The 72,089-nt window shown below is 39.4% G+C and overlaps 3 protein-coding genes across 3 annotated transcripts; 2 read left to right on the top strand and 1 right to left on the bottom strand.

Annotated features, from left to right (window-relative positions):
* The first annotated feature begins 20,624 nt into the window (after positions 1 to 20,624).
* LOC108443468 (polymeric immunoglobulin receptor-like) lies at positions 20,625 to 32,886 on the top strand. Its single transcript, XM_037540911.1, has 10 exons — positions 20,625 to 20,673; positions 25,331 to 25,672; positions 26,601 to 26,900; positions 27,347 to 27,640; positions 28,282 to 28,587; positions 29,642 to 29,947; positions 30,231 to 30,251; positions 30,640 to 30,744; positions 30,879 to 30,919; positions 31,699 to 32,886. The coding sequence occupies exons 1-10, from the start codon at positions 20,625 to 20,627 to the stop codon at positions 31,879 to 31,881; spliced, it is 1,947 nt and encodes a 648-aa protein (XP_037396808.1). The 3' UTR covers positions 31,882 to 32,886.
* Positions 32,887 to 33,497: 611 nt separating this feature from the next.
* On the bottom strand, positions 33,498 to 44,885 carry LOC108443469 (cytosolic phospholipase A2 zeta-like). Its single transcript, XM_017724177.1, has 15 exons — positions 44,851 to 44,885; positions 43,636 to 43,663; positions 43,378 to 43,489; positions 43,026 to 43,168; positions 41,784 to 41,985; positions 40,608 to 40,713; positions 40,352 to 40,492; positions 39,730 to 39,795; positions 39,237 to 39,392; positions 37,663 to 37,812; positions 37,373 to 37,501; positions 36,347 to 36,433; positions 35,379 to 35,533; positions 34,390 to 34,558; positions 33,498 to 34,256 (listed from the first exon to the last, which is right to left on the bottom strand). The coding sequence occupies exons 2-15, from the start codon at positions 43,659 to 43,661 to the stop codon at positions 34,081 to 34,083; spliced, it is 1,818 nt and encodes a 605-aa protein (XP_017579666.1). The 5' UTR covers positions 43,662 to 43,663; positions 44,851 to 44,885; the 3' UTR covers positions 33,498 to 34,080.
* Positions 44,886 to 55,201: 10,316 nt separating this feature from the next.
* LOC119263989 (uncharacterized protein DDB_G0287625-like) lies at positions 55,202 to 61,353 on the top strand. The gene is made up of 7 exons (XM_037540937.1): positions 55,202 to 55,284; positions 57,501 to 57,763; positions 58,082 to 58,145; positions 58,434 to 58,475; positions 59,586 to 59,696; positions 59,971 to 60,011; positions 60,382 to 61,353. The coding sequence occupies exons 4-7, from the start codon at positions 58,460 to 58,462 to the stop codon at positions 60,700 to 60,702; spliced, it is 489 nt and encodes a 162-aa protein (XP_037396834.1). The 5' UTR covers positions 55,202 to 55,284; positions 57,501 to 57,763; positions 58,082 to 58,145; positions 58,434 to 58,459; the 3' UTR covers positions 60,703 to 61,353.
* The last annotated feature ends 10,736 nt before the right edge of the window (positions 61,354 to 72,089 follow it).

The following is a 72,089-nucleotide window of genomic DNA, read 5'->3' as shown; positions in this document are numbered from 1 at the left end:
CAGGGTTACCAGTAAATCCAGGCCCCTTCAGGACATCTAATCCCTTAGACAGCTGTACTAAGTGCTCAGTCCATTATGTAAAATAGACATCTACAGTACATCATCGAGGTAGGCAGCTGTGAAGGCCTTGCAGTGCCTCAAGACCACAACTGAGTCATTGTTAGGTGGCAGGAGCTCCATGACGGTTGAATGGCAAATATTTGTACTGTGGGGCTGGTTGGTTATAGGCCCTCTGCCTCACATGCTAGGCCTGTTCCCCATGCTCTTTGACTTGTTGATCTGCATCTCCTGCACATAATTGACCACCATTTTAAAGGGAGATAGCAGATTTTCCCGGGCCTGCTTAGCCACGTCCAATAAAATTCAGGGCCTTAAGCCATAAAGGAGCTAAAAGGGCATGAGGCCTGTGGAGGCTTGGGTGTTTCAAAAAGGATGTATGGTAGGAGGAGGTCCTGATTCTGGCCATCCTCATTGCCAAAACACCTTAACATCTGATAGTAAGTGATTGTAAATGGAAGTATGTAAGTGCTTGATTTTCATTTTTCTAGATGTCAATGCCCATGGGTGGATTTCAGCAGCTGTTTGAGTAGATTCATGCCCAGTGTCTGGAATGGCACTCTTATAATGGGCAATGAAATGAAGGGAGCTGCCAGCAGCATCCTGTGCGATCCTGTCTTTTAACTTCTTCAGAACATTTTCCTACCCTAAATGCCCACCTAGGGGATGCATGTGCACCAAAGACATGGTAGTGTTTGTTTTGGATTGGAGAAGCACCAGAAGTTCTGTACACTAACCCTTCCTAAATTCCATATAATACAGTAGCCTGCCTCTCACCAGAAAATCCCATGTGGGGAGTGGCCTTATCGTAACATTCTCACCTTTGACCAGGCTAGTCTTTTCTTATTGCGGCATTGAGCGTCCTGCCCCGACTGCCATGCAATGTGTTACACCGTCATGCAACTAAACTCGTCCAGGGCGGAGTGCTTAAGGTGAGGTGGAGGGGAATAAATTAACCTACTGTTATTTTCAAAATAACTAACCTGTCACTCACCATCAATGTTTTTTAATGAGGTTGGATTGCAGGCGGAGGGACGATCAGCCACGCTCACCCCCGCGGTACAAGCCCTTGTTCTGTGGGACTTCCTCGTCCCGGGCCCGAGGTCACTTCCACTTATCTCATGAGACACAAAACAATCCCGCTACCTCTCGGCCACTGTGACATTTAGAATCATCCTTAAGCATAATTGCTCAAAAGGCATATTTCAACACAATTAAATACATTTCCACGACAGTGTCCAAGCTTTTTGGTGGGTGGACACACCCATGGCAGTCACATGGGGTAGAGCTTGGAGCTCTGAGTGTGAGGAGAGCTAACTGGAATCTCTATATGGGTCACAGTCCATCAAGGAGCCTGGTTTGAAAGAGAGAAAAGGATGGGGGGAGCGGTTAGTGCATTTCTTTTCTTTGGTGAGCTTCTCACCAACTGCTACCCAATGGCTCTTTTTCAACCTCTTTCATGATGTTGCAAATGCACTCCCTCCTTATCTGCCAGCAGCCATGTGTGATTAGCCCTTTGTACATGCTACAGTCCACAACAAAGGAGCTGATGTTTGTTTTGGTTCCATGTTTCAGCACCTTGGTGAGCACTGTGGAGCACTATCATGGCTCAGCTCTCATTGGGATCAGCAGGCCTCACATCTGCCATCAAAATACACCCCTCCCAGAGCCATGCTAGAGTTCTGGTTTAAGGCAATACCTCAGCTTTCCTGTGCAGCAAGCCCAGCCTATATGTGAAAAAGGAGTCAAAGCCCTTGTAGCAAAGAAACCACCTGCCTATGATATAAAACCTTAGCTCAATCAAGGCCCACTTTATGGCCAACACCTCATATTCTATGGCGGCATACTTTTCTCAGCTGTATTCAATCACAGTTAATACCCAGAAAAGGATATACTTAGCTTTTGGTGGTGGGCCTTTGGCAGTCCTTGATGGCAGCCACTTTTTCTTTTTGAGGCCTCAAGGAGCCCCATCCAATAGAATAACCCAGACACTGTGCTTCCAAGAGACCTAGGTGGCATTTGGCAGGGTTACCAGTAAATCCAGGCCCCTTCAGGACATCTAATCCCTTAGACAGCTGTACTAAGTGCTCAGTCCATTATGTAAAATAGACATCTACAGTACATCATCGAGGTAGGCAGCTGTGAAGGCCTTGCAGTGCCTCAAGACCACAACTGAGTCATTGTTAGGTGGCAGGAGCTCCATGACGGTTGAATGGCAAATATTTGTACTGTGGGGCTGGTTGGTTATAGGCCCTCTGCTGCACATGCTAGGCCTGTTCCACATGCTCTTTGCATGTGCACCAAAGACATGGTAGTGTTTGTTTTGGATTGGAGAAGCACCAGAAGTTCTGTACACTAACCCTTCCTAAATTCCATATAATACAGTAGCCTGCCTCTCACCAGAAAATCCCATGTGGGCAGTGGCCTTATCGTAACATTCTCCCCTTTGACCACTGCCACTTGGCTCCAGGCATTCTTCAGCTGGTCATCAGATTTTTGTTCTTTTGCAAATGTGCACTTTCTGAGATTAGATGGTGAGATTAGATGGTGAGATTAGATGGTGCGATCAGAGAGAGGAGCAGCACCTAAATGTGACTCACCTTTCACTGTCTTTTTCTTTCACTCTCTGGGCCTGGGCTAAATGGTCATAAAGAAAGTTTGAAAGTCTCTCCAGGTCAAAAAGAGAACTGGGCAGATAAGTTTGGCTATTTGTGGTCTGGGTAGCTGTGTGTTGCAATACACCCAGCCGTGATACCCTGTTGTATGTATTTGGAGAGAAAAATCGAAACCTGAAAACAGGTGCAACACACAGATTACACCTCATTTGAGGTGACAGGGGCAAAAAAGAACAATATGTCTTTTAGGGCATATCACACATACAAACATCTTGGACTAACATAGCTGCTCAAGGTCTTGTGAAACTTAATATTGTGGTGGCTGCCAAATCATTAAGTTTATCCACTGGAATTCTTCCTGCCATGCAGTTTCATCCAGGTTGTTAAGTATCCTCAAGTTAGATATTATAATCACTGGGAGAGAATGTCTGCTCCTCTGCCATCCAGAACAAGAGGGCAGAGAGAGGATGTACGGATGTACATCAGTGGTATGATGTGCCAGTTATGTGTATGTACTGTTGTCTCTCGACATATTATAGCACATTATGATGCATTCTGTATGTCAATTATCAAAAAAAAATTACAATAAACACACACACACAAACACAGACACATACACATACACATATCAGCTATATATATATATATATATATATATATATATATATATATATATATCAGCTTCAGCGGAAACCCTGAACAGTTGTGTAGAGAGTGAAATCAAAGCTAAAATCATACACTGTGTTTATGTAGAGAAAATAATAAAAAAAACCTAAGAAAAGTTCTTGATGATTTGAATGTTTAAATGGATCTTCTCTATAATGAAAAACCTGTTGAATATGTTGAAAACAAACAAACAGAAAAGAAAACATTAAATGATTGTATATTGCATCTAAAAGAGTCCCACTATTGTTACAGGTGAAACAACCTATTTTGATAATTTACAGAACTCATCTGCTAAGAGTGAATGTTTAAAGACTGATGTGGTGATGTTTAAAGACTGATGAGTGATGTGGTGTTTCTGCAGGTTGCACAGTAGAGCGAGGTGTGGGAGCAACCATCACCAAATCAGTGGGAGACTCTGTGGTGCTGCCGTGCTCCTGTACAAACCTGCAGGATAATCCACAAACAGTGCAGTGGGGATTTACCCATTTCAATCAATTTAAGTTTGTAGTAGGCGACTACACAGCTGATGAGTCAGTGTTTTCAGAGGATGGTAGTCAGAAACACCGCTACAGAAACAGAGTTCAGAGACTGAACCAGAATAAACCAGGAGATTTATCTCTAATCATCTCTCACCTCATGGAACAAGATGAAGGAGCATATATGTGTGGAATCAATGGGAAATACTTCAGTATTATCTTTGTTCATGTCAGAGGTATGTATGTTTTTAGGTCATTTCTTTTTTAATCTCTGGCTCTTGTTTCCTACACATACCACAATGAGACAAAGAACGACACGGCAAGTAACTGGACTTTTCAAATTATGCAAAAAAAATGTTGGGTTACAATTTTGTTTGTGTGACAGTGACAATATGCTGCATCTGTCTGTCACATACTGACAAACATTTTTACAATTTGTTGCAAAAGTGTGTTTTCTAAACTGATCTTAACACAGAACAGTCCGCACTGAAGAACACGCTGCACTGAACTTGACGCAAATAATTCTACTAAAATGTAATTGCTATTGTCAATAACAGGTTGGTATGATACTTTATTCACATGTAAGATGCATACATTTACTATTACTACTACTACTTCTACTACTACTTCTATTACCACTATCTATACTTCTAAAATTACTTCTACTACTTCTACTACCACTCTTTCTACTACTACTACTTTTACTACTTCTATTCCAACAGCTAGTACTACTTCTACTACCACTCCTACTATGAATACTACTACTTTTCCTACCACTACTTCTACTACTTCTTTTCCTACTACTACTACTACTACTACTACTACTTCGACCACTACTTCTACTACTTATATTCCTACTTCTACCACTGCTACTACTACTACTACTACTATGTCTACTTCTACTACTACTACTTCCACCAGTTCTTCTACTACTACCACTACTACTACTACCACTTCTACTACTACTACCACTTCTACTTCTACCACTTCTACTACTACTACCAGTTGTACTACTACTACTACTACCAGTTGTACTACTACTACTACCACCACTACCACCAGTTCTTCTACTACTACCAGTTCTGCTACTACTACTACTACTACTACTACTACTACCAGTTCTTCTTCTACTACTGTTAGTTTGTTGGTCTTTGTAGTGTATGGTATTGTTTGGTGTTTGATTTTGTGGCTTCCATTGTATGTTTAGTCTGTTTTCCTTTTTTGTCATGTCTGCACCTTGATCTCTCCATGTTGGCTTGTTGACCCTGGACCATTTTGACCCTGATAATGTATTTGCCTTTAATAAATCTCGCTTCTTTCAGCATGTACATCCGCCTCATCATTGCTCCCCAGCATTACATCAAACATATGGCATTCAAAATAAACCTAATTTTTTCTGACACTCCGGGCATGGATATATAACCTTGTGGTTAACCTTTATTTTATAAAAAATGTACATAAAATCAGTTTCTTTAAAAAAAAACAAGATAATTGTTTTATACTGAACAACATTTATTTGAATATACCCTAATAACATCACAAATAATGGACTTATTGAATATAACTAATACAATGGCCTAGTTGACACTCCAATGAACTCTGATGAGTTGTACCAGCAGTTTTTTCTTTATTATTAATATTATTTACACATTATACATCCTTGACCCATATATATTTTGAAGACAGCAAACTTTGCTTTGTCTTCTCTGGCTCTCAACAAAGCCAGTCGCACTTTTTCCCTCTCCCTTATCTCTCCTGCTTCACTTTTACGGTTGTGTTTAGTCTATTGTCTACGTTCTTTACTGAGAGACTTTCTCCGCGCAGTTCTTCAAACCAAAAGAAATGGATTTGATCAAATGGTCTCTCAATGCAATTGACACCATCTTTTCGATGAGAAGTCCTGGTCGGGGGAACCAGCCTGTCCTGCCGGAACATTTGCAGCTGGCTACACCATGGATGCATGGGAGAGGTGGCGAGTCGTGTACCTGGCTGCTCTTTCTGTGGAGGATATTGAGGACATCTACCTATTCGGAACCAGGATAACAGGTGTTTTGCTGATTGGATTAGGTATTGCCCTGGTGTATCACGAAATTCGAGGAATGAGGACAGCTGTCCACGGCCCCTTAAAGCTGCCCGACATGATTGACGTGGTGGGCAGAGCTGTCAACAATCAGACTGACCGTAAGTCGCACCCTAGATAACATCGCAGAGAAGCTGGTGGCTTTGCAAAGGAAAATGGATCGTTTGAGTGACCAAAATGGACTTGGTGAGTTGTAAAAATGCAGATACTCGCCTGAAGCCTGTAACCCTTTTTCTTAATCTGCTTTCCACTGCTGGAACATCGCATTCCTCCAGAAGATCACTGCAGCGAGACGCTCTTTTATCCCTTCCCCCACTTCCCTGGATTCCTGCTGATTGTTGACTCTGTCTGTGACCCGATCAAGGTTGTCTCCATGGCAATTTGCTGTTTTATCGGCATAACACCCTGCGGACTGAGATACCTGGACTGGGATGCTGGGTGGGGCGCCTTCTGCAGGCCCCCCCCTCATTACGCCCCCAACCCCCACCCCCCCTTCCCAATGCCTTTGCTGCTTTCCACCCCCCCCCCCCTCCCCCCCGGTATGGCATGACGGGTCTGTGATCAGCGCCGAATATGGCTGCAGAACCGGATGGCTGCTTGCTGTGCTGGGTTTGTCTGTACCCCCACCCCTGTTGCAAGTCCTGGACTCTGTGTGTAATGTGAAACTGTGTGGTAATGCTGAGGTGTTTTTTTTTTTGAAGAACTCAGTTTTTGTTTCTTCAGGAACTCAGTCTGTACCCATGTATTCTGTTTCTCTGTAGTTTTCCATTATTCCTGTCTTCCTGTCCTGTCTCCCCCACCCCCTTGTCATATTGTATGTGCTCGGATGGGTTGATCAAAATTTTGCTGGTTACTCTGGTGACTATGTGACAATAAAGGCTTCATATCATATCATATACTTTGTTTTAATAGTAAAGCTATGCCTGAGTGCCAAAGATTTAAAGGCAGAGCCTTTAAAGTCATCAGGAGCTTTATATCAAGAAAAAAGAAACTTTTAGTATTCACTCTGAAACGGATACAAATCATTTCATGCTGAGATTTAGTAGTAAGTAAAGTAAATGCATTCTCAATGATCTAATCGTTGTGTTTGTGTACTGATTAAAATCTGTCCTTATGCTTCAAGCTGTCTTGGTTGTTGGTTGCACTATGAGAGTTTCTGTCAGTTTCATTGAGCATGTGCACAAATTCTGAAAAAGATTCAAGTGGAAACTATTCTGATTTGTCAAAGGAACAATAAAAAACATTGAAGAGCGAAGTCTATTCTTCTTTAAAATTATAGCTTTTGAGACGTAGTAAATAAAAATCTATTAATTTGTGGGTTTGAAAGTGGTCTGTATTTGTGGGTCTGCAGGCTGCGCTGTGCTGGGTTTTAGTGAGAGATCTTTCTCCAGATCTAAAGGAGAGTCTGTTCTGCTGCGCTGCCCCTGCCCCAAAGAACAAACAAATATAAACCCTGGAGGCGTTACATGGAGCTTCTCAAAGACGGGGACTGGAGATCAGACTGCAGTGTCTAATGATACAGAATCCTACACAGGCAGAGTCTGGATGTTTGACCAAAAACATTCCAGAAATTTCTCTCTCCTCATCTCAGATCTGACTGAAGAGGACTCTGGAGAATATAACTGCATAGCTGATGACCACACACCTTATGTCATGCTACACGTCAAAGGTCAGCCCATCATATTATTATCATTGATCACACTGCACCAGTGTAACTGACTCAGCACCAAATCCTTTTCCAGAAGCTTCTCTCTGTAAGAATGAAGAGAACAGTAACTGTAGCTGTCGAATGTGATGGCAACCAGACTGTATTTTCATAACTGAGCACTACAAAAACTCTGATGCAAAGATCATTTAAATAAAATATAAATTATTAATATTAAAATGTTTCTTCATCTTACATTCCTGAAAAAACAGGAATTGGATTTTTTTTTAATTACAGTACTATTACTATTACTACTACTACTACTACTGCTACTACTACTACTTATAATAATAATAATAGTAATGATATTTATCTATGTAGAACTTTTAGCTGGACAATTCGCTGTAAACCAGCAAATTTAAGCAGAGCTTATTTAATTATTCATGGACTCCAAAAAGGGAAAACAGCTAGTTTCATTCCAGGACCAAATCACAGGAAATGGGAAACTGCAACCAAAGTCACATATCTGCTATGTAGACATCAGAGAGCCATTTAAAATAATTCATAATAAATTCATTCTATGGCACCTTCAAGGCAAAAAAATGAAATGTTCTTAAATGGCTGAGTCAGTCACGTGACCCTAACCCAGTTGAGCATGGCTTTCACTTACTGAAAACTTACCTGAAAGCAGAAAGGCCCACAGACAAATAGCAACTGAAGGGGGCTGCAGTTAAGGCCTGGAAAACCATCTTAAGGAAGGAAGCTCAGCACTTGGTGATGCCCACAGGTTGGGTTTGGACTTTAGGCAGTCATTAACAAAAAAGGATTTGCAGCCAAATGTTATAAATAGTTCTTGTATTTATAATTGTGTTAAGTTATCCACATATTATTCGTTCTGTAAAAATGTCTGTGATTGCTAAGTGGTTAATGCAGTATTTTTGATAAACTCCTTGTATTAAAGCTGAACATTTTTTTTTTTTACATTTTTTCTGCCAATCAAATCTTGGCTGCTTCATTTCAATTCAAATCCAGTAGACAAGGCTGTATGTATATATAATTTGTGTGCATGTATAGTTTTACAGTTTTACCGTGAGGTTCTAATTTTGGCTGCTTTTTCATGAAATCATGTAGGGCATTTGTGGTTTCGCAGAACTCTAGCTGAAAAGTTCAAACCTCAATGCCAAAAAAGTTAGAACAGTTTCTGAAATGCAAATAACAACATACATTAGTAATTAGCAAATTTAATTTGATCTGTACTTAAAATTATTATTATTAAAAAAAGCATTTCATGTTTTTTAAAATATTGATAGATAATGGTGATATTGTAGTGACCCCCTACCAGCTGGCATGAGAGATGTGGCCATCCACAGCAGGCATGCCTGAAGGCTCTTGAGAAGCATTTTTATTTATTGTAAATAAGTTGTTGTAGTTAGCTCAATGATGTGCACATGTGTTTTTTGTGCTGCTCTGTGCTGAGCAGTGGGGTGGCTGTTGCAGTATTAGTGCCTGCCATCAGGTGAAGTTGCATGACTATAAGTGACATTTGTCACACTGGTGTCAGAAGTGAGAGAGTGCCCCCCAGTGGACTGGAAAAGAATGGTGCTCCAGGAACTCAAGGTGTATGATGCAGAGAACCAAGCCAGGCTGAGGACTGCGAAAAAAGAAAGTGTGGTGTGCACATGTGGCAAAGACGATGAAAGAAGCAGCATGGCCTGTCGAGGACCTGCCATTTTAGCAGAGTAGTGGCCTGGTGTTGAGATGAAATTAATATTATGAGCTCCCAAAACCTGTCAACATTCCTGCTTTACCACCCTGCGGAACCTGCTGTTAGCAGACTGGCAGACTGTTCTTATCTAAACAGGTGCCATTTGTTAAAATGTTAGATGTGCTACATCTGCGGGTATAACTTATTAAAATGCATTATATATATATATATGCATATATATTTCACATTGCCAGACAGGTTCTAAACGAGTGTTGAAAATTGAATTAACTGGTTGATTACACACAGGGCAAGGTGATTACTTAGAATACAATACATGAAATATTTCTAGATCACTCAAATACAAAAACAGTTTCAGACTGCAGAAGTGTTGTAATTATAAAATTTGTGCCAAAACCAATAGTGCTAACAAAGTCAGTTATGTGACTTTGAAGTAAATGTGTTTTTTTTTTAAGAGTGAATGCTAAGGAGACAGAGGTAAGGTGTGAGGACTGGACAAATTTACTAGAAAAGACAATAACAAGCAAAACATTGATTTACCACCTACAAGTGATTATACTCCTAATATTAATAGCAGTAGTATTAGTAGTAGTCATAGCTAGGAGTCCATGAAAACATCAGAGTAGGGTGGGCAGCTAGTCCAAGGCAGGTGGCGGCAGCTGGTCTGAAGTGGGTAGCAGGAGGGCTCGACAGTCAGTCGTCCATCAGTGTCCGGCTGGACACGTGGGCGGTCGTATACTCGGAAAAAAGGCAGGGAGAGGGAATTAGTTTTATTCTGTCTGTTTGTACATAAACAGGGAATGTAAACATTTCCAGAGTGTGGCTAACGACTCCGGCAGATCTGACTATGACAGCTTAACTAACAGGAGAGAACCAGAAGGACACACAGACACGGCAGCACTCTGAGACAGTTCGGCGTCCCTCCGCTCCACCGTCCACAAACCTGAGTGACCGCGTGTGAGCAGCGGGACGACAGCACCAGCGTCTCAGTTTACTATAATTCCCTGTGTCCATGGACCCCTGGATCTGCTGCCTTTATCTAAAGGGGAACATTAGCTACCAAAAGCTAAACTGAACAAGTGAGTTTTCAGACTAGTCTTAAAGATTGAGTCCTGAACATTTTCTGGAAGATCATTCCAGAGTTTGGGGGCTTTATAAGAAAAAGCTCTTTCCCCAGCTGCAGCCTTAGGAATTCTGGGGACTATTAATAAGCCAGCGCTCTGGGATCTGAGTAGTTGTGATGGCTCATAATGGGAAATAAGGTCTTGCAGGTACTCAGGAGCGAGACCATGTAGGGCTTTATAAGTCAATAAAAGGATTTAATAATCAATACGGAATTTAACAGTCAACCAATGAAGTGATGATAGCACTGGACTGATATGATCAAATGTTCTAGTTTTAGTGAGGACCCTGGCTGCAGCGTTTTGGACTAGCTGAAGTTTGCTTAGATTCCTGCTCGTACATCCTGACAGTAGTGTGTTAAATAGTCTAGCCTGGAAGTAATAAAGGCGTGTACTAATGTTTCTGCATCACGCAGCAACAGGGCATTTCTTATCTTGGTGAAGATGTATGTTCTTATGTTGCGAAGATGTAAAAAAGCTGTTCTAGTGATGCTGCCTATGTGTTGCCTGGTTTCTCCCAAGATTTTTTCCTCAGTTCTGAGGGAGTTTTTCCTTGCCACTGTTGCCCCTGTTTTGCTCACTGAGTGGGTTTTACATTCTTGTTAAAACTCTGTCTTTTCTGGAATTCTGTGAAGCTGCTTTGTGACAACATCCATTATAAACAGCACTATACAAATAAATTTCATTTGATTTGATTGATTTAAACAATCTGAATAGAACAATTTAAATCAAGTAACTCAAGTTTGGTTAATTATTACCATTTATTAACATGCTATTACACCTTATCAGATGCTAAGAAGGGCTAACATGAGTAATATTTTTGCTCTAGTTTTGCTTTGTTACAAGTTGTAATGTGGATCTTCTTCAAATACAGTACTTTATTACTGCCACTGACAATTGTGTTACTGATAATAAAGAATAACTACATTTGTAATTACTGCTAATTAAAGCATTAAAACGTTGCTTATGGCTATCACTTTGTCAGTGCTAAGGCTCACTGAGTTTAAAAAGTTGATTACTGTTTGTTATAATAACCTTAACATTGTGTTACCGATTTTTCTTATCACTACTGCCCAGCCACAAGATCCAAGAGTATTAAAACACATTTCTACTCTAACATTTCAGTACAAACAAGAAAGATTATATCAGATCAACTATCAAACAAAGCAAAAAGGTTGGAATGGTTAAAAGTCAATAATAATAAAAGACCTTCCTGACTACCCAAACAGATATAACATATTTCCAAAAGACTCATGTTCCACAGATTTCCTAGATGTGCTGCAGTGTTTTACTACATACATAAGATTCAGTCAAGATTGGTAGAAGATTTCTTCTATGTAACGATGTAACTTATCTCCTTAAGCAAATTCTCCTTGTTGTTTTGTATGTTTGATCCATTTTCACATTTACAGCATTTAGTAGATGCTCTTATCCACAGCAACTTTCAAGAAGTGCTTTGTCTGTTTAGAGAAAGTATCTTTGCTAGTTACCAATAGATTAGAGAGAAAGACAGTCCTGAGCTCAGATACTGCTAGAAACAAAAAGTCACTGTAGAGACAGAGAGAAAAGGAGCAGAGTTAAACACAGAGTGTAACAAAGAGTGCAGTATACTACAATACAATACAATAAACAGTGCAACACAATAAAATACAATATATTATTGCAGCACAATATATTGCAATCAATACTTAATTCAGTGTTAATTTAAGCACTGTATAAAGAGATGAGTCTTCAGTCTGCGTTTGAAGACAGCTAGAGACACTGCAGTTCGGACAGCCAGTGGGAGTTAGTTCCACCACCTGGATCCCAGTACGGAGAACATTCTCAACGCTTGTCTTCCACGCACCTTGAGAGACGATGGGTCGAGCCGAGTTGTACTCGAAGGGCTCGTGGTACAGTTCGAGATTTCACCATTGCCATCAAGTAGGTAGGGGCTGGTCCAATTCTGGCTTTGTAGGCCAGCATTAGGGTTTTAAATCTGATGCGTGCAGCTACAGGAAGCCAGTGAAGGGAGCGCAGCAGTGGGGTGATGTGGCTGAACTTGGGGAGAAGACGAGCCATGCTGCCGCATTCTGGATGAGCTGCAGAGGCTTGATGGCCACATGGGAAGACCAGCCAAGAGTGAGTTGCAGTAGTCAAGCCTTGAGATGACAAGAGACTGCACGAGCACCTGGGCAGCCTCTCGGGTGAGGAAGGGTCGGATCCTCCGGAAGGTGTACAGGAGAAATCTACATGACTGAGTCAGGTTTGCGATGTGAGTCGAGAACGATAACTGGCCATCCAGAGTCACACCAAGACTTCTAGCCTCTACGAACAATCAGAGAGTTCTTGAATGAGACTGTGAGATCATGATGAGGACCTGTAGTTGCAGGGATGAGTATCAGCTCAGTCTTGCAAGGATTGAGCTTCAGGTGGTGAGCTGCCATCCATGAAAAGATGTCAGACAGACATCAGACAGCTGGACTCATCACCCAGAATGTGTTCGAGTTCACTGTAAAAAAGATGTGTCATTTGGTCAAGGCCACTTCTTTGGTTCGTGTCCTCAGATTCTTTAAACGCTGCAGCCTCGGGCTCCTCTGGCTGCGTTTGGCATTTCATTCTAAACCTCTTCGAACATGGAGCGGCTGCGATTAGTCTCCTCTAACATCAGTCTAAATGTTTTTAGAAACATGAGCCTAAATGTTTTTCAGCCTCAGCAGTGAGAAATGATGACCAATGTCGAGTTGGATTGTCGTAAAAGTCGCATGAATTCCGATCTGGCTGTTCAGACTGAGACATCGGATACGGTTCGGATTTCAGTACCATATAGGAAAGCATCTCAAATTGGAATTGAAAATGGCAGATTCCAAGCGTTTTTTGCTGTTCACACAGCCATGCAAATGACACATCTGTGTCACATATGACGAAAAAGATCGGAATTGGGCCACTTTTACCTGCTGTGTACATTTAGACTAAAATGCTCTTGTTATACCCAGTCATGTGAGTTAATTGCAAATTGCTCCTCCAACTGTATAAGAATAAGAAATTAGCACCACTTATTTTTCCAGCTTTCTGTTCCCCGTCCCGACTTTTTTGAAATGCGTTGCTGCCATCAAGTTCATGAGTTAATGTTTGTCATGAAATGGTAAAAAAATTCACTTTCAAGTTCATAACTTTCATTGTATACAACGAGTTTTCAATGCATAATGGGAATTAATGGGCATTTCAAGCAAATGTTCAGTATACAGTTTACCAGATTGTCGTTCCTGTGTTTTGGGACTTAGTATTGAGTGTTTCTCATGACCAACTTTGTTCAGATATTTGGGAATTTTATGACTGCTGCCCTCTGTCACTTTACGTCCACTGATTTCTGCTCTTTGCACAGTACCACACATGAAACGTTACTTCCATGCCTTTTGAACAACACTAAACAAGTCATTTCATTATTTTTAAATAAGTTTACTTCTTATAATAAATAATATCTACTTCTTTGTGTTTTGTGAACAAATGATTAGCAAAGTATGAATTTCAAAGTACAGTGTTGCCAACTGTTTCGCAGAATAACACGTTGTAACACACCTGAATTTTGAATGTTGAATCATGCATTACTTTAATTTAATTCAATACTGTGTTGATCAGTAATGGAGAAATCACGTTCCTAGAAAAGTGCCATTCTGCACTTTAGTCACTTCTCTTACCCACTTCATCTTTGAGTAATACTGCAAAAAATATAACAAGCAAAGCAAAACATTGCAACTTTGTGCAAGGTTTGAGAGAGATACTAAGAAATATGAACTTTTCTGTGCAAAAACTGGTTGTTCTTTAAATCAGACATCAGCAATGGACATTCAGAAAGACTTTCAGCAGGAAGAGAAGCAGAGGTTTTCTCAGGATGTGGTGAACATGGTATTGCGAAACACATATTCAGAGAAAAAAGGCCAGAGAGAAGAGAGAGAGACACAGAGAGAGAGAGAGAGAGAGAGAGAGAGAGAGAGAGAGAGAGAGAGAGAGAGAGAGAGAGAGACAGAGAGAGAGAGAGAGAGGGAGAGAGAGAGAGAGAGAAACAGTTCTGTTTACTCAGTAAAGATGTGGCTCTGTGTGTTTCTGCTCCACTGCAGGAATCATCACTGCTGGACCAAAGAGCCTTTAGCCTCTCTTCTGCTTTTTAATACCACAGAATGACTGCGTTCTTATCTGAAACTAAAAGAAATAGCTTTATATTGTCTCACTGTATTTATTAGTTTATATGTGGACATGCTATTATTTGACAGTTGATAAACACAGTATGAACCTGAAGACAGTAGAGGCTTGATGACAAGGTTCAATAAAGATAGAAGTGAAACTCTCACCCCACTGACTGCTGGTCTTATGGGTGTGTTGATAGAATGTGCGTGAGTTCAGCTGTGGGCAGAGGTCTAGTCTAGATCTATGGTCTGATAAAACAGGTGAGAAAAGGCATCACGTGTATATATTTTTTTTAATGTGAACAAATGTAAAAACCCACTAATTTCTCTTCCATCAATTCTGAAGTTTTAAACGTTGACATAATGCACTGCAGCACACTTTTTACCATCAAAATGACTGTCACCAAAACTCACTTCTTGTTTGTATAAAGTTGAAAAGGCCCAACTTTTTATTGTTCCTCACTTTGCTGTAATGTAAATGCAGACAAAACAACTGTGCAAAGTATGTGCTAAGTTCTATTCAGCAGTAGCAAACAGCTGCGTGAACTGGACATTGTGATGACTTTCAGAGCAACACAAATAAGTCAGATTTTCACAATAGCCTCTCCTACATGCCACACTAAAATAGTGGCCTGTGATTGGTAGTCTTGCTTTACAGTCAAAATAAAGCAAGCTGCCACTAGAGTCTGGAACAGTGGAACCAAATTCAATGGAGTGATGAATCACTCATCTCTGTCAATCTGATGGACGAGTCTGGGTTTGATGAATGCCAGGAGAACGTTACCTGTCTGACTGCACTGTGCCAGCTTTAATGTTTGGTGGAGGAGGGATGATGATATGGGTTTGTTTTTCAGGGTTGGTCTAGAACCCTTAGTTCCAGTGAAGGGAAATCTTAATGCTTCAGCAAAACCAAGACATTTTGGATTATTGTATGCCTCCAACTTTATGTGAACAGTTTAGGGAAGAACCTTTTCTGTTCCGGCATGACTGAGCCCCAGTACACAAAGGCCTGGCTGGGTGAGTCTGGTGTGGAAGAGCTTGACTGGCCCTCACAGAGCCCTCACCTCAACCCCATCCAACACCTTTGGGATGAACTAGAACAGAGATTGTGAGCCAGGCCCTCTCGTCCAACATCAGTGTCTGACCTCACCAAGGCTCTTCTGGATTAATTGATACAAAAATCCCACAGACACTCTACAAAATCTGTATGTACACACACACACACACACACACACACATATATATATACAGTATATATATATATATATATATATATATATATATAGGACTGAAAAGTCTAAAAAGCTAGCCATAGGCCTTTCAAGTGACCGACAGATTGTTGTGGAGTGCTCCTGTTAGATGGACGGCACCTGCTAGTTCATGCATTTATACCTACCTGTTACTTTATGAATAAGCAGCAATTGAATTTTGGGTTAATACATGATTTGTTAAGTATGAAGTAGGTCATTGTAATAGTAATAAATGTTACATAAACAGTAAAAAATTATTGTAGTGGTGGTGCAAAAGAAGACATGCACAACATTGCACGCATGAGCAAATGCTCTTTTATTTCATAACAGGCCTTTCAATAGAGGCCAGGGAATGCCCAGCAGTACCCCAACAAGAAATCAAGGGGGGTAATGAAGGAGGACCCACCCTCCTAGTTTCCTCACAACACAGCGGCCTGTGGTGGACACCACATTACATTAAGAACGTGGCTTCAGTCATTCAGTCTTTCTAACGTAAACAGAAAGCCTGCATGAGGAGCACAGCCAAAATGGACCTACTGAAGCTCCACCCACAAATGTACTAGCAGCGGGCATTCACTTCAGCCCTGGAGCGATGGTGAGATGATAAAGTGATGTTTGCCCCTGTACGCATGCAACAGCTCGGTCTTCCGGTGTGAGTGAGGAGTGAACATTCTGACTGTGCACTGCAGTGGGTGAAGAACGAGAGAACAGGGATGATAACGGCATTAAACTGGCTCGGTGGAGATACTTCAACTTTCAGTAAATCAACCAACAGGGTTGTTGGACTTTAAAATGAGTCTCACTTTATATTGAGAGTCACTAAGAATCATAATCCATCTGTAACAGCGAATACCTCCCCAGCAGTTCTAGTAGCATTATTGCATTATTAATATATAACTACAGACTTATTACAGACACTTAACCGCTTGGTCTGTTTGGGGTGCCTGAGACCCCACAGCCTCTTTAACAGCTCACAAAACATACCTAGCCTTTAATAATCAGCGTGATACTTCATGACTTTTCCTAATTTTATAGAAACTGCAAATAAACACATTTTTATACTGATATTGGGTTCCAAACACCCCCAAGAGAAACTTTTGTTTGGGGTCTCAGAGACCCCAGCTAGACTGCATGATTAAATCAGTAGATTTCCATGTGTATTTAGTTTCACACACACACACACACACACACACACACACACACACACACACACACACACACACACACACACAGCAGTTAACACCACTGCCCCAAAAGTGTGCATAAAATGTGCATAAAATGCAGCTGTGAGCAACAGCGAAGACAAAAAACCTCAGGTGAGGTAGTTAATTTGGACAAAGTCACTGTCACGTGTATCTACCGGTGTGTGTTGTGTGACACTACATCTCAGTAATTATGTAGCCTGGACCAACCGCTTGAGTCACGCTGCATTGTGGCTATGAGGCTGCACTGGGGACCTGAACAATGTGACATCACCCTTTGTGGTGAACATCTACAGCCTTCCTGTGCTGGCCTCCTGTGTGCGGTTGCAGTGTGAGACTTTCCCCCACTGCTAAGGTCTTTTCGCTGCTTTGGACGCATCTTCTCTGTTCCACTTTGCCTTTTTGCCCCACGTTTGTATCTAGTCTGCTTTGTCTGATTTGTGTGACTTTTCTACTTGTATATTTTGCCACACTTGGATCTGACCTTCACAAACTGAAGGAGGATTTTCCTGAAACAGCTGGGTCAGGCCATTGTGAAGCCTCCAAAAGAGAGGAGAGAGCATCTTCCTAGATGAGAGCCAGCTTTGGAGTGAGCCAGAGTCAGGCTGAGCCTCATGACACTACAACAGCAGCAGCATGTCTCCGTCAAGCCTTGAAACCAACTAGAAACCGGAAGTCAATTATGCCAGGTATATGTGTATATTTTAAAGACTGAAAATCTGAACATGGTTAGTTTACCTGTTTGACAAGTTTTTGGATGAACCAGTAGTTGATTCAAATTTGTTGTTTTCTCCGATTTAAGCATTTGAACTCTTCGGGGTGAAATTGACCTACATATAACACATTTCCTAATCTGTAAACGAGTTTTACTAATGACAAGATTTTTGTGGACTTTGTTGGGGTGAAAACTCTGCTTACTTTCAGAGTACTGAGTTAGAAAAACAGTCTCAGAGAAAATTGGTTAATTTTGGACTCATTTTATGTCACCCCCACAACACTAGGGTCTCGGGAATCCCCAAACAACAAGGCAGACCACTCTGTATACTCACTCTTCTATTTCTGAGTGAATCAAACTTTTAATGTGTGGAATTTGTTTTGAGTGTGTTATGACCCTATGGGGTCACCACCAGGGGGAGCTGTCTAAAACAGGGCGATATCCAGAATGAAGTGTGGTGTACCATGACTACTTTATTAATAGATATTATCTGTCATGACAGCTCATGACAGCATATAATCTGCTATCCAATATTCGGTTTATTTGTGTTTGGTTTCTTTACAAGCATTCAACCCTTAAAAACAGTCATTGACCATTAAATGTTACAGCATATGGGCAGTAAACACAAAAAAATAATATCTGATCATTGATCAGTATGGGTGTGTCCAGTGAAGCATTTTGATGAGCAAAATTATTTGGAGCCTCTCAGCAGGAAGAGAAGTAGTAGTTTTTCCAGGATGTGGTCAGTGAGCTGGAGACTAAAAATACCTGTGTCTCTTATACAGATGGGGGGGGCTTAGGTGGAGAGAAAAAGAGAGATGAACAGTGGCGTTCTCTCAGTAAAGATGTGGCTCTGTGTGTTTCTGCTCCACTGCAGGAATCATCACTGCTGGACCAAAGAGCCTTTAGCCTCTCTTCTGCTTTTTAATACCACAGAATGACTGCGTTCTTATCTGAAACTAAAAGAAATAGCTTTATATTGTCTCACTGTATTTATTAGTTTATATGTGGACATGCTATTATTTGACAGTTGATAAACACAGTATGAACCTGAAGACAGTAGAGGCTTGATGACAAGGTTAAATAAAGATAGAAGTGAAACTCTCACCCCACTGACTGCTGGTCTTATGGGTGTGTTGATAGAATGTGCGTGAGTTCAGCTGTGGGCAGAGGTCTAGTCTAGATCTATGGTCTGATAAAACAGGTGAGAAAAGGCATCACGTGTATATATTTTTTTAATGTGAACAAATGTAAAAACCCACTAATTTCTCTTCAATTCTGAAGTTTTAAACGTTGACATAATGCACTGCAGCACACTTTTTACCATCAAAATGACTGTCACCAAAACTCACTTCTTGTTTGCATAAAGTTGAAAAGGCCCAACTTTTTATTGTTCCTCACTTTGCTGTAATGTAAATGCAGACAAAACAACTGTGCAAAGTATGTGCTAAGTTCTATTCAGCAGTAGCAAACAGCTGCGTGAACTGGACATTGTGATGACTTTAAGAGCAACACAAATAAGTCAGATTTTCACAATAGCCTCTCCTACATGCCACATGCAACAATGTGATGTCACATGCAACAATGTGACATCACCCTTTGTGGTGAACATCTACAGCCTTCCTGTGCTGGCCTCCTGTGTGCGGTTGCAGTGTGAGACTTTCCCCCGCTGCTAAGGTCTTTTCGCTGCTTTGGACGCATCTTCTCTGTTCCACTTTGCCTTTTTGCCCCACGTTTGTATCTTGTCCGCTTTGTCTGATTTGTGTGACTTTTCTACTTGTATATTTTGCCACACTTGGGTCTGACCTTCACAAAATGAAGGAGGATTTTCCTGAAACAGCTGGGTCAGGCCATTGTGAAGCCTCCAAAAGAGAGGAGAGAGCATCTTCCTAGATTAGAGCCAGCTTTGGAGCGAGCCAGAGTCAGGCTGAGCCTCATGACACTACAACAGCAGCAGCATGTCTCCGTCAAGCCTTGAAACCAACTAGAAACCGGAAGTCAATTATGCCAGATATATGTGTATATTTTAAAGACTGAAAATCTGAACATGGTTAGTTTACCTGTTTGACAAGTTTTTGGATGAACCAGTAGTTGATTCAAATTTGTTGTTTTCTCTGATTTAAGCATTTGAACTCTTCGTGGTCAAATTGACCTACATATAACACATTTCCTAATCTGTAAACGAGTTTTACTAATGACAAGATTTTTGTGGACTTTGTTGGGGTGAAAACTCTGCTTACTTTCAGAGTACTGAGTTAGAAAAACAGTCTCAGAGAAAATTGGTTAATTTTGGACTCATTTTATGTCACCCCCACAACACTAGGGTCTCGGGAATCCCCAAACAACAAGGCAGACCACTCTGTATACTCACTCTTCTATTTCTGAGTGAATCAAACTTTTAATGTGTGGAATTTGTTTTGAGTGTGTTATGACCCTATGGGGTCACCACCAGGGGGAGCTGTCTAAAACAGGGCGATATCCAGAATGAAGTGTGGTGTACCATGACTACTTTATTAATAGATATAATCTGTCATGACAGCTCGTGACAGCATATAATCTGCTATCCAATATTCGGTTTATTTATGTTTGGTTTCTTTACAAGCATTCAACCCTTAAAAACAGTCATTGACCATTAAATGTTACAGCATATGGGCAGTAAACACAAAAAAATAATATCTGTTCATTGATCAGTATGGGTGTGTCCAGTGAAGCATTTTGATGAGCAAAATTATTTGGAGCCTCTCAGCAGAAAGAGAAGTAATAGTTATTTCCAGGATGTGGTCAGTGAGCTGGAGACTAAAAATACCTGTGTCTCTTTTAACTCACTCAGAAGAGACATTGCTGAAACAGATGGGGGGGGGCTTAGGGGGAGAGAAAAAGAGAGATGAACAGCGGTGTTCTCTCAGTAAAGATGTGGCTCTGGGTGTTTCTGCTCTACTCTGTGCTGCAGGAATCTTCAGGTGAGTCCACACGTCTGTGTGAGTTCTTCATGTGTATCTCTGCTTCACTGTAGTGAACTGTAGAAGAGTTCAGGTTCTAGATATACTGTTATCATCATGTCTTTATCGGCTCGCTCTCCTCTCTGTCTGACCTCCTTTTCTAAGGATTGACTGTGTTCTTGCCTGAAACTGTTCAAAGCTGGTTTACCAGAACAACAACAACAATAACAACAACAACAACAACAACAATAATGATAATAATAATCAGCTGAAAGTGCTTTAGAAATTAGGTGTAAAACAATGACACATCAAATTAAAAAGATAAATACCACAAGATGTTTTATCGAAATGCTAAATTAAAGAGAGATACCTTAAAATGTACCTTAAACATATGAACTGAGCTTGACTGTCTGTAAAAGGGAAATTGCGTTTCACAGTTTAGAAGCAACAGAGTGAGTCTCCAAATTTTCTGTATTTTACAGAAGGTGTTTGCAGAAGATCAGTGCCTGCAGATCTAATATGTGCTAGAACATAAACAGATAGATTTTCTGTTATAAAAGCAGGTGCTGTGTTATTTAGAGCCTTAAGAACTTGTAGCAGAACCTTAAAATCTATCTGGAGCGATAAAGGCAACCAATGCAGGTTTTTTTCATAACAGGAGTGATGTGATCTCTCTGTTTAATTTTAGGATTCATGCAGCCGCATTTTGTCCAACTTGTAAGGGATGTATTGTTTTCTTAAGGCACCTAGTAAAAAGTACATTACTGCAAATACTGAATGCATGAGCATGTTCCTCTGCATCGCTCTGAGACATAAAAGGCTGACCTTTAGTGATATTTTACAAATGATAAAAAGTTACTTTAGTGACCGCATTTACAGGCGGATAAAACAGAGCTCAGAGCCCAAGATCACACCCAGATTTCATACTTTCATACATAGGTTTGGTACATGAAGATGAAGAGCTGACCTTCAGTGCTGTTTTAGTACCAGCAAACAATATTTCTGTTTTTTTTTCTGGATTTACTATTAGAAACTTTTTTGACATTCACTAAGAAATATCTGACATGTGGCTGGTCAGCCTATCTACAGAGTCTTGATTACCAGAAGGATAGCTATGAAAGTTTGTATCTTACCTAGAGGTAACATGTACACAGAGTGCAAAGACCCTAAAACTGAACCCTGTGGGGCTCCACAGGGAATAAAACTGCCTTAGAAGCCTTCATAGTCTTTAAGACACTGGATTAGAATCTTGTGACCAATGGTATCAAGCGCAAGATCCAATAAGACCAGAATGGAAAAATTATATGCACCAACGTTGAGCCTAAGCGCAATGACAGCATGTACTAATGTCTCAGTACTACAGTTAGAACAAAAACCCGAATGAAATTTCTAATATAACTTGATCTTATATAAGCAAAAAATGATTGGTTTTCTCTCACTTTAAGTTAAGTTTTCTATATTTTTACGGTGACTCGACACCAAATAACTACATCCTTAAAAAATTAAGGTGAAATTAAGGCAAAACACTGAATTTGAGTGAGACATGAATTCACTCCACGTCAAAATATGATCGCCATGCAGCTATGTTGTGGGATTTCAAACATATGTGTGGTACATACCCAGCCATTACCATGTCTTGGGATGTCTTAAGACATGTCTTAAGATAAATTGTGAAGACGGCTTAAGACATCTTGAGGCATGTCTTAAGAAATGAAGACTTGTCTTTAAGACATGTCTATAGACATGGATCTTAAGATGACTTGGCTATAATAACATCCCAAGATGTCTCAAGATGTAGGATGCATAATATGCATTTTAAAATTTTACCTAATTTTTAAATTTTACCTAGATTAAATAAATCTTTTAGATTTTTTTTAAGGGAATTTTAAAATGTGACATTATTTAAAGCAAAAATTCTAGTAAGTTTTTTTTTTCAATTATGTATTTTCTGTTCTATGTAGGATGCATGATGGTATTATTTATTTTAATATATATTGTATATTATTTTATAAACCTTTAAACATTACAAACATTAGTACATACTACAGTCAGAAAACGGTTCAGAACAAATGTTATGAAACCACTAATTGACTTTGTTTACATTGCAATGACATTAGAAAAATGTGGAATTCCCCTTTAAATGTTTGCTGCATTAGAAAAGCTGGAATCAGTGAAAATTTACTGTTTTCAGACCATGCCTTCAACATGGTGGTAGTATGAGGGAAGATTCTTATGCACTTATTTTGTAATACAGCACTGCTGCAAAACTGTAAAAAATCTAATTCAGTGCTTTTAAATACCTTTTTATAGAAATTAACCCTTAATGTTTTTAAAATGTGTTTTTTTTACAATTACTATCTTACAGTTGATGCATTTTTAACGACGGTATCATTTTATTAACTTTTACAACAATAAGAACAAGAGTAATAAGTACACAAAATATTACATTAATATAAGTTAAAGGGGTATTGAAAAATCACTATTTTAGTTTTGTTTCTCCTTGTTAATCTGTTAAAAATGCAGAATACTTCTACATTCAAATAATTTACTCTGCAATCAAAAGCATAGCCCACGAAAAAGCACCCACATAGCTTTCAAAAAGTATAGATTACAGTTATTGTTTATTGCTTTTACAACTGTGTATATGCATAGTACAATAGTGTCCTCACACATGATATGTTCTATAGACAAGTACAAAATATGTTAACTGACTTTGTGTAGAAATTTGAAATATATTGAGGTAATACACAGTTCCACAAACCAATGAATCTGATTTTAAGGTCTGCTGTTATTCCGTATATAAGTTATAAGCTGTACAGGGTTATTATATGAAGCATCACTGAAGAGGCCGTGTGTTAATATATTAAAGTCAGAGTATGAAGTTGGAAAAACAAAATGAATATATGATATAGGTCTACATACTGCTACTCAAATACATTTGTTTATTATTGTTTGTCTTTTCCAAATACCTGGAGATCATAATTTTGTATATAAAAAAGTTTGTTCTCTATTTCTGTTGGGCCAAATTAAACGTCCTAATAGCCTGGGCAGCCCTGATCTACTTAAGAAAGTAAATAGAAGTGTAGATGTTAGAGAGTGAACCAGGTGCTTTTTGCATGAGTTTTTGGTTGATTGTAATATCTAAAGTACTCAGCTTAGCTGTTACATTGATTTCCTGTTAGTTCAAAGTTGTTTTATTTTGGTTGTCTCTGGTTACAATTGTGCGTTTGAAAATAGATCAGAGAGCAGTGTTGTGTTAATTATGGCATGTTTTCAGCGAATGGGCAGCAGGCTGTTTCTTGAGGACATACTTGTTATATTCTGGTTATATTCTACATTAGGGAGTGCTGTGGCAATCTGTGGTAAATAGCCTTAGTGCAGCTCACACACACTGGTTAAAGTTTGGGAAATGGAAACTTGCCCTGTTAAACAGCAGAGGGCGCACTCACAATATTGTTAATTTTTCCACCTTCCATTTCATCTCACTTTAATTTTGTTTTGATTACTGTACTTAAGTATTTTTCCGTGTATCTGTACTGAAGTTTCTCCGTTCTGGGTGACTTTTTCCTTTCACTCCACTACATTTCAGAGTCTAATATCCGACTTTTTCCTCCTACATTTTGAGAAATCTATCATTCGTTTTTGGTTTCTGTGTGTATAAAAACGTAACATGTCAAAACGAAAGAAGCGCTAAGCCAGAGCGCCAATCAGGGCCCAGCGGTCACTTTGTTTAGAGCTGGTTTTGACCTGTTGGTCATACCGACCCAGTGTAGCACGCGGTTCAACATCAGCGCAGCAGCGTAAAACTTTGGGAGAGTCTGTTCAACATAAATGATGAACTAACCTAACTTTGTGTAAATAGAGCTCAATATAGAAATATGTCCACATATGCAGTCGAGACTGACGCGGCTTTTTTCTGAATTTCTACAAACACCATTTCATTTTATAGTAAATGAGTTTGGGCTGGTTTATGTTTATGAACAGACGCCTAAAGATCAACATAGTAAAGCAGCTCATCTGTGATCCTGAGTTTAAAGCCAGGTTTTATTAAACTTAAACTTGGAACTAAGCTGAATTAAGTTGATTAGTCCTTTCCCTTTGATACTTAAGTACATTTGGATGCAAATACTTTTGTATTTCACTCAAGTTGAGGTTTATTAAAGAGAGAACATCTACTTTTACTGGAGTAATATTTTACCTTCGGTATCTCTACTTTAACTCGAGTTCATGGTTTGTGTGCTTTGTCCATGACTGAGCTTTTTACATCATTAACAGTAGGTCACACTGTTCACATTGTTGATGTTATTTTGATTACATGTTTTCACTTCAGCTGTGAGCAAATTGTTAAGTAGCTTGGTAACCTTTGTAACAGTTAATCGAATTAGAGTATTTTAGGATTTCCTAACTCAAGATTAGAGAACACATGTCAGATCTTAACTTATTACTACTTAAAACACCTTCCTGTCTTGTGTCTCTGTGAACAGCACTGGACTAAGAGATCAGTCTGTTCTAACCATCAGTTTCAGCTGAATCTCTGAGGAGCTATTTTCACACCAGTCCATGCAAAGTTGTCAAGAGAGTGAAATCAGAGCTAAAACCCTGCAGTGTGTTCAGAGATCATGAGTGTTCATATGTTCTGAGTGTAATGTAAGTTCTTGTTGATGTGGTGTTTCTGCAGGCTGCACTGTAGAGCGAGGTTTGGGAGACACCATCACCAGATCTGCTGGAGATTCTGTGGAGCTGCTGTGCTCCTGCACACAACAAACAAAGGAAGATCCTCAGACAGTTCAGTGGGGATTTAAGAGAAAGTTCACACCAGGCGACTACAGAGCTGATCACTCAGTGTTTCCAGAGGACGGCAGTCAGAATCGGCGCTACAGAGGCAGAGTTCAGATACTGAATCAGAATAAACCAGGAACTGTAGCTCTAATCATCTCCCACCTCACTGAGGAAGATGAAGGAGCGTATCTGTGTGGGAACAACGGGAACTATAACAGAGCCGTCACTCTCTACGTCAGAGGTAAACCTTATAGAGGCTTAACCAGGGTTCCTTTTGATGGTAGTTGGGATTGAGAAGAAACATTTCAATTAATCATGTATTTTGGAACCTTTTATTTATAAAAGCAACATAATATTGCACCTTGAGTGGATCTTAGATAATCAGTTTAGATTTTGCACCTGAGCTGGTGGAGTCATATTCCTCTATGCAGAACATTTGACTAACATGTAGCTGCACACATGTAGCATTTTGTAATCACTCCAGTCCAGCTCCGTTCAGATGTCTGCTCCGTATAAGCTGGTCTTATATTTTTTATGTCTTGAATGTATGCCTTTTTTGGTAAGCTAAGGACTGAAGTGGGGTGCACAACTGGTGCAGAGTCCTTTCCCATTCACTCCACTGGAAAGGTACACAACTCTGGGTCCTCCTGGGCAACCGGCTTCATCACCACTAGATGGCGACCTCTACAACTCAGCATGGCACTCTTTATTTTTCATGCATTGCTTCTCTCAAAGTCTGGGCCAAGAATGCAGGTTTAGACTTCACCTATCCTGACTAAATGATGTATCTTCTCGCCTTTCAACTGTCAGCATTAGCCATCCCCTCTCCAAAATTGGTGCTAGCTCACCTGTCACAGTGCATGAACCACCATGCCTTCTTGCTCAAACACAGCAGGTACCACTTCTCGCTGAGCCACTGTAACTGATGACCACAAGTCCATCAGTGCAGTGCAAGGAACTCCTTTATTGTTAATGGAAATGTGTCAAAGACATGGATGTTTGCTGCACTATGGAAAGAGAAAGAGTCTAGCTACTGTGAAGTGGGCAGCTGTGCGCATATATATATATATATATATATATATATATATATGGTAAAGTTGACAGAGAATTGTATAGAGAAGTGTTCAGAGATGGTGTTGATGTGTTTATTTGTGTTTGTGGGTCTGCAGGCTGTGCTGTGCTGGATCAGTGGAGTAGAACGTTCTCCAGATCTCCAGGAGAGTCTGTTCTGCTGCCATGTCCCTGTCCTGGAGAACAGAAGATCAACCCTGACAGAGTCACATGGACTAAAGATCAGACTGCAGTGTCTAATGATACAGAATCCTACAGAGGCAGAGTCTGGATGTTCAACCAGAACCATTCCAGAAATTTCTCTCTCCTCATCTCAGATCTGACTAAAGAGGACTCTGGACTCTACACCTGCAGAGCTGATGAGAAAGACATGCAATCTGTCCAGCTAGAGGTCACAGGTCAGTTGGTCAAACTATTACATAGTTTCAATATTGATCACACTAACTCAACACACTTCTCTCTGTAAGACTGAAGAGAACAGTAACAGTAGCTGGAGCTGTGGAATGTGATGCTGGTGCAGATGTGACTGCTGTGATTAAACAGCTGGAAAGTGTTTTTATCACTGAACACAATGTAGATAATAAAATCTCTGAAAACAGAAAAAGTCGTTTAAAATCGGACACATTTACTACTTTTATGAAGCCGTGCTCTTCTGTGGAGAGACAGATGTTTGTTGGTGGAGTTAAACGCTCAGCTGGTCAGCATTAGTGCCCAGTAGCAGTTCTGCACAGTAGCCTCAGTGAAGAGTGTGATGTGGCTCTGATGTGGTACATTTTCTACATTGCTTATTTTTACATAAACACTGTGTTTATGGTCAGTTGAAAAGGGTGTGTTGTTGTTTCAGGCTGCACTCTGTCAGAGAATAAACAGACTGTTCCAGTCAGTAGATCCTCAGGGGAGTCTGTTCTTCTGTCCTGCACCTGCACTGACCAGCAGGACAGACCTGTGGGAGTTCAGTGGAGAACACCAAACCGTGAAGATCTCCTTCAGCGCTACAGCGGCCGAGTTCAGACATTTAACCAGAGCTCTACAGGAAAGTTCTCTGTACTGATCTCAGACCTGACTGAAGAGGACGGAGGAACATATTCATGCTGGATAAACCAGAATCAGTACAGGAACTTCAGCCTCACTGTTAAAGGTAAACTGCTGAATTCTGTCTCTCTCACATTCATACATCTGTAAAGAAAACATCACTATGTCTAATTCAAACACTAAAGCTAAAACAAATGGTGGCACAACTGAGCATATTAAAGCATATTACTTGTGGCAGCAAAAATAAACATAAAAATGTGCAAATGGGCATTTGTGTTTTCAACCTTAAGTATTCTTTCACTACAATACCCAGCATGCAAATATGTAAAAGAACAGTTGGGATTGTCCCCACTATGAAATAATTCTGATTGGTAACATAGTATCTCATAAAAACAAGGATTTAAAAAATTATATTATATATGTATACACACACACACACACACACACACAATTTCAAACAGCCCACCCTCAAGTATCCATGCACTTTTCAAACAATCCTCCCACCTTTAACATACACCATCAGAAGTGGTTTTCCCATGTATAAAAAAAGAAAAGCCCACATTAGAAGCTCATGAAGCCCTAATGTATGAAGTGAAAAGGCATGTTCACGAAGGATGATCAATGGTTCAATTAATCAATGTTTACATTTGTCATTTTGGTCAGAGTGCATCTTTAAGACATAATGCACAAAGTAAAACAGAAGTTATGTAAATAATCATAATTACAGCATGCTTTATGTTCCTGCAGGCTGTACACTCTCAGAGACTGAGGAGAAACTGATTATTAGATCTCCAGGAGATTCTGTTCTCCTGCCCTGCTCCTGCACTGACCAATACACCAAACCTGTAAGTGTGAAATGGGAGCGTGTAGACTCAGGAGGGACTGAGGTATCCAATGAGATGGAGCTCTACACCAGCAGAGTCCAGATGTTTAATAAGAACCTTCCAGCAAATCTCTCTCTACTGATCTCCAACCTGACTGAACAAGACCAGGGAACATACAGATGTTCAATCAACAACAAACAATCCATCAACATCACACTTAACATTAACGGTAAACTGATCCAGACCTTCAAAGTTCTTGTGTATCTTTACCAGATCATACTCTGGTATTATTGAAACTCACAAATTCATCAGCACTCCAGTGAAGCTATGAAGATGTTTTGGATACCAGAACATTTATTTGAACTTGTGTATAACTGATGTCACGCACATCAAACATGATCTCAGATGCAATTATTTTATTTACTCTCTCTTTGATTTTTGAACATTTCATGAATTTGTGAACTAGTTACTGTAGTCTCAGATGTTCACATGGTAACAAGATGACAGATCAGTGGTTTCACAGCAACCTCTATTGTTAAACATTGCAAAATAACAAAAATCATTATTTTATAAAAAGCTTTTTTTATAGAACACTTTCAGACATACTTTACAGTTCAAAAATAAAACCAAAACTTACAAATATAACATACAGTAACAAAAATAAGAACATAATAAAAATATAAACATGTATAATAGATGTAATGAAACAGGTGTGAGGATGGAACTCAACCTTATAGCTCATAAACTAACACTAAGGGCAAACCACTAGTCAGACACTAGAGGCCAGTCTCAAGTGCAGAGCAGTAGAGATTTAACAAGAGAAACAAGAATAAAAGGAAAATTAGGACATAAGTACTAGGGAACAACATAAGATCTAGAAACAACAAATGACTCAAAAGAGAACGAAAAAAAAACAAAGAATTTTGTAAGTCTTGACAAAGATTGTACCCTTGACCATCATGTTGCAGGACCACATGCTATGCCACATACCACTTCAGCGCACAGCAGCAATACTAACTATAGATCTTATAAAAACACACTCTGACTGGAGAGATTCTAAAACATAAAGATTACTTTCTGAATATTTCCTGGTTTACTGGTTACTGAGTGATGTGCACATGTCAGCATGAACCAAGACTGAGCAGAAAGCAGCGTGTGAGCCCTTCAGTGAGGTGCCCACAGCTGTCACTGCTCAGTTCTGTTTTAAATATGCAGGCCCAAAAACAGACTCAAACAGATAATGCAGTAGTAAAGAACAGAAACACTTCTTTAAATTCTTACAGGCTGCACACTGTCAGAGACTCAGGAGAAACTGTTGATCAGATCTCCAGGACAGTCTGTTCTCCTGCCCTGCTCCTGCACAGACCAACACACCAAACCTGTAAGTGTGAAATGGGGGCGTGTAGACTCAGGAGGGATTGAGGTATCCAATGAGATGGCAAACTACACAGGTAGAGTCCAGATGTTTAATAAGAACCTTCCAGCAAATCTCTCTCTACTGATCTCCAACCTGACTGAACAAGACCAGGGAACATACAGATGTTCAATCAACAACCAGCAGTCCATCAACATCAGACTCAGCATTGAAGGTGCATTCTCTTATTTTTAACTGTAAAGACCCTCAGAACATAAAAACACATGTTTGTACTTGATGTTGACCATTTTCAACACTCAACAACTCAGTGTTACAGTGCATATATGAATTTTTTTTTGTAAGAATTGTTTTTTACTAATGACAAAAAGAGCATTTTAATTGTCTAGCATAACGTACCTTGATAATTCTCCAAAGAATGTTTTAACTCTAGTTATGGAAATGTAAACGTACACCATTACACTTACCTCTTTTTCTGTTTTTCTATGTGAAATCAACAGCAGAGAAGAGAGAAATCACAGGTCAGTCTGGTCAGATGTTACAATATAGCAATATAGACTTTTGTATGTACTTTAATTCATATGTAATGTGTGAGACTGCATACATATTATATGCCAACAACTTGTGAATAAATATAGTAATTATCATTTTAATGAGTAATTCATTTTGCTTTGTTAGTAATAAAGGATTATGGGAAGGAATTGTAAATAAATTGCATTTACAGAATGGGCAGACCAATGAACTAATACAGTAACTAAAGTTAAATAACATGGTAACCATGATTGATTGTTCTCTGCCGTATTTCCATTAACATTGACGGCATGTTTTTGGCTGGACTGTATTCCCTCTGAAAGTGCTCTGAATATGTCTTGAATATGATTACTATTCTTTTCTTTGCCTCGTCTACAGGTTCCTTTGTCATCATTTTGTGTGTCTGCGTCACTCTGCTGTTTATTGTAGTGATCGGCGGATCAGCACTGATCTTCTACAAACGGAGAAACAATAAGACACAAGGTACTGCATACGCACCCATGAACACAGTTCACAATTATGTAATAGGAGTATAAATTAGATCCCGGTTATGAAAGGTTTCGCCAGTGAAGTCTTGTGAAATACAGTCCTTTGATTAACATCCAGTTTTTCTACAGAGTCTGTGTACATAAATACTGAGAGGAGAACACAGAACACAGTGAGTGAAAAGACTCTTATATCAACTTCTCAATATAACCAAATATGAATGGTTTTAAAATGTACAAGTGTAAGTCAGTAGCATTCAGCACTGCTCTGTTAGGCTACAGAGTAAATGTTTGATATATTCCAGCTGGACAAAAATCATTTGATTTAAAGCTGTGGCATTTGGAAGGTGCTCTTATCCATATTTTACAAACCACAACCAACATTTACATTTACATTTATGGCATTTGGCTGACGCTGTTATCCAGAGCGACTTACAATTTGATCATTTTACATAGGTAGGCCAAAGTGGTGTTAGGAGTCTTGCCCAAGGACTCTTATTGGGCATAACATAAAATATGCATATAAAATATCCAAAATTGTGTTTAATAAAATGTTTAATTCTCCTTCATATTAAAGTAATACAATATTGAGAACTGTACACTGCAGCCCTCAAAGGGGACAGTGGGAAGAAAAATATATATTCATAAAATTAATTATGCAAGCAGTTAAACTTTATTTTAAGTATTTTTAGCATTAATTTTTTGTAGGTTTAATACAGAGCTGTCCAACCCTATTCTTGGTGATGTACTGCTCTGGAAAGTACAACTTTAATCTAACACTCCTGATCCAGATAATCAAGGACTTCAGGAGCATCTGAATATTAGATCCAGGTGTGTTTAACCTAAAATCTCTACAGCAGTAGATCTTTAGTGCCAGAGAATGAATAAATGAACATGATACGAAGACTAAGGTTTGAGTTAATTTCTCCTGTGTGTGTCACTCTGTTTGCAGGATGATGGTGATTCTATAAATTATCCTTCAAGAAACTGGAAGGAGATCAGCATGCCTCCAATCAATCAGTGCCTGGACTCAGGAACTGACCAATCAGATTCAGTCTACCAGAACATGACGTTCAACACAAACCAATCATACCTAAATCCCTACACCATCAAGTGTCAATCTACAACAAATTGAGACTGTAACACCAAAAAATCAAAGACCTGGGGTGTCCAATGTTATCCACACAACGTCAGGCGAATTCTAGAGTGTTCCAAATGTCATTTTTCAGAATTAAATTCTGTCTTTGTGGTGAATAGTTAGTTTTTGCATATATCCAAATGTATTTTAAACGGTTTTATTATTGAATCTTATTATAGTGCCCTTTATTCAGTTTAAAAAAGAAAACAAACTTTTTGAAAAGTAATTTTTGAAAATGAGGTCCTTTCTGCACATTCATATCAAATTGCTATTCAGTGAAATATTCATGAAACAAAAACTAAAGAGATCTGGTTGTGTTCAGGTTGGAGGTCTGTGCAGGAGTCCCGCTCCTGCCCAAAGTCACAAATATTTGTCCCACTCAAAAACATCTGTTTTGCTGTGAGACCTACATGGGGGACATGGATAAAATGGGGCAGGGTCTGTTCTTTAAGTACTCCACCAAAACGAAAATCAAGACTTTCCATGTTGCTCATGCCATTCAGATACAGTATGTGTGAAGCAGGCCTATGAGTATTTGTAGAAATTCAAATGAATGACTGCATTCATTTGAATTGCTTTACTGTGATCATTTCATACTGTTTACATATATGATTTACTGATTGTTGTACGTTATTTAGGCTATTCATTTATTTGTGTGATTTCTCTTAATGTCTGCTTTCACCCGCTCCCGCCTGCAGTGGGCAGGTTTCCCGCCCGCCCCACAAGTTACTGTGGCCCGTCTTGCGGGAATCTGCAAGTCTTTTTCAGTCTCTAGCCCTCTAGAGCTATTTAATTTTGTCAACTTGTTCAGACCCCAGAATTAAGGTAACATAAAGTCAGTCAAGCGTATTATGTTATTTGAAGCAAACGTGTTTTTTTCTAAGGCTACATTTACACAGCAGGTAAAATTGGCCTAGATCTGATTTTCTCACCAAATCTGATTTTTGTTTTTGTTTGTTTGGCTGTTCACATTATCTTTCAAATGTGATCTGCATGCCACATATTTCTTGCTTGTACTTGTACCTGTTTGTACTTTTAATTATATGTCATAGAATAAACTGTGAAATTTGATCAAATCAAACTTGTTCTCTTTTAAGTTGAACACACTTGGAGGGTCAATGGGCCGTTGGGTCGATGGGTGACCCACCCACCCCCCCACCCCCCCAAAATAAATCTCACTCCCACCAAACTTAAAAACTTGAGAGCCCTGGTTTTAGTATAAAAACATCAGCCCAAAGGTTTATGAGTCTCAGCAGCATGAAATTATGAAAAATGTCACGTTGGACTGATGTAAAAATGTGAATTCTAATCTGTCAGATTAGTCGCATTGCGGACATGCATCGGATTTCAGTACCACATGGAAGCTTGTCAAATTGGAACTGAAAATGTGAGATTCGCTGTTTACATGTGTGCCACATATGAAGAAAAAGATCAGATTTGATCACTTTTACCTGCTGTATGAACAAAGAGTGAATCCTAAGAGTGACTGCTAAGGAGACAGAGGGAAGGGGTGAGGACTGGACAAGATTATTGGAAAAGTCAGCAGTAACAAGCAAAACATTGATTCAAACAAACAATCTGAATAGAACAATGAGCAATTTAAATCAAGCAACTAAAGTTTAGTTGTCATTTATTAACCTGTTATTACACCTTAACCGATGTTAATAAATGCTAACTGAGCAATATTTTGGTTCCAGATTTCTTTTGTTACAAGTTGTAAAATGGATCTTCTTCATATTGAAGATTTTCATTACTGCCACTCGTGTTACCGATAATAAAGAACGACTACATTTGTTATTCATTCATAAATAAGGCTAATTAAAGCTTATTACATATGACTATTACTTTATCAATATAAGATTCTTAAAGTTATCTAATGCAATAAGGTTTGTTATAATAAGTCATCACTTTTATTTACATTAATAACCTTAATGTAAATTTTTGCCAGTCTTTTATCACGACTGCCAAGCCACATATAGAGCATATAAACACATTTCTTACCCTAATGTTTCTGTGCAAGCATGAACAACTGAACCCATAATTCTGGTTCTATCATACTAACAAATAAAAACAAGGCTGAAATGGTTATAAATCAACAATAAATAAAAGACTACCCATACAGATACAACTTGCTAAAGGACTCATGTTCCATACATTTTCTTGGTTTCCTGCAGTGTTTTACTCCACACATAAGATTCAGTCAAGACTGGTGAAAGATTTCTTCTGTGCAACGATGTAACTGATCTCCTTAAGCAGGTTCTCCTTGTTGTTTTGGATGTTTGATTCAGATTTCTCCAGAAGATCTTTGATATCATTATGACTGTAGCTCATCCTCATAGTGGCATATCTTTTGCGCCACTTCTCAATTTGTCCTGTGGAAACAGACCTGTACTGTTTAGAGCTCTGCTACGTTTGTTATGTCACACATACTCAGTAGACTGTACTACCATAACCATGAAGCCAAATACATGCAACATTATCAAGTTTTTGTTACTCTGTAGTTACCTTTGCAGTTGATATCATTGAAAAGAGGGATGTGAATCACAGTTGGAGCTTCGGTGTTGTCTTTAAACACATAGAAGTCCTTTGGTTTCGTCTTTTCTCCAGGAGGTAAAACTACTTCAGGGAAAGGAATCTGAAGTTCTTTACATATTTCAGCAGCTGTAAACACCGTCTGAAAGAAATGCCCATACTGTGGTTAATCCCTGTACACACACACACACACACACACACACACACACACATACATACATACATATATAAATATATATTTACATTTATGGCATTTGGCTGACGCTCTTGTCCAAAGCGACTTACAATTTGATCATTTTACACAGGAAGGCCAAGGCAGTGTTAGGAGTCTTGCCCGAGGACTCTTATTGGTTTAGTGCAGGGTGGGGGATTGAACCCCAGTCTAGGCAAAGAGACCACACTAACCAACCACTAATATATATATATATATATATATATATATATATATATATAGCTGCTGTCAGAACAAAAGCTCATATCTCCAAAATGGTAACTTTACAGGAGAAGGAAAAAACCTGCATTACAGAATTATTTAAAATTTATTTTTGCCTATTTATTTTGGCCCATCCTTCATGAAATTTACACACAATATAAGGGTCAACATGTACTTTCCAATTGTCAAAAACTGAAAATTGACAAAAATGGAGATACAAGGTTTTGTTCCGACAACAGCGAGATATATATATAGGCTGCCCTGATCACCCTGTGTCTAATAACATATTTTAAAAAATGGATTAAACTATATAAGTTTGTTTTGGTGTTTTATTATTTACATTAGATGTCATGACACTGAGTTCACCTAGCTTTAGGTTTGAATTGCCATATATGCGCTATAGCCTCCTGAGCGTTTGCATCCCGTAGAATCATTTACCAGTTATTAGGTCATATATGAACTGATTGAGCATTAGGACATTATATTGTATAGGTGAAGTTCTTTCACTGCATGTGCGTCGGTGTTCTACCTTAAAAGGATCTTTTTCACTGAAGTCCAGGGAGATGATGAGGTCAATGTCTCGTTCTTTTCTCAGCACAGAGACATAGGGTGCGTTGAGTATCGCTGCAGTGTCTTCATATTCCCTCGTCTCTGACAGGAGGACACTGGGGTCCACATCTTTCACTGATGGCACAGATAATATAAAATACATAGAGGCAGGCCTTCCTACAGCTTCTTTAAATAACCCATGAATTATATGGAGTATTATCCTTTTTTTCATAGTTGTATCTGGAAAGGTAAATGTTTTTTTAAACAAACTGTCACTTAAGTCCAAGCAGACAGACCTCTAAATGAATGAAAATCAAATGTTTAGGTTTTTTTTTGTTAATATATCATGCAGTAACAATTCCAGAGATGTGCTATATTTAATTATGTGTCCTGTAGAGAACATACCCCAAAAACATACCACACCAAATCAGAAAATGTTGGGATTAATTCAATTAAAATAATGAGTTCTACATTATTTTATATCACATTGTAAACTACACGACTCAATATTTGGTGTTTCAATTTTGATTCTTGCAACATATTTCAGAAAAAGCTGGGCCAGTAAAGCATTTATCACACTCTCACTGGGGACAGGTCAGGACTGCAGGCACACCAGTCCATCACCTGCACCCTCTCGCACAGCCAGGCCTTTGGTATGTGGGCATATTTTGCTTTGACTTGGAAAAAGGTGTCTGGAAGGCAGTATATGTACTTTTCAGTATTAATTGTGCTGTTACAGAAGTTTAAGTTAACTTTGCTAAAGGCAATGTCCCAAACCCACACAATGACAGACCCTGGCTTTTGGACAACAAACATACAGTAAAAGCAAGTAGAACTGACTGTTTTCCATAAAATTATTGATTAATGTTTCTCTAAAGACATCTTATCATCACAGATGATTGCACAGTGCTATATATTTTATTAAAAAACTCAGTTGTTGTTTCCCACCTGACATTTCACTGAGGTAGTTGTACGTCTTTCCCCAGATCCAGTGCAGAACTTCCTCTATGGACCTAATGATGGTGATCCAAATCTCTAACATAAGAATATACATTAAAATCTTAGGTTAAAATAAGGCTGACATGTAGCCCAACATTTCTAATATATTCCATTATTCTAGATTTCAGTAACTGTTAAAAAGTTAACTAAAGTTAACTAAGTTAATTAAAAGTTAAAGTTAAAGCTGCTAATGGCTGAAATGTCAACAAGAGAAATCCTCTATGCTTTGTAGTAAATTTCTGGCAGTAAATGTGGAGCAATGCTACCACACTTTTAAAAAGATGATATTAATGTAACTCTAAACACAATACAGTTTCTAATAATGTGCGTATTATACGTCTTCTAGTGTGCTCCCTTAGCTGTCCTGATGTTTAATGCAACACATTCAACAATCCAATAACTGCAGATAGTCAGATTTTGTCAGCAACCTGATCAACAGGTCAACATGAATCAGACAATAATCAGATTTCTGATTTGCAACTGACCGATAAAGTCACAGAAGGAACGCAATGTAAGCGTAATGTAAATCTCAAACTTGCTGTGGCTTTTTTTTTTAAACATTGCGCAACTTTACCTGAAAATATGAACACACATCATCTAAACAATGAAAAATATTTAAATCCTTCATTAAGTCAAGCATGTATTTGGTTTCAGCATCGCTCTGATTGTGTTTTTCTGCTATCTTGTGGCAACACTGCTTGCTTATTCCAGGTGCCGTGGTTTGTTCTTGCACATGCACAGGCTGAGAAATCCAAATCATAAGAGTTCGTAGCACTGAGAAATCTGATTATTGAGCTAAAATTCAGGTCTCTCATTGGATTTCTTAATCGGATTTCAAGGCCTTACTCTGATCTTAGAAATCAGAGTAGGCTGTTTACGTGACCATTTGGGGCAGTCATGAGCTGAAGGTTAGGGAACCAGCCCATTCAGCAGGTGTTTAGAAACTGCATCCATGGAGGGTAAATTTGTACTCACTGTCCCAAAAACTCTGTCCTTTAAACATGACCAAGAAAGAACTGCAGGCAGTCAGAGTGACGGCATCTGTCTCTGAGATCGTCCCTACTGATGTCATCTGGTTTTCAGGACTTCTGATCCCACTTCTTCCTGGCTCATCATATTTAAATAAAGAGGGAGTTTCTCAGTGTGTGGGTGTGTCTTTTCAAATACTTGCACAAAATAGATTATAATAATTAACTGTCATTAAATGACCATTAAAATTCAGGCCATGTATTCTTTGCTTTATGGGATTGACGGGATAAAACAACCTCTCTCATTGAGGTCTTCCAGGTGACCTTCAGTATCCTTCTTTCGTAAGTGATGATGATTCAGGTCTACAAGCCGTAAGAGCTCCTGGAAGCCTTTCTCCATGGCTGGTGTTTCTGATGTAGGATTTTCTTGGATGGTTTCTTCCATTTCTAGTTAACCAAAGATGATCATGAAAGAGACATGGAGACAGAAATACAGGCATATGCAAAACTTTCCTAATCAAAAACTTGTTGATATTCCAAGTTACTGTTGCTAAGAAAAAATACTCTTCCAATTATAAAATTAAACATGTAATTTGTGTCATGATTGACCCCTCCCAGTCCTCCAGGTTTTAGTCTTGTCCATGGGCTTTTGTTTTGGTTTGTCTTGTCCATGGGCTTTTGTTTAGCTTCCTTCCTGGTCCTGCCTCCTTGTTTCCAGATCCTGCCCTTAATTGTACCACGTTTATCACCTGTGTCTTATTTACCCTTGTTGTCTCTGTATTTAAGCCTTGTGTTTTTCCCTAGTTGTTTGCTGGTCTTTGTAGTGCTTGTATTGTTCGACATTGTTTAGCGTCATTCTTCCGGCTGCCTTTGTGTGTTTAGTATGTATTCCTGTTTGTCATGTCTGTCCTGCAATCTCTCCATGTTGGCTCTATGACCCTGGCCTTAATAAATCTCTCTTCTCTTCCCCACGTTACAACTTGACTGTGGTTGCCTTAAGTTTTAGCTTGAAGCTTACAGTTTACAACATAATTCAATAATTCACCCGTATTCACAACCAAGTGCACGTCGTCTCCAATTCCACCCACTACTTAGGACTCCCCCAATCACACGATGCTACCAATGCTAGGAGGGTGAAGGCAACACAGGCTTCATCCAAGACCTGTGAAACCAGCCACCGCTTCTTTTTGAACTGCCACTCACGCAACATCATTGGACAGCCGAATGCACTCTGAGGAAAATGCTGACCGCCAGATGTTATGTCAGCTAACAGACGCCTGCACCTACCAGCATCATGTTGAGTAATGGGAGGAGAAGGGGGGGCCACACTACCCACCCAGAGACAGTGAGGCCAATTATCCTGTCTTGGACTCCCTGCTACGGATGGCTGTAGCATCACCAGGAATCGAACTCATGATCTCCTGAAGATAGGCCCAATGCTTAGATGGTTGCGCCACTCAGAAAACCCTTCCAAGGGTTCTTTAGTAAACAAAGGTTCTATGTTGATCTTTGAAAAGGGTTCTATATAGCACCCTCTATTTTTACAAGCTTCACACAATGGCAATAGAAGAACTCTTTTGGGTGCAATACAGAACCATCTACAGCACATTCTCCACCAATCTAAAGAACCTTTCATAATGCCAAGAATCCTTTAATCTTGCAAAAGGTTCTGTAAGTGTTCATGATTCTATATAGAACCATTTTCACTAAAAGGACCCTTGAAGCACCTTTAAGAGTGTATGATAAGTGAGTGGTTGGCTATGGGCTAGACTGTGTGTCTTTTCAAATGTTGGTCAAACCAGATCATTAAAAACAGAATTAAAAGTAGGCCAATAATTCCTCAGTTTGTGGGACACATGGGATAATACAACCTTTCAGGAGCTCATTTATGGTTTCCATGTGACCTTCAGTGTCCTCCTTTCTCAAGTGATGAAGGTTGAGTTCCAGAAGTGCTAAGAGCACCTGGCAACCTTTCTGCGCAGCTGGAGGTTGTAATGTAGGATTTTCTCGGATGGTTTCTTGAATTTCTAGTTAACCAAAAACAAAAAATTCAAGAAAGAGTCATAGACAAAGAAAGAGAGAGAGAGACATAGGCATATTCAAAAGTTTGAACACTCCCTGGGGGTAAATGTCCCAAAGCAGTATCTTTCAAATAACTTAAGCCCAGAGTCAAATTTACCAAAAAATTCAGCAATTCTGAAAAATTTCATTCCAAACCAAAAATATTTTATGAGTGGTGGACCATGGGCCAGTTGTTGAGAACTGAAAGAAATATGTTTTTGTATCATCACAACCCATTAACTACAAGCTTTTACTCGGTAAAGGAGGGATGAATGTGGAGGTTAAACAGAGAAAGGTACATACTCATAACCAGGTCGTATAGTGTCTTAAGAATCTCTTCCATATCAGCAATCATGCTGGCACACAGACCTGTACAAATCCCATAGAAATGAAAAAGGTCAGATTTCAGAGCGAAAACTTGACAAAACTTACTAAAATATGCTCTTTGAAACCTCCATGAACAGTGAGCACACACTTTCCAGCAGTCACAACACCCATTACATAACCCCCTGTATAGGCTAGATGTTCTTAATGATTCCAAAAGAGGTTCAAACTAGCAGTTGTTTTTAGTTGGCTGAGCTTTTTTTTCAGTTTTTCTGAAGAACGCATACTGACTTGTTTAGGACTCTAGGAATAGGACTGTTGACTTGGGACTTGACTCAAAACTCACGTATACTGACTCGGGACTTGAATCAAGACTCGACTATCTTCACTTGGAACTTGACTTGAGACTTTGTTACTTGCAACTTAGTGATTTGTTCCCACTTCTGAGTACTAGTAACAGTATTAGTGTAAAAAGAGTAAGTGAGGACGAGTGACTTGTTGCCAAAAATGTGGGATTGATCTGCAATTCCATATAAGGCATGTATGTAGCGTGTTTAGGGTGCAGTATGTACCAAGGGTAGAGTTTTAACACGTGTGTTACCTTGTAGGTACAGCATGTCATTCTCAGGCTGGTCGTTTATCTTTGCTCCATTCTTAAACTGACTTCCCAAATAGAGGGAATCCACAAAGGCTCCAGTGAGAGAATAACCGGACTCATCCGGAGTGATCTCAAACCAAACATCTACAAACAGAAATACCTGTAATATTTCTATTTTACCATAAAAAGACACACACACACACACACACACTCACACACACACACACACACACACACACACACACACCCAATGCCTTACCTGCATTTTGTCTGTCGTATTTACACTGCTTATCAATCACGCTGTAAATGGGGTACGGGTCATTGGTGTGCTTGCCCCTCTGCTCTGAGAGTGTGTTCTCATCTATCTGTGAAATACAGATAACAAGACTTTCTGTATTTTAATGTTTGAATTCATAGTCAAGGACCACACATGTTGGGAACCTGGTGGGTTTTCTTGTTTCAGCTTTATTTTAGACTTAAAACCAAATCATTTAAACTGATATTTTAAAATAATTTACACGTTGAAATGCACATCTCTGTACACTGTGAATGGTAATCGAACATTTCTACCACAGAGTGCTTAGAAATCTTTTATAATAAAATTATTTTGCTCAAGGTTTTCAGGAGAGAAAATGTACAGACTTAAATCAGTCCATTTGCTTAGTAAAAGGGATGGACTCCGGACTAAAATCATGGGAGTTGCTCAGGTAAGAAATACATTGACATTTTTCTTGCAAAATAAAAATCAAAATTTATTATTGGCTCCACCACAACAGGTAGCCAGCTAACCCTTAGCTACATGGTACTGGAGTACCAGTTAAAACAGAACACGCTTGATAATAAATATGTTTTTAGTAATCTAAAACAAATATTAAACCTAGCTACTGTATGAAATGATAACTTGCTAACATAGCGAATAAAGAATTTCCAGTAAAAAACGCACATTAACAATTTTTAATAGTGATAAGTGCATTTCTACAGGCAGATTGTTTATGCAGTTTAGTATGTATTGAAATTGAAACAGTATTTATGTAGAAGTACTGATCACTATGATTAGCACTAATCACTATGATTAACACTAATCACTATGATTTGCGCTAATCGTCACTATGATTTGCGCTAATCGTCACTGTGATTTGCACTAATCGTCACTGTGATTTGCACTAATCGTCACTGTGATTTGCACTAATCGTCACTGTGATTCGCACTAATCATCACTGATTCGCACTAATCGTCACTGTGATTTGCACTAATCGCCACTGTGATTTGCACTAATCGCCACTGTGATTTGCACTAACCGTCACTGTGGTTTGCACTAATCGTCACTATGATTTGCAGAAGAGAGGTGAAAGCCCTTGATCATTTATTTTGATAAACCGTGTTCTAGGATTTGTGTGGATTTTGAGGTCTGACCAGCGCTGTAAATTATTCTTACCTCTTTCACCATCTTAGACACAAGCAGTGCTGCCCACACATCAGTCAGGCTGAAGTTGTGTTTTTCTGAATAGTATTTCACCAGTTTGTGACCCATCTCCCACCATCTGATGCTGCCTTCAGCGAGCCTTTGGGTGATCTTATCTTTCACAGTCTCCAGGTTGGTGGACCAGTCTGGTTCCTTATATAATGACGCCATGCACCTTCAGAGAGCAGATGGATGAGACAGAGATTTCATCTAACATCAAGCATCTAGACTCCTGAAGCGTCTTTCTCCTTTTCAACGAGCGGAGTGTTTCATACATTTCGTGCTGTGTTTTAGTTTGTGGTTTTAATCACATGTTGGGCGTCTGCCGTAGTTTTAGCTGTTTTACCAGAACTTCTTTTTATTGGGTAGAAGAGTTTGTCTCTGGGGAAAGTGCTTTAGTTTGATATTTTACGTGCACACTTTAACTTTAGTTTTACAAGAGATTCTTTATTCATACAAACAGGTTTTTTAAAATATTTTTTTTTTTAATATTTATCAAACAGATAGGGACCTGTACATCCACACAGATGGGTCTACTCTAGTTTCCTTAGTCAGAGCGTGGGCACCTTCTTGTTTACTTTTAGCTTTTGTTTCCTTTTGTAGGTTAGCTAAGTACTTTTTGCTTCACTGCAGGCGAGAGTTAAGTCAGGTTCTGTTCGTTCCTGTGGTGCCGTCCACAGTTTGACTCCTCCAGTGTGGTACAAGCACACCAATTTTATAGTGGTTGGTTTTAATAAAATGGCTTCAAAATCTCTATTGGTCAGTTCCTCTAGCTTTTAAATCCATCGCCAGTTCAGTTATTTAATACCATGTTACTGATCCAACAGTGCCCTAGAAAGGAAAAGGGTGTTGTAACAGGAGGAGTGGGTGGAGCTAAGAAAAGAAAACAAGACCACATGGCCTAGCCATGTGCAATACCCTGCAGGGCCAGGAGGGGGTAGTTCATGACACTGAACTGGAAACAGTTATACAGTCTATATATAATGTGTGTGTGTGTTGGAGCAAAACTGCATATCTCCAAAATGGTAATTACAGAAGAACCCCCACCCCCCACCTCCCACCTCCCCAGTACTTCTGGGTCACTTCTATTGAGTCATTCATCATTAAGTTTACACACAATATAAAGGACCATGTGTACTTTCAAATTATGTCAACTGAAAAACGACAAAAAATGAGATACAGTATGAGGTTTTGTTGCATGTTCTGGATCCTTACCAGGTAGATCCTGAAATTCCACTCAGGTACATGATGCAGTCCAGCAGTGCACATTCTCCTAGCTGACTCAGTGATCCCAGCAGTCCAACCATAGCTCTCAAACCACCACCAGAGCCCAGCACTGCGATGTTTGGCACCTCACCCTGCCAGCATTAAAACAAGTCCTGAACAATTGAAACAAACAGCTTCTCTTGAATCACTGAAGAAGGATAAATGTATTGCTAGATGTGTTGAATGCACTAATGCAGCTCTTCACAATGCATATCTGGATATGCGTCTCAGTTACTCAGGTAATTACAGAGTAGTATAGCAGTACAATAAGTACCTGACAGTTATGTTGAGTTTGATTTACCTTACTGCAGACTATACTGTGCTGCTTCAGGCACTGTAGAACAGTCTCTCTCCTCTTGGCCAAATACTGCTGTTCAGCTTCACTCAGAGAGTGACCAATTCTCACCTCCCTGCTACACACATTACACAGGAGTGGTGTCACAGGTAGAACCTTTGACCAGTCTACAATTCCTGCATGCGCCTTTGTGTTAGAAGTGGATTTTTATAATAAAGTATTTCTTTCTAAAAGTCTCCAACTTTATTCTCAAGAAAAAAATACCTTTCAGAGCCTAGGATCCCACCCATCTCTGGAAAAAGGAACAGAAAGAAGTATTAACAAGAATAAATAAAAACAGAATCAAGTCTTATTTTCAAAATTTCAAATACATTAAGAAATTTCTACTTTTTTTCCCTAATTCTAATTATGAATCATAATGATGTATCCCTTCACAAATGTCACATTTCCATGCTTTTGGCTAAGGTATTTTAAGACTGTTCGTTTTATTTGTTAAACATTTAAGGCTGAAAAGCAGAAATATTGCCTTTACAGAAAAGATGCTGTATTTTGCTTGTGCACATGTTTATAGGTAATCACATATGATCTCCTGAATTACAACCTAGGTAGGTGAAGGTGGTGTTAAGAGTCTTGCCCAAGGACTCGTATTGGTATGGTGTAGGGCGCTTGCCCAGGCCCACCTCACTTCACTTAATTTGTGAAAGTTTTAATGAACATTTGGCAAAAATACAGGATGACTGCTTCTTGTTTCGATTATGTATTTCCTCCTGTGTTAAGTAGGGAGTTAGAGTAGCTTGTTGTATTTTTGCTTCATTTCTTTTCAGGTTAGTTGGTCATCAGTAGTTGTGTTTGCTATTTTAGGCACACACTCATCCCTGAAATCTTCCCCATTCAACTTAGCTTGGCAAAGCACTAAACATGAGCTAGTTTACTCATTAAAAAGTGTCCAGTGTTTGGTCTGGTGACAGATCCGGGGGCAGTCTTAACATATGAATAAATGATATGTGAAATTCATGCGACTTTGATTTAGCACTTTTGTTTTGGTGTCCTAAACAAGTGATTGTTCATCAGCCACAGACCATTTTACATTCATAAATATGGACAGCACATTTATTTTAGTTAGAGCAACATAAGGGCTATAAATAAACTTTCATATTTCATCCTATTATGTACACATTTGACCATTGAAAACAAAACAAAAAAAGTTTACTTTCATTTTTTAAAGTTTTACAGTTGTATTTACATACTGGGATACAAATTAACCTGAATTTTATTTATGAACTACACAAGTTATATACATAAATATTATATAATGTATATGCATACATTATATGCATGTATACATAAAGTAATTACTAAACAATGAAAATAAAAATAAACAATGCAATATGCAAACTTTTCAATTTTTTCCAGTAATAATGCAAGTAATTAATAATTATGACTGCAGCTGCTGACATAGTTTAATAAAAACGTTCATACCTTCAGCTGTAGACGATCTGTAGAGGTGTAAAAACAAGCTCAGTGCAGTGCGAGCTTTAGAGTGAGTGTACATTTATAGTGGGTGTGGGTGTGTTGTCGAGAAGGATATGTTAAAGGGGTGGATGTTAGCAGCGTGGCTTTGGCTGCATCATGGGCAGAAGGGAGGAGGGCTTTTATTATTTTATTAGCCTACCTAATATTAGGTCATCATCACACATGCAGTCAGTCATCAAACCGACAAGAACTGTATTCCCCAGAATCCTTTGTGGAATCATGAGTTGGTCCTATTTCCATACTTCCAGACTCAAACTCCTCTACTCAGACTCCTCCGCAAAGTCACATCCCAGGCTTTATCTTATCCTAGTTGCGAAGTATTGTTTTCCTTGTGAGACTACGGAGCGGTTTTCCCTCCGATGTATATCGTGTTTATAGACCAATTTTTTAGTTTCATAGTGCACAAATTTGTTCAGTTGTTAAGTAAAATGGATGTTTTCACACCGCTTTATAGCTTGATACTACGACAGTGATGTTTTTAATTTTATTTGGTTATAATAGTTATCATAGAATGTCAATGAACACCCATCATCACCACATCTCTTGTAAAACTTATACCATCAGAAAAGTACTTTAGTTATATTCTTTTGGGTGAGTACTATCTGCTATGCTGCTGTTCCTCAGATGAAGAAAGTTAGAGGTGGTATTGGGGGGATCTGATGCCATAATGTTCAGCTAACCTCTGTGGCTTTGCAGGGATTCCTCTTTTTTCCTTGATCAACACTGTGGTTAGTAGCCACGTGTCATATAAGGCTCATTGCGACACATCTAAAGACTCTTCAGAGAAGGCCAAGAGCATGAGCTCTCCCTCCAGCTCTCAGAAGACCCGAGAGTGTGTTTGACAAACATATCCTTCATTTCCCATCAGCCCTGCAAAGGAGAGCCTTCTTATGGCAGGTCATGTTTGGAGACACAGGCTGTTAGAAAGGTCTTATTCAAAAGTTTGGTGAAGTGAAAAAAGTGAACATCCTCTATGAGGAACTGCAGGGCACTTTTGTGTATAGTTTAATGCACACTTTATTTATTTGCAAAATTTAGCACGTTGGAAAAAATAAAACTCAACTTTAGAGTAATTAAATCCCTTCATGGAAATGAGAAAAATCAATATTCATCAAAATAAACTTGTGGTAACTACTTTTTGGAAAACCTAACAGCAATAAGAGCATTCCGTAATACTTCACAAGGTCAGAGAACACTTGTTGCGGCATGCTTGGACCAGTCTTTCATGCAGTTCTTTGATTTTCTAGGGTCTTTGCTTTCGGGCGATCCTTTTCCACAGATTTTCAGAGTTGGAACGCGGAGACTTTGAGGGCAACTACTGAACTTTGATTTTTGTCTCCACAACCATTTCTGTGTGTAACGGTTGGGAGCAAGGAGGCGGACGCATGTGCTGAGGTATGCAACATTTATTAAGGGCAAATCCAGGGTCATAGTCTAGGCAGTCCAGGTTCAAACATCCAACATGGAGAGCAGGTGGGACAGACATGACAGACAAACCAGAATCAAACAAGCACGACCAAACATCCAAACAGTACAAACAAAGACCAGCAACAACTAGTGGCAAACACACGGCTTAAATAATTACAGGGTAAATAAGGGACAGACGGGAACACAGGTGGAAACAATCAGGGGCGGAGTCACTAAACAAGGGGGCTGGACTACAAAACCAAAACACAACACTAACACATGGAGAGGACTGGGAGGGGCCAATCATTACACTGGATTTTGAAGCGTGTTTGGGGTCATTACCTTGGAGAAAGTTTTCAGCCTTCTGGCAGATGCAGACAGATTTTTTGCTAAAATCTAATAGTCAATGGAATTTATTATGCCACATAAATTCTCTCTCAGGAGCTCAGTGAATTCCAGCGTGGTACCGTGATCGGACAACACCTGTACAACAAGTCCAGTCGTGAAATCCTCACTATTAAATATTCCACAGTCAACTGTCAGTGGGATTATAAAGTGGAAGCGATCGGGACCGACAGCAACTCAGTAGCGGCATCCAAGCCTTACATCACCAAGCGCAATGCAAAGCGTGGAATGCAGTGGTGTAAAGAGCCACCACTGGACTCTAGAGCAGTGGAGACGTGTTCTCTGGAGTGACCAATCACGCTTCTCCGTCTGGAAATCTGATGGATGAGTCTGGGTTTGGTGGTTGCCAGGAGACGGTACTCGTCTGACTGCATTGTGCAGAGTCTCAAGTTTGGTGGAGGGGGTATTATGGTGTGGGGCTGTTTTTCAGGAGTTGGGTTCGGCCCCTTAGTTCCAGTGAGATATAGATTATAAATGGGATCTCTCAATTTTATATGCGTGAAGGCAGATGAGCAAATACTTTAATGTATTCTGTTCTTAATTAGACCTGATGTGTTCATTTAAGAATTTAATAATACGTGTTACAATAGGTAGCATGGATAGGTCTACCAGTAGGCCCAATGTTTTATTACACACTTCTATATCCTAAGAATAGAACAGCTAGTTTGTATTGAAGCCTGGGATTTTAACGGGCTAGCATTTTTTTCCCCACCACTGTTAGACATGTCAAATAGAAAGATTTTCCCTCAGTGGTGCTTAGTTCCTTGGTTCTATTTAAAATGTATGAATCATTTTGTCCCATATGTGTTTGAAATAATTCACTATTCATAAAATAAAGCAACCCTCTTTTAGGAATGATTTATGTTTAATTTATGTGATTCTTTTTGCTCCATTTATCGAGGGGAGCCAATGATTCTGTAGCTGACTATGAAAAACTGTTCTATAGATTGTGTGAAAGTGTCCTGTACTCAATCAAAAGTGTTTAGTAGCCGAATAGTATGATACTGGGACAATGAGATTCTTATTAGACTATTATTCAGTTATTATATAGCAAAAATTAACATCTCAATCGTTACCACATCTCCCCTTTTAGAAATGAATGCCATGAGAAGTTTGCACATTCAGTTTCTCAGGCCTCAGAAAGAGAAGTGTTTGGGGGGACTTGATGCCACAGTCTTGAGCTAAACTCTGTGGGTTAGGCAGGTTCCTGTTTTTTTTCCTTCTCCAACACTGTGGCTAGTAGCTGTAGTAGCTGTGGGTGGTGTAACAGAAAAAATTGTAGGCAAGAAGAGACGTACTTCATTAACTGTCTGTTCTTTGATTCATGTCATACTCGACTTTTTCCAGAATTTTCCATCACCTCCATCAGTATCTCAGAGTTCCCTATGGCGATTAAGAAAGAGAGCGCTGCTGCTTGGGGGATTTGCTGCCATAATCTTCAGCTAACCTACGGCTCTGCACTGTTTCCTCAACACTGTGGTTAGTAGCGGTGGGACATGATTGCATGGAAACCATCCAGAAACCTCAGGAATGCATTTGAGAAACATAACCTTCATCTCCTACCAGCCCTGTAACTGAAAGCCTTCATATGGCAGGTCAGGTTTTGAGACACAGGCTGTTCTTATGTCTTTTGGAAAAGTTTGGCCAAATTAGATGTTTAAGTGAAAATAAGTTAAGTTAAAATAAGCAGATGCTCTTATCCAGAGCGACTTACAAGTGCGTTGTCCATTTAGAAAACAGTATCTTTGCTAGTTACCAGTAGGTTAGAGTGAAAACCAGTCCTGAGCTCAGATACTGCTCGAAACAAAGTCACTGTTGATACCCAGAGAAAAGCAGTTGAACACAGAGCAGTGCGATACAATGCAATGTACTTTAATAAGTGCAGAACACCACATTACAATCAATACTTAACTCAGTGCTGCGTAAAGAGACAGTCTTCAGTCTGCGTTTGAAGACAGCAAGAGACTCTGCTGGACCTGGTCTCCAGTACGGAGAACATTCTTGACGCTTGTCTTCCATGTGCCTTGATGGATGGCGGGTCAAGCCAAGCTGTACTTGAAGCTTGAAGGGCTCGTGGTTCAGTTCGAGATTTCTCCATTGCCATCAGGTAGGCAGGGGCTGGTCCATTTCTGGCTTTGTAGGCAGCATTAGGGTTTTAAACCTGATGTGTGCAGCTACAGGAAGCCAGTGAAGGGAGCGCAGCACATACCCACCCAGCTTTTTATCCTCTTGGGTTATATTTAACTTTATAACTACTTAACTGTATAACTATATTTAACACCCTGCATGTATACCACCAAGTGTTTGGCTGTTCTCATTTACTTCACCTCATTAAATGTCTTAGCACTTTTATATTTTAGGTTTGTTTGGCCAATGATATTGATCAGTTACCTAAATGAATCATGTAGGAGAATGCTACATAGGCAGTATAAAGTCTAGAATTGGTTAATAAAGTACTGCTATGCTGATCCACTCCAACTGGCACCACACATTCTACAGGGTGATTCAAAAAGATTCCCAAAATTTCAAAATAATTTCCTTCACTTGTAGATCAATGCAGTAGACTAAAGGATTTAAATGAGCATAGAGTTAATTTTACAAGGTCTCAGTATGAACCTCTTCCAGTTGTACGGACATCATCAATGCCAGTCAAACTCATCCCATACTCGACTGAGCATGTCGGGTGTTGCTGCACTCGCAGCCCTTTCAATGCGATTTCAGAGATTGTCCAGTGTTGTGGAACCAACGACAAATGCTCTGAGCTTTTGGAGCTTCACTGCCCACAAAAATCATGCTGGACAGTTATGACGGATTTACTCTTACGGAAGTAAAGAGCGCAGAACGCTTTCTGCTCAGGGGCCTCATCTCCTTTCCTAATGAAGGGAGCCGTCTTCCACTGACAGTCAAACTCTTGACAGACTCCCTCTTACAATTGGTATGTGATTGGTTCCTAGACACTTCACGGTTGGGAAAATATGACTCTGAAATCGGATGAATCTTTTTGAAACATGAAGTATTAATGATACTTTCATTCCAGCATCACAGCTGGGCTGAGAATGGACCACCACCCAAACAATATCTGGTCAGTGGTGGTCTGTTCATTGATGAATGGGGTACAGGAGGGCTAATGAATTGTTCAGCATCAGTGTGCACTTTGTTTCTGTTAAAGTGGTCGGTTAGATTAGCGCAAGTTAGAGGAACCTTAAACTTAAAATGCTGCTTTCTAGTTTACTTGCAATGTATTACTTCACATTACCAAAGTAAGTATAACACATCTAATGTAAGAACTCATCTAAATGGAATATTGTTTGGTTTGTTAATTGTATCAGAAATAGTAACTACAGAGACATGTAGCTCAATTGCAAATGCGAAATGGCCTACTTGGGGTAATCCAGTTTTCAGGCAGGGGTCCAAACACAAGTAGGCAATATTAGACATATTCATATTCATAAATCCATCCATCCATCCATCCATCCATTTTCCAAGCCGCTTCTCCGTTAGGGTCCCGGGGGGGGCAGGATAGGGTTCTTATGCTGGTATGCAGTGTTTTCTTTTCTGTAGACATAATGCTTCTCATTTAAATATTATCATCATCAATAATAATAATAATAATAATAATAATAATAATAATAATAATAATAATAATAATGCCTTGCTCTTGGAGGGATCTTTGGTTGCTGACCACCTCTGGGGAGGGTAACTGTAGTCTTGCATTTCCTTTTTCAATTTTCAATCTGACTGAGGATTGGTGGCATGGAAACTCTTTAGAGATGGATTTGTAACCCTTTCCACCCTGATGGGCAAACCTGTTTTCTGAGGAACTCAATACAGGAAATATGGCCAGATGGAAAAAAAAGACGGGATTTCAAGTTGAAAAATAACAATTCAGTAGAAATTAAAGAGTCTTTGGAGTAGGCCTTGGCCTTGGTCCAGGACTTTGAACATTAAGAACCTTGCTGAAAGCAGAGGCAGAGTTATTGCAGGAAATACTGCATGTTCCTTTTACTGTTTTTCAACACAAAGCAAAATAAAATGCTTATTAAATAATTAAATAAATTAAAATAATTTAATAAAATAATTAATAAAATCTTATTTGATGTGCATAACCAAATGAGCGAATATCCAAATAGTCAAATATTCAAGCCCAGGCCTATTAAAATGGCCAACTCTGCATTTTAAATTACTTTATGCAAAAAGAAACGCTTCCTAGTTATCTAATCATTAAACCATGAAATTTATGTATTTTAATGTATTTTCCACAAAACTAATTTATTCCTACTTCAGTGATCACGTAAATGATCACTACAGTAACAGCACTTGTACTTAAGTAGGGACTTTCAGGGCTCTTTCCACCTCTGCATATTATGTAACACAAGCAAAACATATAAAAAAAATACATAGATAAAAAACTTGTAAAAAAAAAAATGTACATATGTAGAGTAATGCATTCATCCCCATTCGAAACTGGGGAGGACGTAATGCAGGAGGACATGACGCACATGGAGAGGGGGCAAACTCATAGACCCACCCTCTACAGACAGTTCACTACAAATAAACCAACTACACTGACAGCAACACATCAATAACAAAAGTCTCCTTTAAGAGTGAGGCGCATCCTGAGAGCCGCTTTGCACAGCCACAACACCCTAAGCTGCTCACAGCAGAGCCGCTCATGACAAACACCACATTATATAAATATATATGACTCATTTAGTGTTTCTGAGAAGTACTGACACACAGAAAGCCTGCACGAGCCGCAGAGCCAAGACTGGACCTACTGAAGCTCCACCCACAAGTGTACCAGCATCTGTTTTTAAACGCCAGCCCTGGAGTGATGGTGAGATGATAGCATGATGTTTGCCTCTGAAAGCTTGTTTCGTTTCCTTCGATAATGAGGAGTGAATATTCTGAATTTCCACTGCAGTGAGAGAAGTAGGAGAGGTCCAGAGACGATGCTGACATTAACCCTTAGAAACGCAAAATTTTGTGGAATTTTTTGGGTCAATTACAATCGCAATTATAAAGTATTTACAAGAGACAGTCAGACATATTAAGCATATATTATTTTTAGGAGTCACTGGGCTACTCAGATATGCCATTGTTTGACATGTAAATGCCAACAGAATTTGCTCTCTATGAATTTGGGTGATTTCGCACTAAAAAGTTGCAAAATTTTGTATTTTTTAATTATAGAAATCCTGAGAACAAGTGCAGTTGTAGTCATCTTTTCAGAAATTGTTAGTCAGGAGTGTCTGGGAGCTGAAAGTCCAGTAATGTTGATGTGGATTGATTCTATTGGTTATTATAAGTTAAAATAATCAATTAGCAATGTAAACTGAAAGGCCTTTGTTCATAATATGAAGGCTAAAAGCAGAGATATAGTGATATAACAGTAGTGAGTGGGGTTTTTGTGATTTTGGAGCTGGACCTCTGTCTGATGGATGGATTGTTCCCATGGCCTGGCTTCTCTAGTTGGATCACACCACCAGTGGCACTGTCCAGGCAGTTGGAGCAAAATCCTGGGAAGGATTTTTACTTTCTGGACCTGAATTTTCCACCTCTGATAGATGGTCACATGTGGATGAAAATCACACTGGATGGCGAGATCAGAGTCGAATGAATGAATGTCTTTTCAACGTTTTCACTCTTTGTTGGAATATGAAGGCCAAACAGCAGAGCAATTATAACAGGATTTTAGGGAATTTTTGATCTGACATCATAACGCACTGGCTAGAAGTGACCTACCGTTTCATGCACAGTGCAGCAACACTCTATTGCAATGACATTTTCAAACATTCACTTCATGCATTTCTTAACGAGTAACACCATATAGATCATAAACAGGCAGTCATTTGCTGGAGGTTAGGGAACCAGTCTTGTGACCATACCTGTGACCTTCTGATCCCCCAAGACGACAGTACATGACTGAAGTGTCCTTGAGCAAGACACCTAACCCCCAACTGCTCCCTGGGTACTATGGATAGGGCTGGTTTTGGCCACATCACAGTACAGAAACAGCACTAGTAAAAATTGTAAGTGATTTTTTATTATTCTCTGACAGAGGAAATGTGTCTTTGCTAGTCCTCCTTGACCTTATTGCAGCATTTGACACAGTGGACCATGCTATCTTACTAGATAGACAGGAAAACCTTGTAGGGGTAACAGGAACAGCTCTTTCCTGGTTCAGGTCCTACCTCACTGATCACTATCAGTGTCTTAATGTAAAGGGCGAATCATCTGTCCTTGTAAAAGTAATGCATGGTGTTCCACAAGGCTCTGTTTTAGGGCCTATATTATTCACAATATATATGCTACCATTAGGCACCATTATCAGTAAACATGGCATAAATCTCCACTGCTATGCCGATGACAGTTTATATATATATATATATATATATATATATATATATATATATATATATATATATATATATATATATATATATACACTGCTAAAAAAATAAAGGGAACACTTAAACAACACAATATAACTCCAAGTAAATCAAACTTCTGTGAAATCAAACTGTCCACTTAGGAAGCAACACTGACAATTTCACAGCTGTTGTGCAAATGGAATAGACAACAGGTGGAAATTATTGCCAATTAGCAAGACACACTCAATAAAGGAGTGGTTCTGCAGGTGGGACCACAGACCACTTCTCAGTACCTTTCTGCTTTCTGGCTGATGTTTTTGTCACTTTTGAATGTTGGTGGTGCTTTCACACTCGTGGTAGCAGGAGACGGACTCTACAACCCACACAAGTGGCTCAGGTAGTGCAGCTCATCCAGGATGGCACATCAATGCGAGCTGTGGCAAGAAGGTTTGCTGTGTCTGTCAGTGTCGTGTTCAGAGGCTGGAGGCGCTACCAGGAGACAGGCCAGTACACCAGGAGACGTGGAGGAGGCCGTAGGAGGGCAACAACCCAGCAGCAGGACCGCTACCTCCGCCTTTGTGCAAAGAGGAACAGGAGGAGCACTGCCAGAGCCCTGCAGAATGACCTCCAGCAGGCCACAAATGTGCATGTGTCTGCACAAGCGGTTAGAAACCGACTCCATGAGGATGGTATGAGGGCCCGACGTCCACAGATGGGGGTTGTGCTCACAGCCCAACACCGTGCAGGACGCTTGGCATTTGCCAGAGAACACCAGGATTGGCAAATTCGCCACTGGCGCCCTGTGCTCTTCACAGATGAAAGCAGGTTCACACTGAGCACATGTGACAGACGTGACAGAGTCTGGAGACGCAGTGGAGAGCGATCTGCTGCCTGCAACATCCTTCAGCATGACCGGTTTGGCAGTGGGTCAGTAATGGTGTGGGGTGGCATTTCTTTGGAGGGCCGCACAGCCCTCCATGTGCTCTCCAGAGGTAGCCTGACTGCCATTAGGTACCGAGATGAGATCCTCAGACCCCTTGTGAGACCATATGCTGGTGTGGTTGGCCCTGGGTTCCTCCTAATGCAGGACAATGCTAGACCTTATGTGGCTGGAGTGTGTCAGCGGTTCCTGCAAGATGAAGGCATTGAAGCTATGGACCGGCCCGCCCGTTCCCCAGACCTGAATCCGATTGAGCACATCTGGGACATCATGTCTCGCTCCATCCACCAACGCCACGTCGCACCACAGACTGTCCAGGAGTTGGCGGATGCTTTGTCCAGGTCTGGGAGGAGATCCCTCAGGAGACCATCCGCCACCTCATCAGGAGCTGCCCAGGCGTTGTAGGGAGGTCATACAGGCACGTGGAGGCCACACACAACACTGAGCCTCATTTTGACTAATTTTAAGGACATTACATCAAAGTTGGATCAGCCTGTCGTGTGTTTTTCCACTTTAATTTTGTGTGCGACTCCAAATCCAGGCCTCCATTGTTTAATAAATTTGATTTCCATTGATGATTGTTTGATTTTGTTGTCAGCACATTCAACTTTACAGAACAAAGTATTCAATGAGAATATTTCATTCATTCAGATCTAGGAGGTGTTATTTGAGTGTTCCCTTTATTTTTTTGAGCAGTGTATTATTTATATATATATATATATATATATATATATATATATATATATATATATATATATATATATATATCAAGCAAATGTTAACATGACCATGAATACTTATTCACAGACATCTGTACCGACAGTTCATGACACCATTTAACACCTGCCGTAAAACTTTCTATTACATTAAATGAACAGCAGTGTTAAAATAGTGATTTATTTATGTGCATTTAAGCTTTTAAAAAATTCCCAGCATACTGGCAGCAAAAATTACTGTGCTTTTTTTCCCCCTCTAATTATTCAAATATTCAGACACTATTTCTCAACATTGATCAGTATGGACGTGTCCGGTGCAGCATTGTGATGAGCTAAATCTGTTTTTGGAGCTCTTAGCAGAAAGTTTTTTTCGCAGGATGTAGTCAGTGAGCAGGAGACCAAAAAAAAACGTCAGTCACTTCTCACTCAGAGAGAGAGAGAGAGAGAGCCAGAGAGAGAGAGATGAGAAGCTGTGTTCTCTCAGTAAAGATGTGGCTCTGTGTGTTTCTGCTCTACTCTGTGCTGCAGGAATCTTCAGGTGAGTCCACACGACTGTGTGAGTTCTTCATGTGTATCTCTGCTTCACTGTAGAAAAGTTGAGGTTCTAGATATGCTGTCATCATGTCTTTATTGGTTCTCTCTCCTCTCTGTCTGACCTCCTTTTCTAAGGATTGACTGTTCTTGTCTGAAACTGATCAAAGCTGGTTCTTTAAATGTTCCGTTCAGTGCTGCTTTATATTTATACAGGCTCCAGTTCTGGCCTCTCTTATAGACTCAAAACACGCTCAAGTCACCGAGACGCTTCATCAGAAGCTCAACACTGGAAACAATGTTGATCCAGTTCTGTAGATCGAGACTAAACACAGTCCTGGGTAACAGCACCACATTAATGACTATTCACACAGAGAAAATCTGAAACAGCTCAGGACTAACGTGTGTTTAACTATGTACAACTTAGGATTAAGACCTTTGGCTTGCTGTACAACATTAGTTTCCGGATCAAATCAACTACACCCCTAAAAGTGGGATGAAACTACAACTGCATGTGTCAGTTGAAAATCAAAGTAGATTAATCTAAAGCTTTATTGCTTTCCACCACACAGCACTCCTAAAAAAGGCTGTATATGTTGTATACACCTCCCTGAAACGCAGTGACATGTGGCAGATGTGCCAAAATGAAGAGCAGAAGAGCCATCAAGTTTTTGAAGTACTATTGTGGAAAGTAACTGTGCTGTGAAAATGTATTCACCCCTCACCCAATTTCTATTTTAGCTAATCCGTCACATTTAAAGTGTTTCAGTTCATCCAACTAATAAGACAAAGGCAATACTAGGAAACACAGCCATTATATGATCATCCCCTTTATTAAAAGATACAGATTCAAAACCTATATCACCTGTGGGAAAGTAATTCCTGGGGGTACAGATGACTGACAATTTGACTTGGTCCACCCACACTGAAGCTCAGCAGCGCATGCACTTCCTGAGATGGATGAAAAGAGCACACCTCCCCCCTCCAATTCTCACCACCTTCTACAGAGGCACTGTAGAAGCATACTGACCAGCCTGCAGTGCCTCTGACTGGAAGTCCCTGCAGAGGGTGGTTAGGATGGGAGACAAAATTGGGACTTCTTCCTCCAATGCAGGACATTGCGACAAGTCGCTGTCTGACCAGAGCTCAGAACATAAACAGAGACCCCTCGCACCCCCACCATAGACTGTTCTCACTGCTGGCCTCTGGAAGGAGGTTCCAAAGCCTTCGAAGCAGAACAGCCAAGTTCCAAAACAGCTTCTTCCCACGTGCCATAAGACGGCTGGACTCTAAATAACATGCAGCTCCAATTCTTTTTTTGATTACCTCATACATGGGACCACAAGTGCAATATACTCTTGTACAATTAAGATTGTTTACATTTAAGATTATGTAAACATGTATATCAGCAGATGAATAATGTACTATACCTTGCACTACATTGTATTCCTTTGTATTACCGATCTACTCTGAGGCAAGGCAATTTTGTTCTAATGCGCACTGCATGGTGTTAATATGAATGACCGTCTGTCCAAGTCCAAACTAATCTCACCACCAGCCCCCAACAGAAACTTCAAAATGTCGTACTACCAAATCTAGAACCAACGCTTCTTTCACAAAAGTAGAGTAAGCTTGCTGATGGTGATTGAGCTTCCTAGAAAAGCAAGTGACCAGTTTATCAATTCCTGCAAAGACAGGATGTAAAAGCACAGCTTCTACCCAAACATCACAAGTGTCCACTGCCAATGTAAATTTAACAGAGAAAATTGGGAGAAATCAGAATTTGTTCATGAGACAAAACGGCCTTCACCTTGTCCACTGCACCCAGATACTCCGCCAACCACAGAAACCTAACCCCCTTTTACAGGGGATTGGTCAATGTAGTGCTCACTGGTGCAAAGTTTGATACAAACCTGTAATAAAATCCACACATCCCCAGTATTTGCATTAGCTCATGTTTAGTTTATGAAACCAGAAGACCCAAAATGGCTTGCAGCTTAGCTGTCCTAGGTCTCATTGCCCTCTACCTAGGTAGGTAACTTGAGCTCTACTAATCTCACACTTCAGTAGATTCACCACCAAGCCTGCATTTTCTAGTTGCTCAAACAACTGCTGTATATGCCCCATGTGCTCAGGCCGTGATGGACTATAAACAAGGTTAGCATGATCAAGACACTTTTTTTCTTTTTGGTTTTCCAGTCCTTTTTTTTCCTTTTCTTTTAGTTTAAATACCCACCTGGTCTAAGTACCATAACAGTCACCCCTCTACAAAGGCATGACGAAGGACTGCTGTTTGCCATGGCCTTAAATAGAGGAGTCCACAGGTGTGCCAGTTTGGCCTAATCAGCCCGAGAGCTTCTGAGAATTGCCGTTGCCTGAACTTGTGACACCTCACCACTGACGCCCTCTGCTGGCAACCGACAGCACAGGCTGGGCCCTTAAAATAGGAACCAGACGTCCACCTCTAAAAGATCACTCACAGAAAGGTATTACATGAAATAGTTATGGATTCACTGCTTTATGTCTGAGATGTTGCTTTGTGACAGTTCTGAGAAGATTTTGGCCTAAAATTTGAACTTTTTAAATCCCCTCACGGCAGGGTGTTGTAGAGCAAAATGACCCTCAAAGATATGACCACCACTGTAAAGAATAGAGTCTCTACAATCAGCCATTTCACACCAAGCCACTCTGAATGACTTAGTTTACACCTTAACCAGATTTTGAACAATCAGTGGAATTCCCATGTAATGCTTCACTGGCGTGAGGGTTCATAAACCAAAAATGATGCAGTTGTGACTCTTTAGGCCCTGCACAGCGCTAAGCAGTGAAAACATCGTTTTCAGTTCAACATCAACCGCAGCATTACAGGTAGTTCATTCTCTCATTTTCAACTGTAAAATCTATTAGAACAGAAGAACACATCTGTATATGTGAAAGCCCAGTGTTACAGTGGGTTTGTGTATTTGTAACGTGTAACATCTGCTTTTTCTGATGATAATAAGAGCTTTTTAACTGGCTACAGCATAACCTGAATTGATAATTGTCAAAAAATGTTTTTAATCCACTAAGATAAAAAGTTATTTGATTTATGTATTATAGGAATATGGAATATACTTTTACACTCTCCTCTTTTTCTGTTTTTGTTTTTTTTTAAAGCAAATTCCTCAATAGAGAAGAGCAATATGACACATCAGTATGGTAAGATGTTACAGAATAACAATATAGACTTTTCTATGTATTTAAATTGTGTTGTGTGTCTTAGTTCATGTTGGTGTGGGATTTTTACTTTTGGTAACTCTTCACGCCAAGATTTTGTACTAATCTAGTAACAATGCACCAGATACAGAAACGATGGACTAATACAGTTACAAAATAACTACAAGGTTAACTCTTACAATAACTAAGATTATATGGTTAACTGATTTAATAGATATTATTATACTTGAATTGAGCCAAACAGGACAAGACATATATATATATATATATATGAAACATCGGCAAGGAGGTCTAACAAGGCCTGCAAGACTGGACCCTCTAGTGCTCTGTGCTGTCTTCGCTGCCATAGGTGGTTCCCCGGACCATCGAAATCATTTTATCTCATGCAGATGTGTTGAAGTCATAGCGGTGGCTTCAACTGCCATGTTTGCTAAGACACATTAGGAGTTGATAGCTGCATTGGGTGAGGACAACTTGGAAGACGTCATTTCAATGCCTCTTGCCCAAACTCTTCCATAGTTCATCGCAGCTTCTCTGCCTCCCTTTGCTGCACTTTGCCAAGCTCAGTGTCCTCCATCTGAGGTTCAGTCAAAGCCTCACATCACGGCTGGGCCTGACCATATGTCTATGGTTTTTGGGCTACTTCTGACACCAATGTGACATGGATGGTTCTCTGGGTTCCGGGTTCAGTGTCTGCACTAGCCATGGACTTCACACCAAGTGTAATTCATCTAGTAAGAAATGCAAGTATCACTCAAACTGTTTCAGTTTGTGGCTGCTTAACCTCGTGAAGTCTTCTCCAAAGCCCTTTTGCCTGAGGCCATTTGACAATGCCTATTTCACCTGATGAAGAACTGACATTATAATCTTACATGAGATGAAGTCATATTCTCTAAAGCTTGACACTGTGGTCTGTGGATGTCCAAAAACAGGTGCCTTAACATAGATGGCTTTTTGTACAGGCATTTTATCCATTTGCTGTGCCATGCACAGTGCAGCTGTGTTTTATTGTAGCTAGGTGCAATATATGTACATCACAGCATGGTTTAAAGTTCAGGTATGTACTCATGTACCCATTTCCCACGTCTACAGATTCCTCCCTTGTGATTATCACCACTTTGTGTATCTGTTTGGTTTTGCTGCTGATTGCACTGATTAGAGAATCAGCACTGAACTGCAAGCTGAGACAGAAAATCAAACAAGGTACCACACACACACACACACACACACACACACACACACACACACACACACACACACACATAAACATGGTCCATAATTATGTTCAAGTCCAGGCTTAGGCTTAATTTCAGTCCTGAAAACCAGCCTGTGCTCAGTAAAGTAGCTTTGGTAGGAATGTAATACTATTAAAAGTATGAATTAGATTCCGGTTGTGAAAGATTTCCTCTATTAAAGATTAAACATACCAGTCTTGTGGAAAACAGCTCTTTAATTAACATCTTCTATTGTTCTGCAGTGTCTGCCTCTACAAACCCCGAGAAAAGAATACAGAACACAGTGAGTGAAAAGAGTCTTAAACCTACTTCTCAATATATCCAAATGTGAACTGTTTTTTAATGTAAAGTCATGTTGATTTGTTGATTTATTCCAACTGTACACAATACCATATGATTTACAGCTGTGGCATTTGGAAGGTGCTCTTATCCAAAGTGATTTCCATTTAGTGGATGGTGATGTTGTCCTTTATATCATACATATATTATATAATATACAAAGAAGGTTTATAATACATTTTCAAATTTTCCATCATATTTAAGTAATAAAATATTGAGGACTGTGAAGCAGTATTATGTCCCTGGAAAGTTTAGATACAACCTTAATCTTTATTAAGTTATTTTCTACAGTGTGTGTGTTACTCTGGTTACAGGCTGATGATGATGATGATGATGATTATGAAGATGATATTCCTGGAAACCAGAACAACATCAGACTGGGTCCAATCTACCAGAGCCTGGACCCCAACACCAACCAATCTGATTCAGTCTACCAGGGCCTAAACCCCAACACCAACCAATCAGATTCAGTCTACCAGAGCCTAAACCCCAACACCAACCAATCAGATTCAGTCTACCAGAGCATAAACCCCAACACCAACCAATCAGATTCAGTCTACCAGAGCCTAAACCCCAACACCAACCAATCAGATTCAGTCTACCAAAGCCTAAACCCCAAAATCAAACCAGTCTGACAGAATCTAAACCTAAATAAAAATCAACTACAGTTAATCAACAATTAAATCTGAGACTTTAACATCGAATAATCAAAACCACTGTCAAAGTGTAGACCCGACCAGTGGTGTCCAATCTTATCCATATAAGGTCAGTGTGACTGTAGGTTTCCATTCCAAAAAGCAAGAGCACATCTGATTTCTCTTGTTGAATCAGTTGGTCTCCGTCCTCAAACATTTGATCATATGTGCTCCTGAATTATTGAATAAGATTGGACAGCCCTCATTAAACACAAACCAGATTCGTGTGAACAGACCTGAAACCCCAGCATATAGCTAAACCCAAATTCAGCTGTCTACACCCTTCATTCCCAAACAAAGTTATATTTTGTGTTGATCATGATGAAAACATTACACATCTTCCAACACGGGCTTTCTATTCAAATGTATGTGAGGAAATCAGAAAAAACAGTTTAACATGACGGCAGCTCTGTAAGATTTATTTATGTATTAACTGAGTAAGTTATATGTTATTGCTTTCAAGAATGTCTGGTGAACTTATTTACATGTTTTTTTGCTATTAATATATTTCTAGCTAGAACGTAAATTACATTTGTGTTCATACAAGATGTTATGATGTGCTACCATTTACTCTCTGAATGTTTTTAAATTACTCAAAATAAAACCAGGTGTTTGATAAATATATGTGTTTGGCAATGAATGTCAGCCAGATGGAGTGTTCTAGATAATAGTTTTCAGTATTAAATTCTGTCTTTGTGGTGAATAATAAGCATTTTTATATTTCAATGTATGTTTAATGGTTGAGGTTGTGTGAGCTGTTCTTATTGGATCTCATCACATTGTCCTTTAAATGTTGTTTTAAGTTTAAGAAAGGAAACTGAAACTGCGCCTTTGTTTCCTTTGTGGTTTCAGTGAAACTCTATGACAAATACTTAACATATGAATGATGAACTACTTCACCTGAGCAACTAGCAACACTCAAAGTGTAAGCCACAACTCTCTGTTTACTGGGCTATAAATATGAGGTGACCCACAGGTTACTTTCAATCAGTCATCCCCCACAAAGACCAGAGAATACCGCAATGATCAGGAATGCTACAGGAAAACAGCTAACCTGTTGAAAATGACAATTTCCACTATCAGGACAATAATTTAAAAGTTTAAAACAACTGGAGATGTTAAGAATGTGCAGAGTAGAAGATGTATGTCTAGACTGACCCCACATACTAAGGAGGATGGTTAGAGTGACCAAACTGTCCCAAAGTTTGGTCTTGGGGTCAGAAAGTCTCCCAAACTACAGTCAGATTGCACCTACATAGCCACAAGTTGTTTGTGGGGTTGCCAGAAGAAAGAAAGATCTAGTCCTCACCTACTTCCTGTCCCAAAAGACCTATGGGTAATGAAGTTTCCGTACCTTTACAAAGGTATTCCTGTGCAAAGTGCACCTAGTGTCTTCACCATTTCAATGAAAAAAAGCTCCACAGCCAAAATCAAAGGCCTTAAACATCCAAAACAGTTTGCTTAATATATCAGTGTTCTATGCCCTTTTCTTCTTAGATATTTATTTTTCTTGTATTTCAATTCTATAAGCGGGCTAAGTTTTTCACTCGTTTTCCACCAGCGTAAATGTGATGTGACCATAAACGTGATTGATTTGATTTAATAAAATGCAAGTGGAAAATTCACAGAGCCAGGACTAATCTCCTCTGGACAGGCATGCGGTTTCTTTCAGACAAATGATAAAGGAGGTATGGGAGAAGCCAGGGAGTCACTGAAGAAGAGCTGCAGGACGACCTGAAAGCAGCAGAACAGTCATACAGAGAACAACGAGCAATTCATTACATCGCAGTCGATTCCGTTCCTACACCCCATGCAGAACTTGTCTGCTAGAACAGAAGATCAAAGATCTGAATCTAAAATTTGCATATGAGCATTTCGACAAACAAGACTGTTTTGGAACATTGTGCGCTGATCAGATGAAGCAAAAGCAGAAGTCTTCAGCAATAATTCAGTTCATCATGTTTGGATAGATAAAAGTTAAGTCTATGATTCCACAGTGAAGTATGAAGGTGGGAGCATCAGGATATGGAGGTGCTTCTCTGTAAATAGTACTAGAACATTAAACATCATTGACGAAAACATGAAATGAATGATATAAGAGGAGGTACTAGAGCAGAATGGAATCTCTTAAGGCATGAAACTGGATCTGGGAAGAAAATGGATGGATTAAAAAAAGACAATGACCCCAGACATACAGCCAAAATAACTTCTGGCTTGATTTCCATTAAAAAGTTCTGAAGGATTTTGAAATGAGTGCGTCAGCGGTACCCTCGGAGAATTCAGTTTTCAGAGAATGTACCAAACCTGACCCACGGCTCTGGCAAACATAATTATGGTAACCCTTTCTATGAACATCGTGTCCATAAACACAGTCATAACATCTTATAATGTATTCATTAGGCACCCCAGAGTTATGACCATAATGCGCTATCCTTAAACAGCAATCTCACTTTAAAAAAGACATCACATCACAGCAATCCAAGTACCCATCAGGCCCCTATAGGAACCTATGAATGTGCTCCTGGGTTCTTACAGACAAGGTATAGACAGTATCACTGTAATTACTTCTCACCATAGACGTCAAAACTGTAACTGCCCAAACAGTTTCGCAACAGAGTGATGTTATTAATGTGTGGTGTCTGAATACTTTTGTCAATATCAGATTCGTTTGGCAGACATCTCTTTGCTTATGATAATAAATGCATACTTTTCCTTCATATTTCTAAGAAATCTTTTGTGTAAATATGTAGCGAAATATACACTGAGGGTATATGAAATAAGGAAAACAAAAGTTATATAAACTAATAAAACTTTGTGAAGACAGTCTAGGTCAACGTCTTCATGTTGTGAAGTGGCTCATTGTAGACAAACTCATGATGATGGTAAAATAGTGATAAATCTGAAAGAAAAAGAAAATTATTTGGGGACTATTTTGCCTTAAAATGCCCAGCACATAATACCTCTCCACTCTAAAAAGAATATAAAATTCCATGAATTATTTGGTAACTAGAATGAAACTAATGAGAGGCTGACTCCTCCCACACTCACACACCCGCTTACAATCTACTCTTCAGTAACCCTTGATAATCTGGACTCTCACACTGCCTCCTTGTGAGGTATTGCCACTCGCTGTGTCACTATTGCTTGTAAGTCTATTATTAGTCTTTGTTTTTATCAGTCTTTTTTTTATAGTGTTCCTCTTTCCAAAAGTGCGATTTTTGACAATTTTTGGTGGCTGAAAAAACACAACTTCGCTCCAATGTGTACTTGTACATATATGGAATGACCAAAGCCTCTTGAAGCAGCAAATGAGAACATTATTCAAACAGTTATAGCCATGCTTGCATACTGTCTGAAATTATTTGAGAGGTAAATGGAATAAATCTGTCTGATGGATGGACATGTTCCTTGAGAATGTATATCAAAGTTCAAGGAAAGAACTTCATAAAGGCATGTACACTGAACCTTCTATAGGGTACTTGCAGGCGAGCTCAAGCAATGATATGTTGAAGGAAATTAGTTGTGGCAGCACATTGAAAGCCCCAGCAAGGAATCTTGCCCAAAGCTTAACCTTTTAAGACTCAAGTAGGCCAATGACTACTGCAGGTGTAGTATGTTTATTTTAACTCATTGTCAGGAAGGGTGCTATAAAGTCTGGTGATTGTTTTAATTTTTCCAATTTGTTAAATTGATTGCCACAAAAAACAAATTGCCATTTGAACTTGAACAAACTTTTGCATATGACTTTTCTAACAGCATCTCCAAACCTGACCTGCTGTATTAAGACTCTCAGTCACGGCCAGTGGTGGACGAAGTAAACATTATGTACTTGAGTTAAAGTAGAAATACTCAAGGTAAAATATCACCCCAGTAAAAGTAGAAGTTCCTCCCTTTAGACCTCCACTTGAGTAAAAGTACTAAAGTATTTCCCTTCAAATGTACTTAAGTATAAAGTAAAAGTACTAAAAGAGTAATTCTGGCTCTGATGTCCTGTTATCATTTTTATAACCAGACTGGCTTCATGAACTCATTTCAGGTGAAAGTCCTCCAGCGTCTCTCTTGGTAAACCAGTCTTTTAATAGAACGTCATTAATTAGTGACGCTGACGTCTATTAAAATGATCAGAAGCACAAAACACTGAAGGTAAACAGTTTCCATCAGGGAGAACCGAGTGGCTCTGAAATCACTTTTTACACACAAGCAAAGTTTCAGTTTCAGATTTATTTACAACTTAGTTCCAAGTTTAAGTTGAATAAAAACTGGCTTTAAACTCAGGATCACAGATGAGCTCCTTTACTATGTTGATCTGTAGGCCTCTGTTCATAAACATAAACCAGCCCAAACTCATTTACTATAAAATGAAATGGTGTTTGTAGAAATTCAGAAAAAAGCCGCGTCAATCACGACTGCATATGTGGACATATTTCTATATTGTGCTCTATTTACACAAAGTTAGGTTAGTTCATCATTTATGTTGAACAGACTCTTCCAAAATTACATTTTACTTCCTTACTGTCCACCACTGGTTATGGGGCTGAAGGGAAATGGAAGATGTTTGTCATACATCTGAGCTGCTGGTACTAAGTAGTTGAGATAAGGGAAAAATTAGGAGAAAATAGACGTCATAAACATTAAAGATCAGACATCTACTAAAGAAGAACATCTCTGTTCCCTCCTTCCACTTGTTTTCTTACGTGATACAGAACAACTGCAGTGACTAACCAGTGTTAAAAAAGAAAAGGGGCACAAGAAAAGAAGAACTTGTGTAGAGCCGCAGAGGTTGGCCAAAGATGATGGCATCAGGTCCCCCAAACAGCACTTCTGTCTTTCCTAATCTGAGAAACAGCAGCACTTTTCTGCTAAGTTTTACAAAGAGAGACAAAGAGAGAGAGTTTTTCCTTTTCACTGTATAATCATACTACTTAGCAGTTCTTTGAAAACGCATGTATTATATTTTAAAATTAAACAAATGCTTCTGTGCACTCAAACTAAAAAAGTTCATTTAATGGTAAGTTTTCTGCATTGTAGGTATTGTGACTTCTAAAAATCAGATGCTTATCATATTAATGAATGGTCAATCTCTATGAAATTTGGCAAACGTTAAGACCTCACTTGAAATAAATATTTTCTTTCTAAAAACTGGCTGCTCGTCATTGTTCTATCAGCTAAAGTGCCTCATGAGCCTATGCATTGTATGAAGTGCTTGGACCCCTATGATTGCCACTTTCAGCTACATCAGTAATTTAGTCACCAGCACCTAAGCACCATGGCTACCATAAGAGTTTGTATATATCAACTTTTGGACATCAGGAAACTGAAACTATGATTTAACCATTGGCCATCAGTCCAGTCCCCAAGGTTCCTGCTAGGTTTTATGGTATTTGCTCAAGGTGGAATGGTAGGTTGATGTGTCAATTGATATTTCTAGATTGTATCATTTGTAAAGAGCTTACTAAGGGGACACGTTTATGGGGAGGATAAAGCTTATATTATTAGCTTACAACACAATAGTAAACAAAGCTGCTGATTCAATGCCACTGACCAGTCTAAAAGAGCTGGTCATCTCAAGACCATGACTGCTGAAGCAAACTAGAAGTGGCAAGAGTGTGGTGTGAGAGAACCAGGGAGTCACCAAGAGGAACTGAAATCAAACCACGATAGTGAACTCTTCTTAACAAGTACCATATCAGCATCTTTACCCGATAAAGCCAACACAACAGCTTCTGTTTCAGTTACTGCATGTGCATAAACTTCAAACACAAACCTTATTCCAAAGATGAACATTTGCATATATTTACATACATATTAATTTTATAGTACTTACTAAAAAATGAATGTAACTCAACATGAATGTGGTGATTTCATTCAAACCCCTCAACTACAAAAAGACAAAGGGAGGGGAAAAAAATCATCTTAATCCGATCATAAAATAATGTTTCAGACATCAGCGTATTCATGATGATTTAATGTAATAACTTTCTGTGAGGGAGCTTTTAGACTTTTAGACACAATGGGTACATTTTATTTTTAACATTTTCAAGCTCTGTTTAGTCATTTACCTCCCGATGAGTCCTGTAGTAACTAAGCAGTTTAGAGCAGGTGGTAAATTTGTGAACACACCTGCTGCACCTTCACCCTCTCCACTATTTAAGCCTTTATGCCAGTGGTCTGATGCCCTATAGGTCACTAAAACTGACACCTAAAGCCACAATTTTCCACCGGAGAGCTTTAGTGTTGCAGAGACTTGGCCAGCAGGAAAAATAGGAAGGCTGCAGCTATAAAGAGGGAGCAACAGGTGGTTGGTCAGTGTAGTGGGTAACACCTCTGCCTTCTATGCTGTAGACTGGGGTTCAATCCCCACCTGGACAAACACCCTACACTACACCAATAAGAGTCCTTGGGCAAGACTCCTAACACCACCTTTGCAAGTGGTGCTCACAATTGTAAGTGGCGCTGGATAAGAGTGTCTGCCAAATGCCGTAAATGTGTCAACAGAGGACGGGTGGTGGGAGCAGCAGTTTGCCTCCTTTTACTCCTGGAGAGGAGAGTTTTGCATAATCTGATTTCTTCAGGATGTCCTTGTTCCTGGAACTACCTCAATGAACTGGACCCAGGACAGACGGTGATTTTTAAATACTCTGTTTTTAAATACTGGCAACTGTTTTGTATTCAGTATTAATTATTGATTTTAATTACATGAATAGTTCATGTAGTGAAGGTGGACATGGAGATGGTTGGTGTGAAAGTAGAGGAGGCAGTGGATAGGGCAAGAGTTACAGCAGTGGTTTTAAGGTCCAATGGTGGACCTTACACGAGTTTTTCCTAGTGGAAAAGGAGATATTTGTACCTTTTTCATAACCAAATGTCTGAAATCAGAATTTTTAAAAGAAAAGGCCTGGAAACGAGGTGGGGTGTGTGGAGTCAGTACAGCTTAAACATCATTTCAGTGGATTATGGATCAGTTATGTTCCCTGACTAAAGGGACCAAGATGTACCCCTAAGGGAACTACCACAGTGACGAGAGGGGCACTGCCCAGCTGACGGTTTTGTACTTTTTTTTCGTTTTTTTTTGTGTGTGTGTGTGTGTGTGTGTGTGTGTACACAAATGACACTGCCTTCATTTCCTCTTTGTAACATCTCTATATTTAACAGTCTTCGTCCTATAGCAGAGCAACACGTATATAAAATACAGACCACTCCGAGTCCGAGTCAGTGGAGCTGCTTTAAGACTATACAGCATTAGTGTTTGTGTCGTATGAAAATGGAAGCATACATTCAGAACGAACCTCTTCAGTACCAGAACATTGAAAGAGAGGGTAAAGCCCCTCGCTCATCTGCAGCCCAACACGCAAGTAAGATCAAAACGAGAGAACCCACACGTTCTGCCGTCTTTATTTTCCTCTCCGTTGTGTAAAATATGTTTGATAATGTTTTAGGAGTCCTCAGGCTGGCTGCAGCGAGTGTTGGTGTGATGTGTATTCTTCAGGCTACTCTGAATATCGTCCTCAGGCTGAGCTGTATGTCCATTTTATACTTTTCTGAAAAACTATGAGCTGGTAAGTTGTCGGCATGTTTTATTAGTGCCCTCATAAACATCTAAGTTGATGAATTATTTTCAGTTAATCAGGCTCAGACCGTCTGTAACCAGTTGACGACCGAGAGAGACCAGCTACAAAAGGAGAGAGATTATCTCCAAAGGAGGCTTTCTGAACTGGGTGAGTGACTCTTATGTCCAGCCAGTCCGCCCCGATCGTTCCCACCTGTATCCGGTTATCTCTCGCTATCCCTGTTTGTATTTAAGCCCTGTGTTTTCCTGAGTTTGTTTGATATGTTTGATCTCTCTCATTGACATGCTGCAGAAAAGAGTCTTTAATATGGACACTGGAAGGACTGAAAGGGCACATGATTGAAACGGACAGATTAGTTTAACCGTTCAGTGTTTACTCTACAAATGCAGCTGATATAAGACACACTTTATTAAAAAACAGTTTCATTTCATTATCTGGCTAAGTGGCAGGGAGGAGGCCAAAATGACTGTGTCGTGGCAAGTCAGTACAGTTGCAGGCTTTATTTTCAGCTGGGAGAGGAACTCAGCTAGATGCCAAAGTATCTTTACCTGCTCCTCAAAAACCTCATAGACCACCATTGGCCTGGGGAAGGGTCAACACAGACATGTAACTTTTTTTTATTATTACTATTTTCTTTTAAATTCGTTTTAAAAGTATTTTTAAATCCTGTTTTTCAATTTGGAGCTCATATTTAACAAGTTTGAAGCTCATGGACAGAAAAAACTAGACGACACACGGGACAAGTATATTCTTGTGTTGATGTGTCTCCCTCTAATGAATTCATTAGAAATAAACTTACATTAAGCTAATGTAAAAGTGCTATAAATATTCTACTTTAAGTCCTATTGCTGAAAAAAATGCAAGAATATTGAGAGTAACTTGCAATTTTACTTTCCACCTCTGGAGATTGTTTCCTGTGACGAGGTGCTAATTTGTGTATCTTTTATGCTTGTTTTAACATATCTAAAAGCAAACTTTTATGAATCTAAGATAACTAAGATTAATGAATGTCCTCAGTCACTATATTTAGGTTTTGCATTGATTTGAATTAAAAGAAAGCCATGAACTTGTAACGATTGGCCCCTCCCAGTCCTGCTTGTTGGATGTACTGTTTGATTTGTTGGATTTGTTTTATGTGTTGGATGTTTTGCTTGTTCTGTTTGAAGTGTTTTGTCAAGTATTTGGATTTCTCTGTTCTTTGTCATCTCTGTCCCTCCTGCTCTTCGTATTGACCACCTGAACCTGGACTGTAGACCGCGACCCTGGATTTGCCCTCAATAAAAGTCGCTTACCTCAGCGTACGCGTCCGCCTCCTCGCTCCCCCACATTAGAGAACTTAAACGAACCAGCACTGAGAAGCTGAAACCTTAAAGCTTTGTCTGTAATCTTGCTCCATCTTTTCTCAGGTGTTTTTAAATAGGGAATGTTGTTCTCTTTTACAGAGACGATGGAAATGCTGCCTAATTTACATATTTTGGTTATTTGCTGGAATTTAATTTGACTGCTGGCTGGCTGGTCGGGCTAATTTTTGTCTTTTGGAAATTTTATCCATGGAAACAGACGCTCAAGCGGGATGGGTCCATTTCAATTCCAGTATGTACTACTTTTCTACTGATCAGAAGAACTGGATTGAGAGCCAGAAGGACTGCAGAGAAAGAGGAGCAGACCTTGTGATCATAAACAGTAGACAGGAACAGGTGAGAGAGAGAGAGAGAGAGAGAGAGAGAGAGAGAGAGAATACATACTTTACGCAGTACTTATTTTTTTCTTTTCTTTTCAAATCATAGGAATTCATCAGTAAAAAGCTGAGTCCCTGTCGCGCGTGGATTGGCCTGTTTGATAATAATACAGAGGGAGCATGGAAGTGGGTGGACCACTCACCACTGACCCCCAGGTGAAAGACCCCTGAGCTCATGATGCAGTTGGTCATGATGCAGTTACTGACTCTGACTCCTCGCTGCTCTGATAAAACCCAGTGAACACTCTTATTCTCTCTTCCAGATACTGGAAACCTGGAGAACCTGATCAAACGTACGAGCACTGTGTAGTAACTGGCCGTGGAACTGATCCTGTATGGAACTGGGCTAATTATCCCTGCACTTACAGCTTTGTTTGGATCTGTGAGAGATCTGTAAAGTGAGACATTGAACCTCAAAAGCCTCCCACAGTTTAAATTAGTTTCATTTAACTTTGTGTCTCTTAAGGTGGTACTAATAGGGATATGGGATTGATAGGTCTGTGAATACATCTTCCCAAAAAAATAATAAGTTTTGTGTTTTCACCTGTTCTGAAGCAAAATTTTACCCAAACACAAGCACATTAAACACATTGTGGTCTCAGACATCTGGACTCTGTCCAGAAAATGTGATTTTTTTTTCATACAAAAGTGGTTTGCAAACTAAAATAAAATGGAAATGATTAAATATCATGTATAAATTCTAGGTACTGTTCAAGTTTAAGCAAATTTGTGATACCATGTAAGTTTTTTGCAAAATTGTTGATTGTTAAGGCATTGAAGATTTAGAATTACTAAAAGACAAATTCGTTAAAAATTTCAAAGCCGATAATCATTTCTAATGACACATCTAATTTGCTAAATTTCCTTCGGGATCAATAAAGTATCTATCTATCTATCTATCTATCTATCTATCTATCTATCTATCTATCTATCTATCTATCTATCATCTCAGACTTTTTTTTTTAAAAAAGGTAAAGATACCAAATTAACCTTAACTTTTTCTGCTAGTGTCTAAAATTTTGCAAAAAGTTTGCAATTTATTTTCAAAAGGCAGTAGCCTTGATAAAACGGTGTTGCTCAGACGACAGAAGCTTGTTTGTAATAACCTTCTTGATAAGCCACCATCAGTAATGACATCTTTCTCTATAGTCTGAATAATCATGAGCTTTCAACTGTTAAACAAACATAAATCTTCCACGTCTCTTTATTGTGTTCAAAGTGACATTTTACTTATTGTAATCTCTTCTGTCAACAGGTGTTTTCAGTTTCACACCCTTTTAAAAGTAAAACTAGTTGTTTTTCTACGTGTATCTGATAAAACGACTTCAATTTCAGTCCATTTTTTGTGGTAAGCATATTACAGCGACAGCAGCGTCTAATTGGATCTTTGAGCAGAATTTGATACCATCATAGTTTTCTAACCCACCATCTTCACTGAAGCATTTTTAGCTGCTACCACTTTGAAAAGTGCTCTATAAATAATGTATTATTGTTGTTGGTTATTGTTAATAATAATAATAATTATAATAATAATAATAATAATAATAATAATAATAATAATAGAAATGCATACACACTGCTAAAGTATGTTGACATCTAATGATGGCATCTATAGGAGACTGTATGGACATTGTCTTTTTTTTAATACAGGCATAGACATAATGCAGGATCTTTATCCTATGTTTCTCATTCTTTTTGGTCATAATATTCCTTTTCATTTTTTCACATTTCTAAATGGGTAAAAAATCAAAATATATAAACTCTCATCAAACAATAATACAAAAAGAATAAACATTGCTATACAGTATATGGACAACTGTAAGGACTTGTAGTCCCTCCTGGTCATCAGCAGAGGGTGACCTAGCTCACTCCACTTTTTCTACAGCAGTGTTTCCCAACCATGGTCTTGGAGACCCATCGTCCTGCTACACCCACTTCAGCTCACTAGGAGTTGTCATCTGCACAGTGCCAAGTGTTGCATCACCAAGTCATATATCCCAATTGAAGGAAATGCTTCTTTC

The sequence above is a fragment of the Pygocentrus nattereri genome, chromosome 9 (assembly GCF_015220715.1).
Source record: "Pygocentrus nattereri isolate fPygNat1 chromosome 9, fPygNat1.pri, whole genome shotgun sequence".
Taxonomy (NCBI): domain Eukaryota; kingdom Metazoa; phylum Chordata; class Actinopteri; order Characiformes; family Serrasalmidae; genus Pygocentrus; species Pygocentrus nattereri.
Note: the sequence above shows the minus strand (reverse complement) of the source record. Positions and strands in the feature narration are given on the sequence as shown.

Bases quoted from the DNA above. Each gene is read 5' to 3' on its own strand.
- LOC108443468 (XM_037540911.1), top strand. From the start codon at position 20,625: ATGTGGCTCTGGGTGTTTCTGCTCTACTCTGTGCTGCAGGAATCTTCA. The intron at 30,745-30,878 runs GTACTGCATACG...GTTTTTCTACAG, and splicing joins GAGAAACAATAAGACACAAG to AGTCTGTGTACATAAATACT. The intron at 30,920-31,698 runs GTGAGTGAAAAG...CTCTGTTTGCAG, and splicing joins AGAGGAGAACACAGAACACA to GATGATGGTGATTCTATAAA.
- LOC108443469 (XM_017724177.1), bottom strand. From the start codon at position 43,661: ATGGGTGGGATCCTAGGCTCTGAAAG. The intron at 43,490-43,635 runs GTATTTTTTTCT...TAATGTGTGTAG, and splicing joins GGGATCCTAGGCTCTGAAAG to CAGGGAGGTGAGAATTGGTC. The intron at 40,493-40,607 runs GTAAGGCATTGG...TTCTGTTTGTAG, and splicing joins ATACGACAGACAAAATGCAG to ATGTTTGGTTTGAGATCACT.
- LOC119263989 (XM_037540937.1), top strand. The intron at 59,697-59,970 runs GTACCACACACA...ATTGTTCTGCAG, and splicing joins GAGACAGAAAATCAAACAAG to TGTCTGCCTCTACAAACCCC. The intron at 60,012-60,381 runs GTGAGTGAAAAG...CTCTGGTTACAG, and splicing joins AGAAAAGAATACAGAACACA to GCTGATGATGATGATGATGA.